The sequence below is a fragment of the Stenella coeruleoalba genome (assembly GCF_951394435.1).
Source record: "Stenella coeruleoalba genome assembly, chromosome: 18".
NCBI classification, from domain to species: domain Eukaryota; kingdom Metazoa; phylum Chordata; class Mammalia; order Artiodactyla; family Delphinidae; genus Stenella; species Stenella coeruleoalba.
This window is the reverse complement of record NC_137164.1, coordinates 78,045,179-78,117,267: the sequence shown is the minus strand read 5'-3', so window position 1 is coordinate 78,117,267 and position 72,089 is coordinate 78,045,179. Positions and strand designations below refer to the sequence as shown.

The 72,089-nt window shown below is 54.0% G+C and overlaps 1 protein-coding gene across 1 annotated transcript; it reads left to right on the top strand.

Moving 5' to 3' along the window:
* Positions 1-62,068: 62,068 nt before the first annotated feature.
* Positions 62,069-71,133, top strand: CHAMP1 (chromosome alignment maintaining phosphoprotein 1). The gene is made up of 3 exons (XM_079903167.1): positions 62,069-62,188; positions 64,960-65,079; positions 67,599-71,133. The coding sequence occupies exon 3, from the start codon at positions 67,637-67,639 to the stop codon at positions 70,115-70,117; it is 2,481 nt and encodes an 826-aa protein (XP_079759293.1). The 5' UTR covers positions 62,069-62,188; positions 64,960-65,079; positions 67,599-67,636; the 3' UTR covers positions 70,118-71,133.
* The last annotated feature ends 956 nt before the right edge of the window (positions 71,134-72,089 follow it).

Genomic DNA, 72,089 nt, shown 5'->3' with positions numbered 1-72,089 from the left:
CTCGCGCCCTCACACGCACGCTCCCCCTAAAGCGTTGCCGTACCCTCACCTGGACCCTAAACCGTCCCCGTCCCCTAACCCTAACCCTAGCCCGAACCCTAACCCTAACCCTTCCCCGAAGCCTGACCCTCACCCGTGCCCTAATCCTAACCCGTACGCTAACACTAACCCGCACCCTCACACGCACGCTCCCGCTAAAGCGTTGCCGTACCCTCACCTGGACCCTAAACCGTCCCCGTCCCCTAACCCTAACCCTATCCCGAACCCTAACCCTAACCCTTCCCCGAAGCCTGACCCTCACCCGTCCCCTAATCCTAACCCGTACGCTAACACTAACCCGCGCCCTCACACGCACGCTCCCCCTAAAGCGTTGCCGTACCCTCACCTGGACCCTAAACCGTCCCCGTCCCCTAACCCTAACCCTAGCACGAACCCAAACCCTAACCCTTCCCCGAAGCCTGACCCTCACCCGTGCCCTAATCCTAACCCATACGCTAACTCTAACCCGCGCCCTCACACGCACGCTCCCCCTAAAGCGTTGCCGTACCCTCACCTGGACCCTAAACCGTCCCCGTCCCCTAACCCTAACCCTAGCCCGAACCCTAACCCTAACCCTTCCCCGAAGCCTGACCCTCACCCGTCCCCTAATCCTAACCCGTACGCTAACGCTAACCCGCGCCCTCACACGCACGCTCCCCCTAAAGCGTTGCCGTACCCTCACCTGGACCCTAAACCGTCCCCATCCCCTAACCCTAACCCTAGCCCGAAACCTAACCCTAACCCTAACCCTTCCCCGAAGCCTGACCCTCACCCGTGCCCTAATCCTAACCCGTACGCTAACACTAACCCGCGCCCTCACACGCACGCTCCCCCTAAAGCGTTGCCGTACCCTCACCTGGACCCTAAACCGTCCCCGTCCCCTAACCCTAACCCTAGCCCGAACCCTAACCCTAACCCTTCCCCGAAGCCTGACCCTCACCCGTCCCCTAATCCTAACCCGTACGCTAACACTAACCCGCGCCCTCACACGCACGCTCCCCCTAAAGCGTTGCCGTACCCTCACCTGGACCCTAAACCGTCCCCGTCCCCTAACCCTAACCCTAGCCCGAACCCTAACCCTAACCCTTCCCCGAAGCCTGACCCTCACCCGTCCCCTAATCCTAACCCGTACGCTAACACTAACCCGCGCCCTCACACACTCGCTCCCCCTAAAGCGTTGCCGTACCCTCACCTGGACCCTAAACCGTCCCCGTCCCCTAACCCTAACCCTAGCCCGAACCCTAACCCTAACCCTTCCCCGAAGCCTGACCCTCACCCGTCCCCTAATCCTAACCAGTACGCTAACAATAACCCGCGCCCTCACACGCACGCTCCCCCTAAAGCGTTGCCGTACCCTCACCTGGACCCTAAACCGTCCCCGTCCCCTAACCCTAACCCTAGCCCGAACCCTAACCCTAACCCTTCCCCGAAGTTGACCCTCACACGTCCCCTAATCCTAACCCGTACGCTAACACTAACCCGCGCCCTCACACGCACGCTCCCCCTAAAGCGTTGCCGTACCCTCACCTGGACCCTAAACCGTCCCCGTCCCCTAACCCTAACCCTAGCCCGAACCCTAACCCTAACCCTTCCCCGAAGCCTGACCCTCACCCGTCCCCTAATCCTAACCCGTACGCTAACACTAACCCGCGCCCTCACACACACGCTCCCCCTAAAGCGTTGCCGTACCCTCACCTGGACCCTAAACCGTCCCCGTCCCCTAACCCTAACCCTATCCCGAACCCTAACCCTAACCCTTCCCCGAATCCTGACCCTAACCCGTCCCCTAATACTAACCCGTACGCTAAAACTAACCCGCGCCCTCACACGCACGCTCCACCTAAAGCGTTGCCGAACCCTCACCTGGACCCTAAACCGTCCCCGTCCCCTAACCCTAACCCTAGCCCGAACCCTAACCCTAACCCTTCCCCGAAGCCTGACCCTCACCAGTCCCCTAATCCTAACCCGTTCGCTAACGCTAACCCGCGCCCTCACACGGACGCTCCCCCTAAAGCGTTGCCGTACCCTCACCTGGACCCTAAACCGTCCCCGTCCCCTAACCCTAACCCTAGCCCAAACCCTAACCCTAACCCTTCCCCGAAGCCTGACCCTCACCCGTCCCCTAATCCTAACCCGTACGCTAACACTAACCCGCGCCCTCACACGCACGCTCCCCCTAAAGCGTTGCCGTACCCTCACCTGGACCCTAAACCGTCCCCATCCCCTAACGCTAACCCTAGCCCGAACCCTAACCCTAACCCTTCCCCGAAGCCTGACCCTCACCCGTCCCCTAATCCTAACCCGTACTCTAACACTAACCCGCGCCCTCACACGCACGCTCCCCCTAAAGCGTTGCCGTACCCTCACCTGGACCCTAAACCGTCCCCGTCCCCTAACCCTAACCCTAGCCCGAAACCTAACCCTAACCCTAACCCTTCCCCGAAGCCTGAACCTCACCCGTGCCCTAATCCTAACCGGTACGCTAACACTAACCCGCGCCCTCACACGCACGCTCCCCCTAAAGCGTTGCCGTACCCTCACCTGGACCCTAAACCGTCCCCGTCCCTAACCCTAACCCTAGCCCGAACCCTAACCCTAACCCTTCCCCGAAGCCTGACCCTCACCCGTCCCCTAATCCTAACCCGTACGCTAACACTAACCCGCGCCCTCACACGCACGCTCCCCCTAAAGCGTTGCCGTACCCTCACCTGGACCCTAAACCGTCCCCGTCCCCTAACCCTAACCCTAGCCCGAACCCTAACCCTAACCCTTCCCCGAAGCCTGACCCTCACCCGTGCCCTAATCCTAACCCGTACGCTAACACTAACCCGCGCCCTCACACGCACGCTCCCCCTAAAGCGCTGCCGTACCCTCACCTGGACGCTAAACCGTCCCCGTCCCTAACCCTAACCCTAGCCCGAACCCTAACCCTAACCCTTCCCCGAAGCCTGACCCTCACCCGTCCCCTAATCCTAACCCGTACGCTAACACTAACCCGCGCCCTCACACGCACGCTCCCCCTAAAGCGTTGCCGTACCCTCACCTGGACCCTAAACCGTCCCCGTCCCCTAACCCTAACCCTAGCCCGAACCCTAACCCTAACCCTTCCCCGAAGCCTGACCCTCACCCGTGCCCTAATCCTAACCCGTACGCTAACACTAACCCGCGCCCTCACACGCACGCTCCCCCTAAAGCGTTGCCGTACCCTCACCTGGACCCTAAACCGTCCCCGTCCCCTAACCCTAACCCTAGCCCGAACCCTAACCCTAAACCTTCCCCGAAGCCTGACCCTCACCCGTGCCCTAATCCTAACCCGTACGCTAACACTAACCCGCACCCTCACACGCACGCTCCCGCTAAAGCGTTGCCGTACCCTCACCTGGACCCTAAACCGTCCCCGTCCCCTAACCCTAACCCTATCCCGAACCCTAACCCTAACCCTTCCCCGAAGCCTGACCCTCACCCGTCCCCTAATCCTAACCCGTACGCTAACACTAACCCGCGCCCTCACATGCACGCTCCCCCTAAAGCGTTGCCGTACCCTCACCTGGACCCTAAACCGTCCCCGTCCCCTAACCCTAACCCTAGCACGAACCCTATCCCTAACCCTTCCCCGAAGCCTGACCCTCACCCGTGCCCTAATCCTAACCCATACGCTAACTCTAACCCGCGCCCTCACACGCACGCTCCCCCTAAAGCGTTGCCGTACCCTCACCTGGACCCTAAACCGTCCCCGTCCCCTAACCCTAACCCTAGCCCGAACCCTAACCCTAACCCTTCCCCGAAGCCTGACCCTCACCCGTCCCCTAATCCTAACCCGTACGCTAACACTAACCCGCGCCCTCACATGCACGCTCCCCCTAAAGTGTTGCCGTACCCTCACCGGGACCCTAAACCGTCCCCGTCCCCTAACCCTAACCCTAGCCCGAACCCTAACCCTAACCCTTCCCCAAAGCCTGACCCTCACCCGTCCCCTAATCCTAACCCGTACGCTAACACTAACCTGCGCCCTCACACGCACGCTCCCCCTAAAGCGTTGCCGTACCCTCACCTGGACGCTAAACCATCCCCATCCCCTAACCCTAACCGTAGCCCGAAACCAAACCCTAACCCTTCCCCGAAGCCTGACCCTCACCCGTCCCCTAATCCTAACCCGTACGCTAACACCAACCCGCGCCCTCACATGCACGCTCCCCCTAAAGCGTTGCCGTACCCTCACCTGGACCCTAAACCGTCCCCGTCCCCTAACCCTAACCCTAGCCCGAACCCTAACCCTAACCCTTCCCCGAAGCCTGACCCTCACCCGTCCCCTAATCCTAACCCGTACGCTAACACTAACCCGCGCCCTCACACGCACGCTCCCCCTAAAGCATTGCCGTACCCTCACCTGGACCCTAAACCGTCCCCGTCCCCTAACCCTAACCCTAGCCCGAACCCTAACCCTAACCCTTCCCCGAAGCCTGACCCTCACCCCTCCCCTAATCCTAACCCGTACGCTAACACTAACCCGCGCCCTCACACGCACGCTCCCCCTAAAGCGTTGCCGTACCCTCACCTGGACCCTAAACCATCCCCGTCCCCTAACCCTAACCCTAGCCCGAACCCTAACCCTAACCCTTCCCCGAAGCCTGACCCTCAGCCGTCCCCTAATCCTAACCCGTACGCTAACACTAACCCGCGCCCTCACACGCACGCTCCCCCTAAAGCGTTGCCGTACCCTCACCTGGACCCTCAACCGTCCCCGTCCCCTAACCCTAGCCCAAACCCTAACCCTAACCCTTCTCCGAAGCCTGACCCTCACCCCTCCCCTAATCCTAACCCGTACGCTAACACTAACCCGCGCCCTCACACGCACGCTCCCCCTAAAGCGTTGCCGTACCCTCACCGGGACCCTAAACCGTCCCCGTCCCCTAACCCTAACCCTAGCCCGAACCCTAACCCTAACCCTTCCCCGAAGCCTGACCCTCACCCCTCCCCTAATCCTAACCCGTACGCTAACACTAACCCGCGCCCTCACACGCACGCTCCCCCTAAAGCGTTGCCGTACCCTCACCGGGACCCTAAACCGTCCCCGTCCCCTAACCCTAACCCTAGCCCGAACCCTAACCCTAACCCTTCCCCGTAGCCTGACCCTCACCCGTCCCTTAATCCTAACCCGTACGCTAACACTAACCCGCGCCCTCACACGCACGCTCCCCCTAAAGCGTTGCCGTACCCTCACCTGGACCCTAAACCGTCCCCGTCCCCTAACCCTAACCCTAGCCCGAACCCTAACCCTAACCCTTCCCCGAAGCCTGACCCTCAGCCGTCCCCTAATCCTAACCCGTACGCTAACACTAACCCGCGCCCTCACACGCACGCTCCCCCTAAAGCGTTGCCGTACCCTCACCTCGACCCTAAACCGTCCCCGTCCCCTAACCCTAACCCTAGCCCGAACCCTAACCCTAACCCTTCCCCGAAGCCTGACCCTCACCCGTCCCCTAATCCTAACCCGTACGCTAACACTAACCCGCGCCCTCACACGCACGCTCCCCCTAAAGCGTTGCCGTACCCTCACCTGGACCCTAAACCGTCCCGGTCCCCTAACCCTAACCCTAGGCCGAACCCTAACCCGAACCCTTCCCCGAAGCCTGACCCTCACCCGTCCCCTAATCCTAACCCGTACGCTAACACTAACCCGCGCCCTCACACGCACGCTCCCCCTAAAGCGTTGCCGTACCCTCACCTGGACCCTAAACCGTCCCCGTCCCCTAACCCTAACCCTAGCCCGAACCCTAACCCTAACCCTTCCCCGAAGCCTGACCCTCACCCGTCCCCTAATCCTAACCCGTACGCTAACACCAACCCGCGCCCTCACATGCACGCTCCCCCTAAAGCGTTGCCGTACCCTCACCTGGACCCTAAACCGTCCCCGTCCCCTAACCCTAGCCCAAACCCTAACCCTAACCCTTCTCCGAAGCCTGACCCTCACCCCTCCCCTAATCCTAACCCGTACGCTAACACTAACCCGCGCCCTCACACGCACGCTCCCCCTAAAGCGTTGCCGTACCCTCACCGGGACCCTAAACCGTCCCCGTCCCCTAACCCTAACCCTAGCCCGAACCCTAACCCTAACCCTTCCCCGAAGCCTGACCCTCACCCCTCCCCTAATCCTAACCCGTACGCTAACACTAACCCGCGCCCTCACACGCACGCTCCCCCTAAAGCGTTGCCGTACCCTCACCGGGACCCTAAACCGTCCCCGTCCCCTAACCCTAACCCTAGCCCGAACCCTAACCCTAACCCTTCCCCGTAGCCTGACCCTCACCCGTCCCTTAATCCTAACCCGTACGCTAACACTAACCCGCGCCCTCACACGCACGCTCCCCCTAAAGCGTTGCCGTACCCTCACCTGGACCCTAAACCGTCCCCGTCCCCTAACCCTAACCCTAGCCCGAACCCTAACCCTAACCCTTCCCCGAAGCCTGACCCTCAGCCGTCCCCTAATCCTAACCCGTACGCTAACACTAACCCGCGCCCTCACACGCACGCTCCCCCTAAAGCGTTGCCGTACCCTCACCTCGACCCTAAACCGTCCCCGTCCCCTAACCCTAACCCTAGCCCGAACCCTAACCCTAACCCTTCCCCGAAGCCTGACCCTCACCCGTCCCCTAATCCTAACCCGTACGCTAACACTAACCCGCGCCCTCACACGCACGCTCCCCCTAAAGCGTTGCCGTACCCTCACCTGGACCCTAAACCGTCCCGGTCCCCTAACCCTAACCCTAGGCCGAACCCTAACCCGAACCCTTCCCCGAAGCCTGACCCTCACCCGTCCCCTAATCCTAACCCGTACGCTAACACTAACCCGCGCCCTCACACGCACGCTCCCCCTAAAGCGTTGCCGTACCCTCACCTGGACCCTAAACCGTCCCCGTCCCCTAACCCTAACCCTAGCCCGAACCCTAACCCTAACCCTTCCCCGAAGCCTGACCCTCACCCGTCCCCTAATCCTAACCCGTACGCTAACACCAACCCGCGCCCTCACATGCACGCTCCCCCTAAAGCGTTGCCGTACCCTCACCTGGACCCTAAACCGTCCCCGTCCCCTAACCCTAACCCTAGCCCGAACCCTAACCCTAACCTTCCCCGAAGCCTGACCCTCACCCGTCCCCTAATCCTAACCCGTACGCTAACACTAACCCGCGCCCTCACACGCACGCTCCCCATAAAGCATTGCCGTACCCTCACCTGGACCCTAAACCGTCCCCGTCCCCTAACCCTAACCCTAACCCAAACCATAACCCTAACCCTTCCCCGAAGCCTGACCCTCACCCCTCCCCTAATCCTAACCCGTACGGTAACACTAACCCGCGCCCTCACACGCACGCTCCCCCTAAAGCGTTGCCGTACCCTCACCTGGACCCTAAACCGTCCCCGTCCCCTAACCCTAACCCTAGCCCGAACCCTAACCCTAACCCTTCCCCGAAGTTGACCCTCAGCCGTCCCCTAATCCTAACCCGTACGCTAACACTAACCCGCGCCCTCACACGCACGCTCCCCCTAAAGCGTTGCCGTACCCTCACCTGGACCCTCAACCGTCCCAGTCCCCTAACCCTAGCCCGAACCCTAACCCTAACCCTTCTCCGAAGCCTGACCCTCACCCCTCCCCTAATCCTAACCCGTACGCTAACACTAACCCGCGCCCTCACTCGCACGCTCCCCCTAAAGCGTTGCCGTACCCTCACCTGGACCCTAAACCATCCCCGTCCCCTAACCCTAACCCTAGCCCGAACCCTAACCCTAACCCTTCCGCGAAGCCTGACCCTCACCAGTCCCCTAATCCTAACCCGTTCGCTAACGCTGACCCGCGCCCTCACACGGACGCTCCCCCTAAAGCGTTGCCGTACCCTCACCTGGACCCTAAACCGTCCCCGTCCCCTAACCCTAACCCTAGCCCGAACCCTAACCCTAACCCTTCCCCGAAGCCTGACCCAAACCCGTCCCCTAATACTAACCCGTACGCTAACACTAACCCGCGCCCTCACACGCACGCTCCACCTAAAGCGTTGCCGAACCCTCACCTGGACCTTAAACCGTCCCCGTCCCCTAACCCTAACCCTAGCCCGAACCCTAACCCTAACCCTTCCCCGAAGCCTGACCCTCACCAGTCCCCTAATCCTAACCCGTTCGCTAACGCTAACCCGCGCCCTCACACGGACGCTCCCCCTAAAGCGTTGCCGTACCCTCACCTGGACCCTAAACCGTCCCCGTCCCCTAACCCTAACCCGAGCCCGAACCCTAACCCTAACCCTTCCCCGAAGCCTGACCCTCACCCGTCCCCTAATCCTAACCCGTACGCGAACACTAACCCGTGCCCTCACACGCACGCTCCCCCTAAAGCGTTGCCGTACCCTCACCTGGACCCTAAACCGTCCCCGTCCCCTAACCCTAACCCTAGCCCGAACCCTAACCCTAACCCTTCCCCGAAGCCTGACCCTCACCCGTGCCCTAATCCTAACCCATACGCTAACACTAACCCGCGCCCTCACACGCACTCTCCCCCTAAAGCGTTGCCGTACCCTCACCTGGACCCTAAACAGTCCCCGTCCCCTAACCCTAACCCTAGCCCGAACCCTAACCCTAACCCTTCCCCGAAGCCTGACCCTCACCCGTCCCCTAATCCTAACCCGTACGCTAACACTAACCCGCGCCCTCACACGCACGCTCCCCATAAAGCGTTGCCGTACCCTCACCTGGACCCTAAACCGTCCCCGTCCCCTAACCCTAACCCTAGCCCGAACCCTAACCCTAACCCTTCCCCGAAGCCTGACCCTCACCCGTCCCCTAATCCTAACCCGTACGCTAACGCTAACCCGCGCCCTCACACGCACGCTCCCCCTAAAGCGTTGCCGTACCCTCACCTGGACCCTAAACCGTCCCCGTCCCCTAACCCTAACCCTAGCCCGAAACCTAACCCTAACCCTAACCCTTCCCCGAAGCCTGACCCTCACCCGTGCCCTAATCCTAACCGGTACGCTAACACTAACCCGCGCCCTCACACGCACGCTCCCCCTAAAGCGTTGCCGTACCCTCACCTGGACCCTAAACCGTCCCCGTCCCTAACCCTAACCCTAGCCCGAACCTTAACCCTAACCCTTCCCCGAAGCCTGACCCTCACCCGTCCCCTAATCCTAACCCGTACGCTAACACTAACCCACGCCCTCACACGCACGCTCCCCCTAAAGCGTTGCCGTACCCTCACCTGGACCCTAAACCGTCCCCGTCCCCTAACCCTAACCCTAGCCCGAACCCTAACCCTAACCCTTCCCCGAAGCCTGACCCTCACCCGTCCCCTAATCCTAACCCGTACGCTAACACTAACCCGCGCCCTCACACGCACGCTCCCCCTAAAGCGTTGCCGTACCCTCACCTGGACCCTCAACCGTCCCCGTCCCCTAACCCTAGCCCGAACCCTAACCCTAACCCTTCTCCGAAGCCTGACCCTCACCCCTCCCCTAATCCTAACCCGTACGCTAACACTAACCCACGCCCTCACACGCACGCTCCCCCTAAAGCGTTGCCGTACCCTCACCGGGACCCTAAACCGTCCCCGTCCCCTAACCCTAACCCTAGCCCGAACCCTAACCCTAACCCTTCCCCGAAGCCTGACCCTCACCCGTCCCCTAATCCTAACCCGTACGCTAACACCAACCCGCGCCCTCACATGCACGCTCCCCCTAAAGCGTTGCCGTACCCTCACCTGGACCCTAAACCGTCCCCGTCCCCTAACCCTAACCGTAGCCCGAACCCTAACCCTAACCCTTCCCCGAAGCCTGACCCTCACCCGTCCCCTAATCCTAACCCGTACGCTAACACTAACCCGCGCCCTCACACGCACGCTCCCCCTAAAGCATTGCCGTACCCTCACCTGGACCCTAAACCGTCCCCGTCCCCTAACCCTAACCCTAGCCCAAACCCTAACCCTAACCCTTCCCCGAAGCCTGACCCTCACCCGTCCCCTACTCCTAACCCGTACGCTAACGCTAACCCGCGCCCTCACACGCACGCTCCCCCTAAAGCGTTGCCGTACCCTCACCTGGACCCTAAACCTTCCCCGTCCCCTAACCCTAACCCTAGCCCGAACTCTAACCCTAACACTTCCCCGAAGCCTGACCCTCACCCGTCCCCTAATCCTAACCCGTACGCTAACACTAACCCGCGCCCTCACACGCACGCTCCCCCTAAAGCGTTGCCGTACCCTCACCTGGACCCTAAACCGTCCCCGTCCCCTAACCCTAACCCTAGCCCGAACCCTAACCCTAACCATTTCCCGAAGCCTGACCCTCACCCGTCCCCTAATCCTAACCCGTACGCTAACACTAACCCGCGCCCTCACACGCACGCTCCCCCTAAAGCGTTGCCGTACCCTCACCTGGACCCTAAACCGTCCCCGTCCCCTAACCCTAACCCTAGCCCGAACCCTAACCCTAACCCTTCCCCGAAGCCTGACCCTCACGCGTGCCCTAATCCTAAACCGTACGCTAACACTAACCCGCGCCCTCACACGCACGCTCCCCCTAAAGCGTTGCCGTACCCTCACCTGGACCCTAAACCGTCCCCGTCCCCTAACCCTAACCCTAGCCTGAAACCTAACCCTAACCCTTCCCCGAAGCCTGACCCTCACCCGTCCCCTAATCCTAATCAGTACGCTAACACTAACCCGCGCCCTCACACGCACGCTCCCCCTAAAGCGTTGCCGTACCCTCACCTGGACCCTAAACCGTCCCCGTCCCCTAACCCTAACCCTAGCCCGAACCCTAACCCTAACCCTTCCCCGAAGCCTGACCCTCACCCGTCCCCTAATCCTAACCCGTACGCTAACACTAACCCGCGCCCTCACACGCACGCTCCCCCTAAAGCGTTGCCGTACCCTCACCTGGACCCTAAACCGTCCCCGTCCCCTAACCCTAACCCTAGCCAGAAACCTAACCCTAACCCTTCCCCGAAGCCTGACCCTCACCCGTCCCCTAATCCTAACCCGTACGCTAACACTAACCCGCGCCCTCACACACTCGCTCCCCCTAAAGCGTTGCCGTACCCTCACCTGGACCCTAAACCGTCCCCGTCCCCTAACCCTAACCCTAGCCCGAACCCTAAACCTAACCCTTCCCCGAAGCCTGACCCTCACCCGTCCCCTAATCCTAACCCGTACGCTAACACTAACCCGCGCCCTCACACGCACGCCACCCCTAAAGCGTTGCCGTACCCTCACCTGGACCCTAAACCGTCCTCATCCCCTAACCCTAACCCTAGCCCGAACCCTAACCCTAACCCTTCCCCGAAGCCTGACCCTCACCCCTCCCCTAATCCTAAACCGTACGCTAACACTAACCCGCGCCCTCACACGCACGCTCCCCCTAAAGCGTTGCCGTACCCTCACCGGGACCCTAAACCGTCCCCGTCCCTTAACCCTAACCCTAGCCCGAACCCTAACCCTAACCCTTCCCCGAAGCCTGACCCTCACCCGTCCCCTAATCCTAACCCGTACGCTAACACTAACCCGCGCCCTCACACGCACGCTCCCCCTAAAGCGTTGCCGTACCCTCACCTGGACCGTAAACCGTCCCCGTCCCCTAACCCTAACCCTAGCCCGAACCCTAACCCTAACTCTTCCCCGAAGCCTGACACTCACCCGTCCCCTAATCCTAACCCGTACGCTAACACCAACCCGCGCCCTCACATGCACGCTCCCCCTAAAGCGTTGCCGTACCCTCACCGGGACCCTAAACCGTCCCCGTCCCCTAACCCTAACCCTAGCCCGAACCCTAACCCTAACCCTTCCCCGAAGCCTGACCCTCACCCGTACCCTAATCCAAACCCGTACGCTAACACTAACCCGCGCCCTCACACGCACGCTCCCCCTAAAGCATTGCCGTACCCTCACCTGGACCCAAAACCGTCCCCGTCCCCTAACCCTAACCCTAGCCCGAACCCTAACCCTTACACTTCCCCGAAGCCTGACCCTCACCCGTCCCCTAATCCTAACCCGTACGCTAACACTAACCCGCGCCCTCACACGCACGCTCCTCCTAAAGCGTTGCCGTACCCTCACCTGGACCCTAAACCGTCCCCGTCCCCTAACCCTAACCCTAGCCCGAACCCTAACTCTAACTCTTTCCCGAAGCCTGACCCTCACCCGTCCCCTAATCGTAACCCGTACGCTAACACTAACCCGCGCCCTCACACGCACGCTCCCCCTAAAGCGTTGCCGTACCCTCACCTGGACCCTAAACCGTCCCCGTCCCCTAACCCTAACCCTAGCCTGAACCCTAACCCTAACCCTTCCACGAAGCCTGACCCTCACGCCTCCCCTAATCCTAACCCGTACGCTAACACTAACCCGCGCCCTCACACGCACGCTCCCGCTAAAGCGTTGCCGTACCCTCACCGGGACCCTAAACCGTCCCCGTCCCTTAACCCTAACCCTAGCCCGAACCCTAACCCTAACCCTTCCCCGAAGCCTGACCCTCACCCGTCCCCTAATCCTAACCCGTACGCTAACACTAACCCGCGCCCTCACACGCACGCTCCCCCTAAAGCGTTGCCGTACCCTCACCTGGACCCTAAACCGTCCCCGTCCCCTAACGCTAACCCTAGCCCGAACCCTAACCCTAACCCTTCCCCGAAGCCTGACCCTCACCCGTCCCCTAATCCTAACCCGTACGCTAACACTAACCCGCGCCCTCACACGCACGCTCCCCCTAAAGCGTTGCCGTACCCTCACCTGGACCCTAAACCGTCCCCGTCCCCTAACCCTAACACTAGCCCGAACCCTAACCCTAACACTTCCCCGAAGCCTGACCCTCACCCGTCCCCTAATCCTAACCTGTACGCTAACACTAACCCGCGCCCTCACACGCACGCTCCCCCTAAAGCGTTGCCGTACCCTCACCTGGACCCTAAACCGTCCCCGTCCCCTAACCCTAACCCTAGCCCGAACCCTAACCCTTACACTTCCCCGAAGCCTGACCCTCACCCGTCCCCTAATCCTAACCCGTACGCTAACACTAACCCGCGCCCTCACACGCACGCTCCCCCTAAAGCGTTGCCGTACCCTCACCTGGACCCTAAACCGTCCGCGTCCCCTAACCCTAACCCTAGCCCGAACCCTAACCCTAACCCTTCCCCGAAGCCTGACCCTCACCCGTCCCCTAATCCTAACCCGTACGCTAACACTAACCCGCGCCCTCACACGCACGCTCCCCCTAAAGCGTTGCCGTACCCTCACCTGGACCCTAAACCGTCCCCGTCCCCTAACCCTAACCCTAGCCCGAACCCTAACCCTAACCCTTTCCCGAAGCCTGACCCTCACCCGTCCCCTAATCGTAACCCGTACGCTAACACTAACCCGCGCCCTCACACGCACGCTCCCCCTAAAGCGTTGCCGTACCCTCACCTGGACCCTAAACCGTCCCCGTCCCCTAACCCTAACCCTAACCCGAACCCTAACCCTAACCCTTCCCCGAAGCCTGACCCTCACCCCTCCCCTAATCCTAACCCGTACGCTAACACCAACCCGCGCCCTCACACGCACGCTCCCCCTAAAGCGTTGCCGTACCCTCACCGGGACCCTAAACCGTCCCCGTCCCTTAACCCTAACCCTAGCCCGAACCCTAACCCTAACCCTTCCCCGAAGCCTGACCCTCACCCGTCCCCTAATCCTAACCCGTACGCTAACACTAACCCGCGCCCTCACATGCACGCTCCCCCTAAAGCGTTGCCGTACCCTCACCTGGACCCTAAACCGTCCCCGTCCCCTAACCCTAACCCTAGCCCGAACCCTAACCCGAACACTTCCCCGAAGCCTGACCCTCACCCGTCCCCTAATCCTAACCCGTACGCTAACACTAACCCACGCCCTCACACGCACGCTCCCCCTAAAGCGTTGCCGTACCCTCACCTGGACCCTAAACCGTCCCCGTCCCCTAACCCTAACCCTAGCCCGAACCCTAACCCTAACCATTCCCCGAAGCCTGACCCTCACCCGTCCCCTAATCCTAACCCGTACGCTAACACTAACCCGCGCCCTCACACGCACGCTCCCCCTAAAGCGTTGCCGTACCCTCACCTGGACCCTCAACCGTCCCCGTCCCCTAACCCTAGCCCGAACCCTAACCCTAACCCTTCTCCGAAGCCTGACCCTCACCCCTCCCCTAATCCTAACCCGTACGCTAACACTAACCCACGCCCTCACACGCACGCTCCCCCTAAAGCGTTGCCGTACCCTCACCGGGACCCTAAACCGTCCCCGTCCCCTAACCCTAACCCTAGCCCGAACCCTAACCCTAACCCTTCCCCGAAGCCTGACCCTCACCCGTCCCCTAATCCTAACCCGTACGCTAACACCAACCCGCGCCCTCACATGCACGCTCCCCCTAAAGCGTTGCCGTACCCTCACCTGGACCCTAAACCGTCCCCGTCCCCTAACCCTAACCGTAGCCCGAACCCTAACCCTAACCCTTCCCCGAAGCCTGACCCTCACCCGTCCCCTAATCCTAACCCGTACGCTAACACTAACCCGCGCCCTCACACGCACGCTCCCCCTAAAGCATTGCCGTACCCTCACCTGGACCCTAAACCGTCCCCGTCCCCTAACCCTAACCCTAGCCCAAACCCTAACCCTAACCCTTCCCCGAAGCCTGACCCTCACCCGTCCCCTACTCCTAACCCGTACGCTAACGCTAACCCGCGCCCTCACACGCACGCTCCCCCTAAAGCGTTGCCGTACCCTCACCTGGACCCTAAACCTTCCCCGTCCCCTAACCCTAACCCTAGCCCGAACTCTAACCCTAACACTTCCCCGAAGCCTGACCCTCACCCGTCCCCTAATCCTAACCCGTACGCTAACACTAACCCGCGCCCTCACACGCACGCTCCCCCTAAAGCGTTGCCGTACCCTCACCTGGACCCTAAACCGTCCCCGTCCCCTAACCCTAACCCTAGCCCGAACCCTAACCCTAACCATTTCCCGAAGCCTGACCCTCACCCGTCCCCTAATCCTAACCCGTACGCTAACACTAACCCGCGCCCTCACACGCACGCTCCCCCTAAAGCGTTGCCGTACCCTCACCTGGACCCTAAACCGTCCCCGTCCCCTAACCCTAACCCTAGCCCGAACCCTAACCCTAACCCTTCCCCGAAGCCTGACCCTCACGCGTGCCCTAATCCTAAACCGTACGCTAACACTAACCCGCGCCCTCACACGCACGCTCCCCCTAAAGCGTTGCCGTACCCTCACCTGGACCCTAAACCGTCCCCGTCCCCTAACCCTAACCCTAGCCTGAAACCTAACCCTAACCCTTCCCCGAAGCCTGACCCTCACCCGTCCCCTAATCCTAATCAGTACGCTAACACTAACCCGCGCCCTCACACGCACGCTCCCCCTAAAGCGTTGCCGTACCCTCACCTGGACCCTAAACCGTCCCCGTCCCCTAACCCTAACCCTAGCCCGAACCCTAACCCTAACCCTTCCCCGAAGCCTGACCCTCACCCGTCCCCTAATCCTAACCCGTACGCTAACACTAACCCGCGCCCTCACACGCACGCTCCCCCTAAAGCGTTGCCGTACCCTCACCTGGACCCTAAACCGTCCCCGTCCCCTAACCCTAACCCTAGCCAGAAACCTAACCCTAACCCTTCCCCGAAGCCTGACCCTCACCCGTCCCCTAATCCTAACCCGTACGCTAACACTAACCCGCGCCCTCACACACTCGCTCCCCCTAAAGCGTTGCCGTACCCTCACCTGGACCCTAAACCGTCCCCGTCCCCTAACCCTAACCCTAGCCCGAACCCTAAACCTAACCCTTCCCCGAAGCCTGACCCTCACCCGTCCCCTAATCCTAACCCGTACGCTAACACTAACCCGCGCCCTCACACGCACGCCACCCCTAAAGCGTTGCCGTACCCTCACCTGGACCCTAAACCGTCCTCATCCCCTAACCCTAACCCTAGCCCGAACCCTAACCCTAACCCTTCCCCGAAGCCTGACCCTCACCCCTCCCCTAATCCTAAACCGTACGCTAACACTAACCCACGCCCTCACACGCACGCTCCCCCTAAAGCGTTGCCGTACCCTCACCGGGACCCTAAACCGTCCCCGTCCCTTAACCCTAACCCTAGCCCGAACCCTAACCCTAACCCTTCCCCGAAGCCTGACCCTCACCCGTCCCCTAATCCTAACCCGTACGCTAACACTAACCCGCGCCCTCACACGCACGCTCCCCCTAAAGCGTTGCCGTACCCTCACCTGGACCGTAAACCGTCCCCGTCCCCTAACCCTAACCCTAGCCCGAACCCTAACCCTAACTCTTCCCCGAAGCCTGACACTCACCCGTCCCCTAATCCTAACCCGTACGCTAACACCAACCCGCGCCCTCACATGCACGCTCCCCCTAAAGCGTTGCCGTACCCTCACCGGGACCCTAAACCGTCCCCGTCCCCTAACCCTAACCCTAGCCCGAACCCTAACCCTAACCCTTCCCCGAAGCCTGACCCTCACCCGTACCCTAATCCAAACCCGTACGCTAACACTAACCCGCGCCCTCACACGCACGCTCCCCCTAAAGCATTGCCGTACCCTCACCTGGACCCAAAACCGTCCCCGTCCCCTAACCCTAACCCTAGCCCGAACCCTAACCCTTACACTTCCCCGAAGCCTGACCCTCACCCGTCCCCTAATCCTAACCCGTACGCTAACACTAACCCGCGCCCTCACACGCACGCTCCTCCTAAAGCGTTGCCGTACCCTCACCTGGACCCTAAACCGTCCCCGTCCCCTAACCCTAACCCTAGCCCGAACCCTAACTCTAACTCTTTCCCGAAGCCTGACCCTCACCCGTCCCCTAATCGTAACCCGTACGCTAACACTAACCCGCGCCCTCACACGCACGCTCCCCCTAAAGCGTTGCCGTACCCTCACCTGGACCCTAAACCGTCCCCGTCCCCTAACCCTAACCCTAGCCTGAACCCTAACCCTAACCCTTCCACGAAGCCTGACCCGCACGCCTCCCCTAATCCTAACCCGTACGCTAACACTAACCCGCGCCCTCACACGCACGCTCCCGCTAAAGCGTTGCCGTACCCTCACCGGGACCCTAAACCGTCCCCGTCCCTTAACCCTAACCCTAGCCCGAACCCTAACCCTAACCCTTCCCCGAAGCCTGACCCTCACCCGTCCCCTAATCCTAACCCGTACGCTAACACTAACCCGCGCCCTCACACGCACGCTCCCCCTAAAGCGTTGCCGTACCCTCACCTGGACCCTAAACCGTCCCCGTCCCCTAACGCTAACCCTAGCCCGAACCCTAACCCTAACCCTTCCCCGAAGCCTGACCCTCACCCGTCCCCTAATCCTAACCCGTACGCTAACACTAACCCGCGCCCTCACACGCACGCTCCCCCTAAAGCGTTGCCGTACCCTCACCTGGACCCTAAACCGTCCCCGTCCCCTAACCCTAACACTAGCCCGAACCCTAACCCTAACACTTCCCCGAAGCCTGACCCTCACCCGTCCCCTAATCCTAACCTGTACGCTAACACTAACCCGCGCCCTCACACGCACGCTCCCCCTAAAGCGTTGCCGTACCCTCACCTGGACCCTAAACCGTCCCCGTCCCCTAACCCTAACCCTAGCCCGAACCCTAACCCTTACACTTCCCCGAAGCCTGACCCTCACCCGTCCCCTAATCCTAACCCGTACGCTAACACTAACCCGCGCCCTCACACGCACGCTCCCCCTAAAGCGTTGCCGTACCCTCACCTGGACCCTAAACCGTCCGCGTCCCCTAACCCTAACCCTAGCCCGAACCCTAACCCTAACCCTTCCCCGAAGCCTGACCCTCACCCGTCCCCTAATCCTAACCCGTACGCTAACACTAACCCGCGCCCTCACACGCACGCTCCCCCTAAAGCGTTGCCGTACCCTCACCTGGACCCTAAACCGTCCCCGTCCCCTAACCCTAACCCTAGCCCGAACCCTAACCCTAACCCTTTCCCGAAGCCTGACCCTCACCCGTCCCCTAATCGTAACCCGTACGCTAACACTAACCCGCGCCCTCACACGCACGCTCCCCCTAAAGCGTTGCCGTACCCTCACCTGGACCCTAAACCGTCCCCGTCCCCTAACCCTAACCCTAACCCGAACCCTAACCCTAACCCTTCCCCGAAGCCTGACCCTCACCCCTCCCCTAATCCTAACCCGTACGCTAACACCAACCCGCGCCCTCACACGCACGCTCCCCCTAAAGCGTTGCCGTACCCTCACCGGGACCCTAAACCGTCCCCGTCCCTTAACCCTAACCCTAGCCCGAACCCTAACCCTAACCCTTCCCCGAAGCCTGACCCTCACCCGTCCCCTAATCCTAACCCGTACGCTAACACTAACCCGCGCCCTCACATGCACGCTCCCCCTAAAGCGTTGCCGTACCCTCACCTGGACCCTAAACCGTCCCCGTCCCCTAACCCTAACCCTAGCCCGAACCCTAACCCGAACACTTCCCCGAAGCCTGACCCTCACCCGTCCCCTAATCCTAACCCGTACGCTAACACTAACCCGCGCCCTCACACGCACGCTCCCCCTAAAGCGTTGCCGTACCCTCACCTGGACCCTAAACCGTCCCCGTCCCCTAACCCTAACCCTAGCCCGAACCCTAACCCTAACTCTTCCCCGAAGCCTGACCCTCACCCGTCCCCTAATCCTAACCCGTACGATAACACCAACCCGCGCCCTCACATGCACGCTCCCCCTAAAGCGTTGCCGTACCCTCACCTGGACCCTAAACCGTCCCCGTCCCCTAACCCTAACCCTAGCCCGAACCCTAACCCTTACACTTCCCCGAAGCCTGACCCTCACCCGTCCCTTAATCCTAACCCGTACGTTAACACTAACCCGCGCCCTCACACGCACGCTCCCCCTAAAGCGTTGCCGTACCCTCACCTGGACCCTAAACCGTCCGCGTCCCCTAATCCTAACCCTAGCCCGAACCCTAACCCTAACCCTTCCCCGAAGCCTGACCCTCACCCGTGCCCTAATCCTAACCCGTACGCTAACACTAACCCGCGCCCTCACACGCACGCTCCCCCTAAAGCGTTGCCGTACCCTCACCGGGACCCTAAACCGTCCCCGTCCCCTAACCCTAACCCTAGCCCGAACACTAACCATAACTCCTTCCCCAAGCCTGACCCTCACCCGTCCCCTAATCCCAACCCGTACGCTAACACTAACCCGCGCCCTCACACGCACGCTCCCCCTAATGCGTTGCCGTACCCTCACCTGGACCCTAAACCGTCCCCGTCCCCTAACCCTAACCCTAGCCTGAACCCTAACCCTAACCCTTCCCCGAAGCCTGACCCTCACCCCTCCCCTAATCCTAACCCGTACGCTAACACTAACCCGCGCCCTCACACGCACGCTCCCCCTAAAGCATTGCCGTACGCTCACCGGGACCCTAAACCGTCCCCGTCCCCTAACCCTAACCCTAGCCCGAACCCTAACCCTAACCCTTCCCCGAAGCCTGACCCTCACCCGTCCCCTAATCCTAACCCGTACGGTAACACTAACCCGCGCCCTCACACGCACGCTCCCCCTAAAGCGTTGCCGTACCCTCACCTGGACCCTAAACCGTCCCCGTCCCCTAACCCTAACCCTAGCCCGAACCCTAACCCTAACCCTTCCCCGAAGCCTGACCCTCAGCCGTCCCCTAATCCTAACCGGTACGCTAACACTAACCCGCGCCCTCACACGCTCGCTCCCCCTAAAGCGTTGCCGTACCCTCACCTGGACCCTAAACCGTCCCCGTCCCCTAACCCTAACCCTAGCCCGAACCCTAACCCTAACCCTTCCCCGAAGCCTTACCCTCACCCGTACCCTAATCCTAACCCGTACGCTAACACTAACCCGCGCCCTCACACGCACGCTCCCCCTAAAGCGTTGCCGTACCCTCACCTGGACCCTAAACCGTCCCCGTCCCCTAAACCTAACCCTAGCCCGAACCCTAACCCTAACCCTTCCCCGAAGCCTGACCCTCACCCGTCCCCTAATCCTAACCCGTACGCTAACACTAACCCGCGCCCTCACACGCACGCTCCCCCTAAACCGTTGCCGTACCCTCACCTGGACCCTAAACCGTCCCCGTCCCCTAACCCTAACCCTAGCCCGAACCCTAACCCTAACCCTTCCCCGAAGCCTGACCCTCACTCCTCCCCTAATCCTAACCCGTACGCTAACACCAACCCGCGCCCTCACATGCACGCTCCCCCTAAAGCGTTGCCGTACCCTCACCTGGACCCTAAACCGTCCCCGTCCCCTAACCCTAACCCTAGCCCGAACCCTAACCCTTCCCCAAAACCTGACCCTCACCCGTCCCCTAATCCTAACCCGTACGCTAACACTAGCCCGCGCCCTCACACGCACGCTCCCCCTAAAGCGTTGCCGTACCCTCACCTGGACCCTCAACCGTCCCCGTCCCCTAACCCTAGCCCGAACCCTAACCCTAAACCTTCCCCGAAGCCTGACCCTCACCCGTCCCCTAATCCTAACCCGTATGCTAACACTAAACCGCGCCCTCACACGCACGCTCCCCCTAAAGCGTTGCCGTACCCTCACCGGGACCCTAAACCGTCCCCGTCCCCTAACCCTAACCCTAGCCCGAACCCTAACCCTAACCCTTCCCCGAAGCCTGACCCTCACCCGTGCCCTAATCCTAACCCTAACGCTAACACTAACCTGCGCCCTCACACGCACGCTCCCCCTAAAGCGTTGCCGTACCCTCACCTGGACCCTAAACCGTCCCCGTCCCCTAACCCTAACCCTAGCCCGAACCCTAACCCTAACCCTTCCCCGAAGCCTGACCCTCACCCGTCCCCTAATCCTAACCCGTACGCTAACACTAACCCGCGCCCTCACACGCACGCTCCCCCTAAAGCGTTGCCGTACCCTCACCTGGACCCTAAACCGTCCCCGTCCCCTAACCCTAACCCTAGCCCGAAGCCTAACCCTAACCCTTCCCCGAAGCCTGACCCTCACCCGTCCCCTAATCCTAACCCGTACGCTAACACTAACCCGCGCCCTCACACGCACGCTCCCCCTAAAGCGTTGCCGTACCCTCACCTGGACCCTAAACCGTCCCCGTCCCCTAACCCTAACCCTAGGCCGAACCTTAACCCTAACCCTTCCCCGAAGCCTGACCCTCACCCGTCCCCTAATCCTAACCCGTACGGTAACACTAACCCGCGCCCTCACACGCACGCTCCCCCTAAAGCGTTGCCGTACCCTCACCTGGACCCTAAACCGTCCGCGTCCCCTAACCCTAACCCTAGCCCGAACCCTAACCCTAACCCTTCCCCGAAGCCTGACCCTCACCCGTCCCCTAATCCTAACCCGTACGCTAACACTAACCCGCGCCCTCACACGCACGCTCCCCCTAAAGCGTTGCCGTACCCTCACCTGGACCCTAAACCGTCCCCGTCCCCTAACCCTAACCCTAGCCCGAACCCTAACCCTAACCCTTTCCCGAAGCCTGACCCTCACCCGTCCCCTAATCGTAACCCGTACGCTAACACTAACCCGCGCCCTCACACGCACGCTCCCCCTAAAGCGTTGCCGTACCCTCACCTGGACCCTAAACCGTCCCCATCCCCTAACCCTAACCCTAACCCTAGCCCGAACCCTAACCCTAACCCTTCCCCGAAGCCTGACCCTCACCCCTCCCCTAATCCTAACCCGTACGCTAACACTAACCCGCGCCCTCACACGCACGCTCCCCCTAAAGCGTTGCCGTACCCTCACCGGGACCCTAAACCGTCCCCGTCCCTTAACCCTAACCCTAGCCCGAACCCTAACCCTAACCCTTCCCCGAAGCCTGACCCTCACCCGTCCCATAATCCTAACCCGTACGCTAACACTAACCCGCGCCCTCACACGCACGCTCCCCCTAAAGCGTTGCCGTACCCTCACCTTGACCCTAAACCGTCCCCGTCCCATAACGCTAACCCTAGCCCGAACCCTAACCCTAACCCTTCCCCGAAGCCTGACCCTCACCCGTCCCCTAATCCTAACCCGTACGCTAACACTAACCCGAGCCCTCACACGCACGCTCCCCCTAAAGCGTTGCCGTACCCTCACCTGGACCCTAAACCGTCCCCGTCCCCTAACCCTAACCCTAGCCCGAACCCTAACCCTAACACTTCCCCGAAGCCTGACCCTCACCCGTCCCCTAATCCTAACCCGTACGCTAACACTAACCCGCGCCCTCACACGCACGCTCCCCCTAAAGCGTTGCCGTACCCTCACCTGGACCCTAAACCGTCCCCGTCCCCTAACCCTAACCCTAGCCCGAACCCTAACCCTAACTCTTCCCCGAAGCCTGACCCTCACCCGTGCCCTAATCCTAACCCGTACGCTAACACCAACCCGCGCCCTCACACGCACGCTCCCCCTAAAGCGTTGCCGTACCCTCACCTGGACCCTAAACCGTCCACGTCCCCTAACCCTAACCCTAGCCCGAACCCTAACCCTAACCCTTCCCCGAATCCTGACCCTCACCCGTGCCCTAATCCTAACCCGTACGCTAACACTAACCCGCGCCCTCACACGCACGCTCCCCCTAAAGCGTTGCCGTACCCTCACCTGGACCCTAAACCGTCCCCGTCCCCTAACCCTAACCCTAGCCCGAACCCTAACCCTAACCCTTCCCCGAAGCCTGACCCTCACCCGTCCCCTAATCCTAACCCTTACGCTAACACTAACCCGCGCCCTCACACGCACGCTCCCCCTAAAGCGTTGCCGTACCCTCACCTGGACCCTAAACCGTCCCCGTCCCCGTCCCCTAACCCTAGCCCGAACCCTAACCCTAACCCTTCCCCGAAGCCTGACCCTCACCCGTGCCCTAATCCTAACCCGTACGCTAACACTAACCCGCGCCCTCACACGCACGCTCCCCCTAAAGCGTTGCCGTACCCTCACCTGGACCCTAAACCGTCCCCGTCCCCTAACCCTAACCCTAGCCCGAACCGTAACCCTAACCCTTCCCCGAAGCCTGACCCTCACCCGTCCCCTAATCCTAACCCGTACGCTAACACTAACCCGCGCCCTCACACGCACGCTCCCCCTAAAGCGTTGCCGTACCCTCACCTGGACCCTAAACCGTCCCCGTCCCCTAACCCTAACCCTAGCCCGAACCCTAACCCTAACCCTTCCCCGAAGCCTGACCCTCACCCGTGCCCTAATCCTAACCCGTACGCTAACACTAACCCGCGCCCTCACACGCACGCTCCCCCTAAAGCGTTGCCGTACCCTCACCTGGACCCTAAACCGTCCCCGTCCCCTAACCCAGGCCCTAGCCCGAACCCTAACCCTAACCCTTCCCCGAAGCCTGACCCTCACCCGTCCCCTAATCCTAAACCGTAGGCTAACACTAACCCGCGCCCTCACATGCACGCTCCCCCTAAAGCGTTGCCGTACCCTCACCTGGACCCTAAACCGTCCCCGTCCCCTAACCCTAACCCTAGCCCGAACCCTAACCCGAACCCTTCCCCGAAGCCTGACCCTCACCGTGCCCTAATTCTAAACCGTACGCTAACACTAACCCGCGCCCTCACACGCACGCTCCCCCTAAAGCGTTGCCGTACCCTCACCTGGACCCTAAACCGTCCCCGTCCCCTAACCCTAGCCCGAACCCTAACCCTAACCCTTCCCCGAAGCCTGACCCTCACCCGTCCCCTAATCCTAACCCGTACGCTAACACTAACCCGCGCCCTCACACGCACGCTCCCCCTAAAGCGTTGCCGTACCCTCACCTGGACCCTAAACCGTCCCCGTCCCCTAACCCTAACCCTAGCCCGAACCCTAACCCTAACCCTTCCCCGAAGCCTGACCCTCACCCGTGCCCTAATCCTAACCCGTACGCTAACACTAACCCGCGCCCTCACACGCACGCTCCCCCTAAAGCGTTGCCGTACCCTCACCTGGACCCTAAACCGTCCCCGTCCCCTAACCCTAACCCTAGCCCGAACCCTAACCCTAACCTTTCCCCGAAGCCTGACCCTCACCCGTCCCCTAATCGTAACCCGTACGCTAACACTAACCTGCGCCCTCACACGCACGCTCCCCCTAAAGCGTTGCCGTACCCTCAACTGGACCCTAAACCGTTCCCGTCCCCTAACCCTAACCTTAGCCCGAACCCTAACCCTAACTCTTCCCCGAAGCCTGACCCTCACCCGTCCGCTAATCCTAACCCGTACGCTAACACTAAGCTGCGCCCTCACACGCACGCTCCCCCTAAAGCGTTGCCGTACCCTCACCTGGACCCTAAACCGTCCCCGTCCCCTAACCCTAACCCTAGCCCGAACCCTAACCCTAACCCTTCCCCGAAGCCTGACCCTCACCCGTCCCCTAATCCTAATCCGTACGCTAACACTAACCCGCGCCCTCACACGCACGCTCCCCCTAAAGCGTTGCCGTACCCTCACCTGGACCCTAAACCGTTCCCGTCCCCTAACACTAACCCTAGCCCGAACCCTAACCCTAACCCTTCCCCGAAGCCTGACCCTCACACGTGCCCTAATCCTAACCCGTACGCTAACACTAACCCACGCCCTCACACGCACGCTCCCCCTAAAGCGTTGCCGTACCCTCACCTGGACCCTAAACCGTCCCCGTCCCCTAACCCTAACCCTAGCCCGAACCCTAACCCTAACCCTTCCCCGAAGCCTGACCCTCACCCGTCCCCTAATCCTAACCCGTACGCTAACACTAACCCGCGCCCTCACACGCACGCTCCCCCTAAAGCGTTGCCGTACCCTCACCTGGACCCTAAACCGTCCCCTAACCCTAACCCTAACCCTAGCCCGAACCCTAACCCTAACCCTTCCCCGAAGCCTGACCCTCACCCGTGCCCTAATCCTAACCCGTACGCTAACACTAACCCGCGCCCTCACACGCACGCTCCCCCTAAAGCGTTGCCATACCCTCACCTGGACCCTAAACCGTCCCCGTCCCCTAACCCTAACCCTAGCCCGAACCCTAACCCTAACCCTTCCCCGAAGCCTGACCCTCACCCGTCCCCTAATCCTAACCCGTACGCTAACACTAACCCGCGCCCTCACACGCACGCTCCCCCTAAAGCGTTGCCGTACCCTCACCTGGACCCTAAACCGTCCCCGTCCCCTAACCCTAACCCTAGCCCGAACCCTAACCCTAACCCTTCCCCGAAGCCTGACCCTCACCTGTGCCCTAATCCTAACCCGTACGCTAACACTAACCCTCGCCCTCACACGCACGCTCCCCCTAAAGCGTTTCCGTACCCTCACCTGGACCCTAAACCGTCCCCGTCCCCTAACCCTAACCCTAGCCCGAACCCTAACCCTAACCCTTCCCCGAAGCCTGACCCTCACCCGTCCCCTAATCCTAACCCGTACGCTAACACTAACCCGCGCCCTCACACGCACGCTCCCCCTAAAGCGTTGCCGTACCCTCACCTTGACCCTAAACCGTCCCCGTCCCCTAACGCTAACCCTAGCCCGAACCCTAACCCTAACCCTTCCCCGAAGCCTGACCCTCACCCGTCCCCTAATCCTAACCCGTACGCTAACACTAACCCGCGCCCTCACACGCACGCTCCCCCTAAAGCGTTGCCGTACCCTCACCTGGACCCTAAACCGTCCCCGTCCCCTAACCCTAGCCCGAACCCTAACCCTAACCCTTCCCCGAAGCCTGACCCTCACCCGTCCCCTAATCCTAACCCGTACGCTAACACTAACCCGCGCCCTCACACGCACGCTCCCCCTAAAGCGTTGCCGTACCCTCACCTGGACCCTAAACCGTCCCCGTCCCCTAACCCTAACCCTAGCCCGAACCCTAACCCTAACCCTTCCCCGAAGCCTGACCCTCACTCGTGCCCTAATCCTAACCCGTACGCTAACACTAACCCGCGCTCTCACACGCACGCTCCCCCTAAAGCGTTGCCGTACCCTCACCTGGACCCTAAACCGTTCCCGTCCCCTAACCCTAATCTTAGCCCGAACCCTAACCCTAACTCTTCCCCGAAGCCTGACCCTCACCCGTCCGCTAATCCTAACCCGTACGCTAACACTCAGATGCGCCCTCACACGCACGCTCCCCCTAAAGCGTTGCCGTACCCTCACCTGGACCCTAAACCGTCCCCGTCCCCTAACCCTAACCCTAGCCCGAACCCTAACCCTAACCCTTCCCCGAAGCCTGACCCTCACCCGTCCCCTAATCCTAATCCGTACGCTAACACTAACCCGCGCCCTCACATGCACGCTCCCCCTAAAGCGTTGCCGTACCCTCACCTGGACCCTAAACCGTTCCCGTCCCCTAACCCTAACCCTAGCCCGAACCCTAACCCTAACCCTTCCCCGAAGCCTGACCCTCACCCGTGCCCTTATCCTAACCCGTACGCTAACACTAACCCGCGCCCTCACACGCACGCTCCCCCTAAAGCGTTGCCGTACCCTCACCTGGACCCTAAACCGTCCCCGTCCCCTAACCCTAACCCTAGCCCGAACCCTAACCCTAACCCTTCCCCGAAGCCTGACCCTCACCCGTGCCCTAATCCTAACCAGTACGCTAACACTAACCCTCGCCCTCACACGCACGCTCCCCCTAAAGCGTTGCCGTACCCTCACCTGGACCCTAAACCGTCCCCATCCCCTAACCCTAACCCTAGCCCGAACCCAAACCCTAACACTTCCCCGAAGCCTGACCCTCACCCGTCCCCTAATCCTAACCCGTACGCTAACACTAACCCGCGCCCTCACACGCACGCTCCCCCTAAAGCGTTGCCGTACCCTCACCTGGACCCTAAACCGTCCCCGTCCCCTAACGCTAACCCTAGCCCGAACCCTAACCCTAACCCTTCCCCGAAGCCTGACCCTCACCCGTCCCCTAATCCTAACCCGTACGCTAACACTAACCCGCGCCCTCACACGCACGCTCCCCCTAAAGCGTTGCCGTACCCTCACCTGGACCCTAAACCGTCCCCGTCCCCTAACCCTAGCCCGAACCCTAACCCTAACCCTTCCCCGAAGCCTGACCCTCACCCGTCCCCTAATCCTAACCCGTACGCTAACACTAACCCGCGCCCTCACACGCACGCTCCCCCTAAAGCGTTGCCGTACCCTCACCTGGACCCTAAACCGTCCCCTTCCCCTAACCCTAACCCTAGCCCGAACCCTAACCCTAACCCTTCCCCGAAGCCTGACCCTCACCCGTCCCCTAATCCTAACCCGTACGCTAACACTAACCCGCGCCCTCACACGCACGCTCCCCCTAAAGCGTTGCCGTACCCTCACCTGGACCCTAAACCTTCCCCGTCCCCTAACCCTAACCCTAGCCCGAACCCTAACCCTAACCCTTCCCCGAAGCCTGACCCTCACCCGTCCCCTAATCCTAACCCGTACGCTAACACTAACCCGCGCCCTCACACGCACGCTCCCCCTAAAGCGTTGCCGTACCCTCACCTGGACCCTAAACCGTCCCCGTCCCCTAACCCTAACCCTAGCCCGAACCCTAACCCTAACCCTTCCCCGAAGCCTGACCCTCACCCGTCCCCTAATCCTAACCCGTACGCTAACACTAACCCGCGCCCTCACACGCACGCTCCCCCTAAAGCGTTGCCGTACCCTCACCTGGACCCTAAACCGTCCCCGTCCCCTAACCCTAGCCCGAACCCTAACCCTAACCCTTCCCCGAAGCCTGACCCTCACCCGTCCCCTAATCCTAAACCGTACGCTAACACTAACCCTCGCCCTCACACGCACGCTCCCCCTAAAGCGTTTCCGTACCCTCACCTGGACCCTAAACCGTCCCCGTCCCCTAACCCTAACCCTAGCCCGAAACCTAACCCTAACCCTTCCCCGAAGCCTGACCCTCACCCGTCCCCTAATCCTAACCCGTACGCTAACACTAACCCGCGCCCTCACACGCACGCTCCCCCTAAAGCGTTGCCGTACCCTCACCTGGACCCTAAACCGTCCCCGTCCCCTAACGCTAACCCTAGCCCGAACCCTAACCCTAACCCTTCCCCGAAGCCTGACCCTCACCCGTCCCCTAATCCTAACCCGTACGCTAACACTAACCCGCGCCCTCACACGCACGCTCCCCCTAAAGCGTTGCCGTACCCTCACCTGGACCCTAAACCGTCCCCGTCCCCTAACCCTAGCCCGAACCCTAACCCTAACCCTTCCCCGAAGCCTGACCCTCACCCGTCCCCTAATCCTAACCCGTACGCTAACACTAACCCGCGCCCTCACACGCACGCTCCCCCTAAAGCGTTGCCGTACCCTCACCTGGACCCTAAACCGAACCCGTCCCCTAACCCTAACCCTAGCCCGAACCATAACCCTAACCCTTCCCCGAAGCGTGACCCTCACCCGTGCCCTAATCCTAACCCGTACGCTAACACTAACCCGCGCCAACACACGCACGCTCCCCCTAAAGCGTTGCCGTACCCTCACCTGGACCCTAAACCATCCCCGTCCCCTAACCCTAACCCTAGCCCTAACCCTAACCCTAACCCTTCCCCGAAGCCTGACCCTCACCCGTCCCCTAATCCTAACCCGTACGCTAACACTAACCCCCGCCCTCACACGCACGCTCCCCCTAAAGCATTGCCGTACCCTCACCTGGACCCTAAGCCGTCCCCGTCCCCTAACCCTAACCTTAGCCCGAACCCTAACCCTAACCCTTCCCCGAAGCCTGACCCTCACCCGTCCCCTAATCCTAACCCGTACGCTAACACTAACCCGCGCCCTCACACGCACGCTCCCCCTAAAGCGTTGCCGTACCCTCACCTGGACCCTAAACCGTCCCCGTCCCCTAACCCTAACCCTAGCCCGAACCCTAACCCTAACCCTTCCCCGAAGCCTGACCCTCACCCGTCCCCTAATCCTAACCCGTACGCTAACACTAACCCGCGCCCTCACACGCACGCTCCCCCTAAAGCGTTGCCGTACCCTCACCTGGACCCTAAACCTTCCCCGTCCCCTAACCCTAACCCTAGCCCGAACCCTAACCCTAACCCTTCCCCGAAGCCTGACCCTCACCCGTCCCCTAATCCTATCCCGTACGCTAACACTAACCCGCGCCCTCACACGCACGCTCCCCCTAAAGCGTTGCCGTACCCTCACCTGGACCCTAAACCGTCCCCGTCCCCTAACCCTAACCCTAGCCCGAACCCTAACCCTAACCCTTCCCCGAAGCCTGACCCTCACCCGTGCCCTAATCCTAACCCGTACGCTAACACTAACCCGCGCCCTCACACGCACGCTCCCCCTAAAGCGTTGCCGTACCCTCACCTGGACCCTAAACCGTCCCCGTCCCCTAACCCTAACCCTAGCCCGAACCCTAACCCTAACCCTTCCCCGAATCCTGACCCTCACCCGTCCCCTAATCCTAACCCGTACGCTAACACTAACCCGCGCCCTCACACGCACGCTCCCCCTAAAGCGTTGCCGTACCCTCACCTGGACCCTAAACCGTCCCCGTCCCCTAACCCTAACCCTAGCCCGAACCCTAACCCTAACCCTTCCCCGAAGCCTGACCCTCACCCGTCCCCTAATCCTAACCCGTACGCTAACACTAACCCGCGCCCTCACACGCACGCTCCCCCTAAAGCGTTGCCGTACCCTCACCTGGACCCTAAACCGTCCCCGTCCCCTAACCCTAACCCTAGCCCGAACCCTAACCCTAACCCTTCCCCGAAGCCTGACCCTCACCCGTCCCCTAATCCTAACCCGTACGCTAACACTAACCCGCGCCCTCACACGCACGCTCCCCCTAAAGCGTTGCCGTACCCTCACCTGGACCCTAAACCGTCCCCGTCCCCTAACCCTAGCCCGAACCCTAACCCTAACCCTTCCCCGTATCGTGACCCTCACCCGTCCCCTAATCCTAACCCGTACGCTAACACTAACCCGCGCCCTCACACGCACGCTCCCCCTAAAGCGTTGCCGTACCCTCACCTGGACCCTAAACCGTCCCCGTCCCCTAACCCTAACACTAGCCCGAACCCTAACCCTAACACTTCCCCGAACCCTGACCCTCACCCGTCCCCTAATCCTAACCCGTTCGCTAACGCTAACCCGCGCCCTTTCACGGACGCTCCCCCTAAAGCGTTGCCGTACCCTCACCTGGACCCTAAACCGTCCACGTCCCCTAACCCTAACCCTAGCCCGAACCCTAACCCTAACCCTTCCCCGAAGCCTGACCCTCACCCGTCCCCTAATCCTAACCCGTACGCTAACACTAACCCGCGCCCTCACACGCACGCTCCCCCTAAAGCGTTGCCGTACCCTCACCTGGACCCTAAACCGTCCCCGTCCCCTAACCCTAACCCTAGCCCGAACCCTAACCCTAACCCTTCCCCGAAGCCTGACCCTCACCCGTGCCCTAATCCTAACCCGTACGCTAACACTAACCCGCGCCCTCACACGCACGCTCCCCCTAAAGCGTTGCCGTACCCTCACCTGGACCCTAAACCGTCCCCGTCCCCTAACCCTAACCCTAGCCCGAACCCTAACCCTAACCCTTCCCCGAAGCCTGACCCTCACCCGTCCCCTAATCCTAACCCGTACGCTAACACTAACCCGCGCCCTCACACGCACGCTCCCCCTAAAGCGTTGCCGTACCCTCACCTGGACCCTAAACCGTCCCCGTCCCCTAACCCTAGCCCGAACCCTAACCCTAACCCTTCCCCGAAGCCTGACCCTCACCCGTCCCCTAATCCTAAACCGTACGCTAACACTAACCCTCGCCCTCACACGCACGCTCCCCCTAAAGCGTTTCCGTACCCTCACCTGGACCCTAAACCGTCCCCGTCCCCTAACCCTAACCCTAGCCCGAAACCTAACCCTAACCCTTCCCCGAAGCCTGACCCTCACCCGTCCCCTAATCCTAACCCGTACGCTAACACTAACCCGCGCCCTCACACGCACGCTCCCCCTAAAGCGTTGCCGTACCCTCACCTGGACCCTAAACCGTCCCCGTCCCCTAACGCTAACCCTAGCCCGAACCCTAACCCTAACCCTTCCCCGAAGCCTGACCCTCACCCGTCCCCTAATCCTAACCCGTACGCTAACACTAACCCGCGCCCTCACACGCACGCTCCCCCTAAAGCGTTGCCGTACCCTCACCTGGACCCTAAACCGTCCCCGTCCCCTAACCCTAGCCCGAACCCTAACCCTAACCCTTCCCCGAAGCCTGACCCTCACCCGTCCCCTAATCCTAACCCGTACGCTAACACTAACCCGCGCCCTCACACGCACGCTCCCCCTAAAGCGTTGCCGTACCCTCACCTGGACCCTAAACCGTCCCCGTCCCCTAACCCTAGCCCGAACCCTAACCCTAACCCTTCCCCGAAGCCTGACCCTCACCCGTCCCCTAATCCTAAACCGTACGCTAACACTAACCCTCGCCCTCACACGCACGCTCCCCCTAAAGCGTTTCCGTACCCTCACCTGGACCCTAAACCGTCCCCGTCCCCTAACCCTAACCCTAGCCCGAAACCTAACCCTAACCCTTCCCCGAAGCCTGACCCTCACCCGTCCCCTAATCCTAACCCGTACGCTAACACTAACCCGCGCCCTCACACGCACGCTCCCCCTAAAGCGTTGCCGTACCCTCACCTGGACCCTAAACCGTCCCCGTCCCCTAACGCTAACCCTAGCCCGAACCCTAACCCTAACCCTTCCCCGAAGCCTGACCCTCACCCGTCCCCTAATCCTAACCCGTACGCTAACACTAACCCGCGCCCTCACACGCACGCTCCCCCTAAAGCGTTGCCGTACCCTCACCTGGACCCTAAACCGTCCCCGTCCCCTAACCCTAGCCCGAACCCTAACCCTAACCCTTCCCCGAAGCCTGACCCTCACCCGTCCCCTAATCCTAACCCGTACGCTAACACTAACCCGCGCCCTCACACGCACGCTCCCCCTAAAGCGTTGCCGTACCCTCACCTGGACCCTAAACCGTCCCCGTCCCCTAACCCTAACCCTAGCCCGAACCCTAACCCTAACCCTTCCCCGAAGCCTGACCCTCACCCGTCCCCTAATCCTAACCCGTACGCTAACACTAACCCGCGCCCTCACACGCACGCTCCCCCTAAAGCGTTGCCGTACCCTCACCTGGACCCTAAACCTTCCCCGTCCCCTAACCCTAACCCTAGCCCGAACCCTAACCCTAACCCTTCCCCGAAGCCTGACCCTCACCCGTCCCCTAATCCTAACCCGTACGCTAACACTAACCCGCGCCCTCACACGCACGCTCCCCCTAAAGCGTTGCCGTACCCTCACCTGGACCCTAAACCGTCCCCGTCCCCTAACCCTAACCCTAGCCCGAACCCTAACCCTAACCCTTCCCCGAAGCCTGACCCTCACCCGTGCCCTAATCCTAACCCGTACGCTAACACTAACCCGCGCCCTCACACGCACGCTCCCCCTAAAGCGTTGCCGTACCCTCACCTGGACCCTAAACCGTCCCCGTCCCCTAACCCTAACCCTAGCCCGAACCCTAACCCTAACCCTTCCCCGAATCCTGACCCTCACCCGTCCCCTAATCCTAACCCGTACGCTAACACTAACCCGCGCCCTCACACGCACGCTCCCCCTAAAGCGTTGCCGTACCCTCACCTGGACCCTAAACCGTCCCCGTCCCCTAACCCTAACCCTAGCCCGAACCCTAACCCTAACCCTTCCCCGAAGCCTGACCCTCACCCGTCCCCTAATCCTAACCCGTACGCTAACACTAACCCGCGCCCTCACACGCACGCTCCCCCTAAAGCGTTGCCGTACCCTCACCTGGACCCTAAACCGTCCCCGTCCCCTAACCCTAACCCTAGCCCGAACCCTAACCCTAACCCTTCCCCGAAGCCTGACCCTCACCCGTCCCCTAATCCTAACCCGTACGCTAACACTAACCCGCGCCCTCACACGCACGCTCCCCCTAAAGCGTTGCCGTACCCTCACCTGGACCCTAAACCGTCCCCGTCCCCTAACCCTAACCCTAGCCCGAACCCTAACCCTAACCCTTCCCCGAAGCCTGACCCTCACGCGTGCCCTAATCCTAACCCGTACGCTAACACTAACCCGCGCCCTCACACGCACGCTCCCCCTAAAGCGTTGCCGTACCCTCACCTGGACCCTAAACCGTCCCCGTCCCCTAACCCTAACCCTAGCCCGAACCCTAACCCTAACCCTTCCCCGAAACCTGACCCTCACCCGTCCCCTAATCCTAACCCGTACGCTAACACTAACCCGCGCCCTCACACGCACGCTCCCCCTAAAGCGTTGCCGTACCCTCACCTGGACCCTAAACCGTCCCCGTCCCCTAACCCTAGCCCAAACCCTAACCCTAACCCTTCCCCGAAGCCTGACCCTCACCCGTCCCCTAATCCTAACCCGTACGCTAACACTAACCCGCGCCCTCACACGCACGCTCCCCCTAAAGCGTTGCCGTACCCTCACCTGGAACCTAAACCGTCCCCGTCCCCTAACCCTAACCCTAGCCCGAACCCTAACCCTAACCCTTCCCCGAAGCCTGACCCTCACGCGTGCCCTAATCCTAAACCGTACGCTAACACTAACCCGCGCCCTCACATGCACGCTCCCCCTAAAGCGTTGCCGTACCCTCACCTGGACCCTAAACCGTCCCCGTCCCCTAACCCTAACCCTAGCCCGAACCCTAACCCTAACCCTTCCCCGAAGCCTGACCCTCACCCGTCCCCTAATCCTAACCCGTACGCTAACACTAACCCGCGCCCTCACACGCACGCTCCCCCTAAAGCGTTGCCGTACCCTCACCTGGACCCTAAACCGTCCCCGTCCCCTAACCCTAACCCTAGCCCGAACCCTAACCCTAACCCTTCCCCGAAGCCTGACCCTCACCCGTCCCCTAATCCTAACCCGTACGCTAACACTAACCCGCGCCCTCACACGCTCGCTCCCCCTAAAGCGTTGCCGTACCCTCACCTGGACCCTAAACCGTCCCCGTCCCCTAACCCTAACCCTAGCCCGAACCCTAACCCTAACCCTTCCCCGAAGCCTGACCCTCACCCGTCCCCTAATCCTAACCCGTACGCTAACACTAACCCGCGCCCTCACACGCACGCTCCCCCTAAAGCGTTGCCGTACCCTCACCTGGACCCTAAACCGTCCCCGTCCCCTAACCCTAACCCTAGCCCGAACCCTAACCCTAACCCTTCCCCGAAGCCTGACCCTCACGCGTGCCCTAATCCTAACCCGTACGCTAACACTAACCCGCGCCCTCACACGCACGCTCCCCCTAAAGCGTTGCCGTACCCTCACCTGGACCCTAAACCGTCCCCGTCCCCTAACCCTAACCCTAGCCCGAACCCTAACCCTAACCCTTCCCCGAAGCCTGACCCTCACCCGTCCCCTAATCCTAACCCGTACGCTAACACTAACCCGCGCCCTCACACGCACGCTCCCCCTAAAGCGTTGCCGTACCCTCACCTGGACCCTAAACCGTCCCCGTCCCCTAACCCTAACCCTAGCCCGAACCCTAACCCTAACCCTTCCCCGAAGCCTGACCCTCACGCGTGCCCTAATCCTAAACCGTACGCTAACACTAACCCGCGCCCTCACACGCACGCTCCCCCTAAAGCGTTGCCGTACCCTCACCTGGACCCTAAACCGTCCCCGTCCCCTAACCCTAACCCTAGCCCGAACCCTAACCCTAACCCTTCCTCGAAGCCTGACCCTCACCCGTCCCCTAATCCTAACCCGTACGCTAACACTAACCCGCGCCCTCACACGCACGCTCCCCCTAAAGCGTTGCCGTACCCTCACCTGGACCCTAAACCGTCCCCGTCCCCTAACCCTAACCCTAGCCCGAACCCTAACCCTAACCCTTCCCCGAAGCCTGACCCTCACCCGTGCCCTAATCCTAAACCGTACGCTAACACTAACCCGCGCCCTCACACGCACGCTCCCCCTAAAGCGTTGCCGTACCCTCACCTGGACCCTAAACCGTCCCCGTCCCCTAACCCTAACCCTAGCCCGAACCCTAACCCTAACCCTTCCCCGAAGCCTGACCCTCACCCGTCCGCTAATCCTAACCCGTACGCTAACACTAACCCGCGCCCTCACACGCACGCTCCCCCTAAAGCGTTGCCGTACCCTCACCTGGACCCTAAACCGTCCCCGTCCCCTAACCCTAACCCTAGCCCGAACCCTAACCCTAACCCTTCCCCGAAGCCTGACCCTCACCCGTCCCCTAATCCTAACCCGTACGCTAACACTAACCCGCGCCCTCACACGCACGCTCCCCCTAAAGCGTTGCCGTACCCTCACCTGGACCCTAAACCGTCCCCGTCCCCTAACCCTAACCCTAGCCCGAACCCTAACCCTAACCCTTCCCCGAAGCCTGACCCTCACCCGTCCCCTAATCCTAACCCGTACGCTAACACTAACCCGCGCCCTCACACGCACGCTCCCCCTAAAGCGTTGCCATACCCTCACCTGGACCCTAAACCGTCCCCGTCCCCTAACCCTAACCCTAGCCCGAACCCTAACCCTAACCCTTCCCCGAAGCCTGACCCTCACGCGTGCCCTAATCCTAACCCGTACGCTAACACTAACCCGCGCCCTCACACGCACGCTCCCCCTAAAGCGTTGCCGTACCCTCACCTGGACCCTAAACCGTCCCCGTCCCCTAACCCTAACCCTAGCCCGAACCCTAACCCTAACCCTTCCTCGAAGCCTGACCCTCACCCGTCCCCTAATCCTAACCCGTACGCTAACACTAACCCGCGCCCTCACACGCACGCTCCCCCTAAAGCGTTGCCGTACCCTCACCTGGACCCTAAACCGTCCCCGTCCCCTAACCCTAACCCTAGCCCGAACCCTAACCCTAACCCTTCCCCGAAGCCTGACCCTCACCCGTCCGCTAATCCTAACCCGTACGCTAACACTAACCCGCGCCCTCACACGCACGCTCCCCCTAAAGCGTTGCCGTACCCTCACCTGGACCCTAAACCGTCCCCGTCCCCTAACCCTAACCCTAGCCCGAACCCTAACCCTAACCTTTCCCCAAAGCCTGACCCTCACCCGTCCCCTAATCCTAACCCGTACGCTAACACTAACCTGCGCCCTCACACGCACGCTCCCCCTAAAGCGTTGCCGTACCCTCACCTGGACCCTAAACCGTCCCCGTCCCCTAACCCTAACCCTAGCCCGAACCCTAACCCTAACCCTTCCCCGAAGCCTGACCCTCACCCGTCCCCTAATCCTAACCCGTACGCTAACACTAACCCGCGCCCTGACACGCACGCTCCCCCTCAAGCGTTGCCGTACCCTCACCTGGACCCTAAACCGTCCCCGTCCCCTAACCCTAACCCTAGCCCGAACCCTAACCCTAACCCTTCCCCGAAGCCTGACCCTCACCCGTCCCCTAATCCTAACCCGTACGCTAACACTAACCCGCGCCCTCACACGCACGCTCCCCCTAAAGCGTTGCCGTACCCTCACCTGGACCCTAAACCGTCCCCGTCCCCTAACCCTAACCCTAGCCCGAACCCTAACCCTAACCCTTCCCCGAAGCCTGACCCTCACCCGTCCCCTAATCCTAACCCGTACGCTAACACTAACCCGCGCCCTCACACGCACGCTCCCCCTAAAGCGTTGCCGTACCCTCACCTGGACCCTAAACCGTCCCCGTCCCCTAACCCTAACCCTAGCCCGAACCCTAACCCTAACCCTTCCCCGAAGCCTGACCCTCACGCGTGCCCTAATCCTAAACCGTACGCTAACACTAACCCGCGCCCTCACACGCACGCTCCCCCTAAAGCGTTGCCGTACCCTCACCTGGACCCTAAACCGTCCCCGTCCCCTAACCCTAACCCTAGCCCGAACCCTAACCCTAACCCTTCCTCGAAGCCTGACCCTCACCCGTCCCCTAATCCTAACCCGTACGCTAACACTAACCCGCGCCCTCACACGCACGCTCCCCCTAAAGCGTTGCCGTACCCTCACCTGGACCCTAAACCGTCCCCGTCCCCTAACCCTAACCCTAGCCCGAACCCTAACCCTAACCCTTCCCCGAAGCCTGACCCTCACCCGTCCCCTAATCCTAACCCGTACGCTAACACTAACCCGCGCCCTCACACGCACACTCCCCCTAAAGCGTTGCCGTACCCTCACCTGGAACCTAAACCGTCCCCATCCCCTAACCCTAACCCTAGCCCGAACCCTAACCCTAACCCTTCCCCGAAGCCTGACCCTCACCCGTCCCCTAATCCTAACCCGTACGCTAACACTAACCCGCGCCCTCACACGCACGCTCCCCCTAAAGCGTTGCCGTACCCTCACCTGGACCCTAAACCGTCCCCGTCCCCTAACCCTAACCCTAGCCCGAACCCTAACCCTAACCCTTCCCCGAAGCCTGACCCTCACCCGTGCCCTAATCCTAACCCGTACGCTAACACTAACCCGCGCCCTCACACGCACGCTCCCCCTAAAGCGTTGCCGTAGCCTCACCTGGACCCTAAACCGTCCCCGTCCCCTAACCCTAACCCTAGCCCGAACCCTAACCCTAACCCTTCCCCGAAGCCTGACCCTCACCCGTCCCCTAATCCTAACCCGTACGCTAACACTAACCCGCGCCCTCACACGCACGCTCCCCCTAAAGCGTTGCCGTACCCTCACCTGGACCCTAAACCGTCCCCGTCCCCTAACCCTAACCCTAGCCCGAACCCTAACCCTAACCCTTCCCCGAAGCCTGACCCTCACCCGTCCCCTAATCCTAACCCGTACGCTAACACTAACCCGCGCCCTCACACGCACGCTCCCCCTAAAGCGTTGCCGTACCCTCACCTGGACCCTAAACCGTCCCCGTCCCCTAACCCTAACCCTAGCCCGAACCCTAACCCTAACCCTTCCCCGAAGCCTGACCCTCACGCGTGCCCTAATCCTAAACCGTACGCTAACACTAACCCGCGCCCTCACACGCACGCTCCCCCTAAAGCGTTGCCGTACCCTCACCTGGACCCTAAACCGTCCCCGTCCCCTAACCCTAACCCTAGCCCGAACCCTAACCCTAACCCTTCCCCGAAGCCTGACCCTCACCCGTCCCCTAATCCTAACCCGTACGCTAACACTAACCCGCGCCCTCACACGCACGCTCCCCCTAAAGCGTTGCCGTACCCTCACCTGGACCCTAAACCGTCCCCGTCCCCTAACCCTAACCCTAGCCCGAACCCTAACCCTAACCCTTCCCCGAAGCCTGACCCTCACCCGTCCCCTAATCCTAACCCGTACGCTAACACTAACCCGCGCCCTCACACGCTCGCTCCCCCTAAAGCGTTGCCGTACCCTCACCTGGACCCTAAACCGTCCCCGTCCCCTAACCCTAACCCTAGCCCGAACCCTAACCCTAACCCTTCCCCGAAGCCTGACCCTCACCCGTCCCCTAATCCTAACCCGTACGCTAACACTAACCCGCGCCCTCACACGCACGCTCCCCCTAAAGCGTTGCCGTACCCTCACCTGGACCCTAAACCGTCCCCGTCCCCTAACCCTAACCCTAGCCCGAACCCTAACCCTAACCCTTCCTCGAAGCCTGACCCTCACCCGTCCCCTAATCCTAACCCGTACGCTAACACTAACCCGCGCCCTCACACGCACGCTCCCCCTAAAGCGTTGCCGTACTCTCACCTGGACCCTAAACCGTCCCCGTCCCCTAACCCTAACCCTAGCCCGAACCCTAACCCTAACCCTTCCCCGAAGCCTGACCCTCACCCGTGCCCTAATCCTAACCCGTACGCTAACACTAACCCGCGCCCTCACACGCACGCTCCCCCTAAAGCGTTGCCGTACCCTCACCTGGACCCTAAACCGTCCCCGTCCCCTAACCATAACCCTAGCCCGAACTCTAACCCTAACACTTCCCCGAAGCCTGACCCTCACCCGTCCCCTAATCCTAACCCGTACGCTAACACTAACCCGCGCCCTCACACGCACGCTCCCCCTAAAGCGTTGCCGTACCCTCACCTGGACCCTAAACCGTCCCCGTCCCCTAACCCTAACCCTAGCCCGAACCCTAACCCTAACCCTTCCCCGAAGCCTGACCCTCACCCGTCCCCTAATCCTAACCCGTACGCTAACACCAACCCGCGCCCTCACACGCACGCTCCCCCTAAAGCGTTGCCGTACCCTCACCTGGACCCTAAACCGTCCCCGTCCTCTAACCCTAACCCTAGGCCGAACCCTAACCCTAACCCTTCCCCGAAGCCTGACCCTCACCCGTGCCCTAATCCTAACCCGTACGCTAACACTAACCCGCGCCCTCACACGCACGCTCCCCCTAAAGCGTTGCCGTACCCTCACCTGGACCCTAAACCGTCCCCGTCCCCTAACCCTAACCCTAGCCCGAACCCTAACCCTAACCCTTCCCCGAAGCCTGACCCTCACCCGTCCCCTAATCCTAACCCGTACGCTAACACTAACCCGCGCCCTCACACGCACGCTCCCCCTAAAGCGTTGCCGTACCCTCACCTGGACCCTAAACCGTCCCCGTCCCCTAACCCTAACCCTAGCCCGAACCCTAACCCTAACCCTTCCCCGAAGCCTGACCCTCACCCGTCCCCTAATCCTAACCCGTACGCTAACACTAACCCGCGCCCTCACACGCACGCTCCCCCTAAAGCGTTGCCGTAGCCTCACCTGGACCCTAAACCGTCCCCGTCCCCTAACCCTAACCCTAGCCCGAACCCTAACCCTAACCCTTCCCCGAAGCCTGACCCTCACCCGTCCCCTAATCCTAACCCGTACGCTAACACTAACCCGCGCCCTCACACGCACGCTCCCCCTAAAGCGTTGCCGTACCCTCACCTGGACCCTAAACCGTCCCCGTCCCCTAACCCTAACCCTAGCCCGAACCCTAACCCTAACCCTTCCCCGAAGCCTGACCCTCACCCGTCCCCTAATCCTAACCCGTACGCTAACACTAACCCACGCCCTCACACGCACGCTCCCCCTAAAGCGTTGCCGTACCCTCACCTGGACCCTAAACCGTCCCCGTCCCCTAACCCTAACCCTAGCCCGAACCCTAACCCTAACCCTTCCCCGAAGCCTGACCCTCACCCGTCCCCTAATCGTAACCCGTACGCTAACACTAACCCGCGCCCTCACACGCACGCTCCCCCTAAAGCGTTGCCGTACCCTCACCTGGACCCTAAACCGTCCCCGTCCCCTAACCCTAACCCTAGCCCGAACCCTAACCCTAACCCTTCCCCGAAGCCTGACCCTCACCCGTCCCCTAATCCTAACCCGTACGCTAACACTAACCCGCGCCCTCACACGCACGCTCCCCCTAAAGCGTTGCCGTACCCTCACCTGGACCCTAAACCGTCCCCGTCCCCTAACCCTAATCCTAGCCCGAACCCTAACCCTAACCCTTCCCCGAAGCCTGACCCTCACCCGTCCCCTAATCCTAACCCGTACGCTAACACTAACCCGCGCCCTCACACGCACGCTCCCCCTAAAGCGTTGCCGTACCCTCACCTGGACCCTAAACCGTCCCCGTCCCCTAACCCTAACCCTAGCCCGAACCCTAACCCTAACCCTTCCCCGAAGCCTGACCCTCACCCGTCCGCTAATCCTAACCCGTACGCTAACACTAACCCGCGCCCTCACACGCACGCTCCCCCTAAAGCGTTGCCGTACCCTCACCTGGACCCTAAACCGTCCCCGTCCCCTAACCCTAACCCTAGCCCGAACCCTAACCCTAACCCTTCCCCGAAGCCTGACCCTCACCCGTGCCCTAATCCTAACCCGTACGCTAACACTAACCCGCGCCCTCACACGCACGCTCCCCCTAAAGCGTTGCCGTACCCTCACCTGGACCCTAAACCGTCCCCGTCCCCTAACCCTAACCCTAGCCCGAACCCTAACCCTAACCCTTCCCTGAAGCCTGACCCTCACCCGTCCCCTAATCCTAACCCGTACGCTAACACTAACCCGCGCCCTCACACGCACGCTCCCCCTAAAGCGTTGCCGTACCCTCACCTGGACCCTAAACCGTCCCCGTCCCCTAACCCTAACCCTAGCCCGAACCCTAACCCTAACCCTTCCCCGAAGCCTGACCCTCACGCGTGCCCTAATCCTAAACCGTACGCTAACACTAACCCGCGCCCTCACACGCACGCTCCCCCTAAAGCGTTGCCGTACCCTCACCTGGACCCTAAACCGTCCCCGTCCCCTAACCCTAACCCTAGCCCGAACCCTAACCCTAACCCTTCCCCGAAGCCTGACCCTCACCCGTCCCCTAATCCTAACCCGTACGCTAACACTAACCCGCGCCCTCACACGCACGCTCCCCCTAAAGCGTTGCCGTACCCTCACCTGGACCCTAAACCGTCCCCGTCCCCTAACCCTAACCCTAGCCCGAACCCTAACCCTAACCCTTCCCCGAAGCCTGACCCTCACCCGTCCCCTAATCCTAACCCGTACGCTAACACTAACCCGCGCCCTCACACGCTCGCTCCCCCTAAAGCGTTGCCGTACCCTCACCTGGACCCTAAACCGTCCCCGTCCCCTAACCCTAACCCTAGCCCGAACCCTAACCCTAACCCTTCCCCGAAGCCTGACCCTCACCCGTCCCCTAATCCTAACCCGTACGCTAACGCTAACCCGCGCCCTCACACGCACGCTCCCCCTAAAGCGTTGCCGTACCCTCACCTGGACCCTAAACCGTCCCCGTCCCCTAACCCTAACCCTAGCCCGAACCCTAACCCTAACCCTTCCCCGAAGCCTGACCCTCACCCGTCCCCTAATCCTAACCCGTACGCTAACACTAACCCGCGCCCTCACACGCACGCTCCCCCTAAAGCGTTGCCGTACCCTCACCTGGACCCTAAACCGTCCCCGTCCCCTAACCCTAACCCTAGCCCGAACCCTAACCCTAACCCTTCCCCGAAGCCTGACCCTCACCCGTCCCCTAATCCTAACCCGTACGCTAACACTAACCCGCGCCCTCACACGCACGCTCCCCCTAAAGCGTTGCCGTACCCTCACCTGGACCCTAAACCGTCCCCGTCCCCTAACCCTAACCCTAGCCCGAACCCTAACCCTAACCCTTCCCCGAAGCCTGACCCTCACCCGTCCCCTAATCCTAACCCGTACGCTAACACTAACCCGCGCCCTCACACGCACGCTCCCCCTAAAGCGTTGCCGTACCCTCACCTGGACCCTAAACCGTCCCCGTCCCCTAACCCTAACCCGTACCCGTACCCGTACCCGTACCCTAAGCCTAACCCTAACCCCTAACCCCTATCCCTAGCCCTAACCCATAACCCCTAACCCTAACCCCTTACCCCTAACCCTAAGCAAGTCCACAAGTAAACCTCTTGCCCTCCTGGAGAGAGTGATTTAATTTTAAAGAGTAAAGACACAATCAGCTCAGTAATTGGCCACGGGGTCTTGAGGGGCCAAGGCTAACCTGAGCTGGAGGAACATGGATGCTTGCCTGGATGCTCAGAGGCCAAGGGGTGTTCTGAGACCTGCTTATACACCCATGCAGATGGAACAAATGATCCATCCAGTCCCAGGAGGGCCCCACCAGCCCTCAAGAACACAGCACCGGACTTCCCTGGTCGCGCAGTGGTTAAGAATCTACCTGCCAATGCAGGGGACATGGGTTTGAGCCCTGGTAGAGGAAGATCCCACATGCCACGGAGCAACTAAGCCCGTGCACCACAACAACTGAGCCTGAGCTCTAGAGCCTGTGAGCCACCATTACTTAGCCTGCGCTCTAGAACCCGCGAGCCACAACTGCTGAAGCCCACGTGCCTAGAGCCTGTTCTCTGCAACAAGAGCAGCCACTGCAATGAGAAGCCCCCACTCACCGCAACTAGAGAAAGCCTCCGCGCAGCAATGAAGACCCAACACAGCCAAAAATAAACTAATTAATTATTTTTTTTAAAAAAAGGCAGCACCTGGGGGCTGGCAGATTGATGCACCAAGTCTTATATAAACACACACACGTCTACTTAGTACCTGCATGTCAGGGCCATGCTGGACCTGGGGCTGCCCAGACAGAGTGGGGCCTGCATCACACTTCCCAGAACGGAGGGTGGAGGGAAACCCTGCATGACCTCTGAAGCCCTAAGAACACTTGACTAAGGCTGAGCTCAATTTGAAACAGTGAGTGACCAGAGCAGACATTTCATTCATCTATCAATCAGAATCCAGGACTGGAGGAGCAGAAAACAACGGCCGAGCTCAACCTTGACGCTAATCCTGACATGGATCCTCACCCTAAACTCTGGTCCTGACCCGAAGTCCTGACCTAACCTTAGCCCTAACCCGTACCCTAAACCTGTACCTTACCCTAACCCATACTCTACCCGTATCGTACCTGTACCTCAATTCTAACCCATACCCTAACACCCACTCTAACACAGAACGCTAGCACCCTGAGACCAAAACCATAAACCTTAACCAATAAGCAAAACCATAACCATAACCAAACCATAAACCATAAGATACATTCATTAACCATACACATAAATAAGTCATAACCATAAAACATAACCATAAAACGTAAACCCTAACAGCAATCATAAACCATCACAGCCTCAGCCCTCGCACCAGTCCCAGCCCTAATGCTAACCCTGCAAACCACTCACACTGAGCCAAATCTAATCAGATTATACAAATACATCTTAAAAAAGAAAACTATGGAATTCTCTGGTTGCCCAGTGGTTAGGACTCTGTGTTTTCACTGCCAAGGGCTCGGGTTCGATCCCTGACTGGGGAACTAGGATCCCACAAGCCATGGGATGTGGCCAAAATAAATAAATAAATAAAATGAAATAAAACCACTATTTAAAAAAAGATTTAAAAATAAAGACAAAAAAGAAAACTACCCCAATATAACTTATAAATATGAATGCAAAAATCTATCATAAAATAATAGCAACATGAAACCAACAGAACTTTAAATGGATAATGCCATAAGCAAGTATCTCTACACCAGAAGTTTCAGGTTGCTCAACATATTAAAAGTAAGCAATGTAATAAATCACAATAATGGTATGAAGTAAAAACACATACTCATATCAATTAATGCAAAAAAACTACAGTGAAAATCCAGTGTTATTTCATGATAAACACTCAAGAAAGCAGGACTAAAAGGAAATTTGTTCAATATGGAAAAGAGTGGTACAAAAAGCCACAGCAAACATCATGCTCAATGCTGAAGACTGAAAGATTTACTCCTGAAATCAGGAGCAAGGCCAGGAAGCTGGCCCCCATCACCGTTACTCAGTAGTGACTGGAAGTTCTGCCCAGACTCTTGAGGAAAAAATTAAAGGCATCCGTGGGTGAATGGAAAAATTAAAACTGTGTCTCTTCACAGAACATAGGTCACATCATCTTATATATAAAACTACCTAAAATCAGCAAAGAAATTAGTTGAGCTAATCAACTAATTAAGCAAAGTTATAGAACAAAATATCAATTCATGAAAATCTGTCTTATATGTATATGCTAGCAAAAAATAATCTGAAAAAGAATTTATGAAAACAATTCCATTTTAAATAATGTCAACATCAATATTTAGGAGTATATTTAATCAAGGTACAAGACTTGTTTTATGCATGTAAAGTTGTATGTTTGAAATTACTGGAAAGTAAATTACTTTTCAAAATATCATGTATGCCAATAGCACGCCAGAAAAGCAGAGAAAAAATCAAACTTCCGTATAGAAGCCAAGATTTACCCAGATCCAGTTCACCCAAAGTCCACATGTCATTTAGAGGCACTGTGGGAAGGTTATATTAGGAGCCACTGTCCTCCGTGTTGTGGACGACCTGGATATGATAGAAACAGTGGGATTTTTGAATTCCAATTTTCCACCTCATTCCACAAAAAAAACTATTAGAACTAATAAATAAATTCAGTAAAGTTGCAAAATCAATACACAGAAATCAGTTGCATTTCTAAACACTAATAACCATCAGAAAGAGAAAGAAAGCAACCCTATTTACAAATGCATCAAAAAGAACAAAATACCTGAGAATAAAGTTAACCAAGGATGTGAAAGACCTGCACACTGAAAACTTTAAGACATTGATGAAGAAATTGAAAAACACACGAATAAATGGAAAGACATCCTGTTCTCAGGGAATGGAACAATTAATATTGTTAAAATACCCATTCTACCCAAAGCAATGGACACAGTGAATGCAACCCCTCCCAAAATTCCACGGTATTTTCCCCCAAAATAGAGCAAATCCTCCTAGTATCTGTGTGGAGCCACAAAGGACCCCAAATAGCCAAAGCGACCCTGAGAAAAGAGAACAGGCTGGAGGCATCTCCCTCCCTGACTTCACACTACATTACGAAGCTACAGTCCCCAAAACAGCGCGGAACTGGCTCAAAACAGGCGCAGGGACCATAGGAACAGGACGGAGAGCCAGAATTCAACCCACACGGACGGGGTCAGTTAATTTATGACACAGGGACCAAGGACACACCACGGAGCACGACACTCCCCACAATAAATGGTGCTGGGAAAACTGGACACCCCATAACTCATGCTGGCTACCCTGCACACAAACCTGACCAAAAGCCCAGCTTTGCACACCGAGCCCTTCCTCGGTCACATGAAGACGGACCCCCTCAGCCGTCAGTCGCACACAGGAATCTTCTCCCCACTTTTCCTCACTGTCTCCTCACCTTTCCCTCAGGCATCACCTGGGTCCTCAGGAAACCTGTTCCCTAGTCAGCGTGGACGCAGCCCCACTTTGTCCTGAAGTCGAAACCCCAGCGAGTCCTAAGGAGACGGAGACCGAGCTCCTCTCAGCAGAGACGCTGAGCCGGGCGTCCCACCCGAAGCCCCCGCCCCCGCGCCTGAGGAGGCACAACTCCTCTCAGCTGCGCTCAGAATCGAGTCCGCAGGGAACGGGCATACGCTGTGGGTCAGAGAGGGGAGCTTGGTGCCACCATGTGGTCAGTTCAGGAAGTGCAGGCAGCGCCTCCCTCACAGGTCACTGGAGACAGCGGCCCCTACTGACAGAACTGCTGAATCCATTAAACTGGAAATTCAAACTGAAATGGAGTCTCTATCCCAAACGTTTTCTAAAATTAGTTAAGGAACAATTAACTGGAAACCATTTGGAATGAAATGAATGTAGATGCAAACTTTACAACTTATACCAAATTCACTCAAAGTTATTCAGAGGCAAATTTTATTTTATTTTATTATTTATTTTTGACTACGTTGGGTCTTCGTTGCTTCATGGGGGCTTTCTCTAGTTGCGTCGAGTGGGGCTACTCTTCGTTGCGGTGCACGGGCTTCTCATTGCGGTGGCTTCTCTTGTTGGGGAGCACGGGCTCTAGGCGCGCAGGCTTCAGTAATTGTGCCGAGCAGGCTTAGTTGCTCTGCAGCATGTGGGATCTTCCCGGACCAGGGATCGACCCCTTGTTCCCTGCATTGGCAGGCGGACTCTTAACCACTGCGCCACCAGGGAAGTCCCCGCAGGCAAATTTTAAATACAAAACTATTCAAAATTATAGAAGAAAATTGACATGAGCTTGGGTTTGCCCATGTAAATCATGAACTTTGGAGTTTTAACACACAACACAAAAAGGCAATCTAAAAATGAAAGCAAGCAATAACATGGACTTAATTAAAGATTTGTACTCTGTGAATGACCTTACTCAGAAAATCAAAAGACAAGTCACAAACCAGGAGAAAAATATTTGCAAACACATATCGAATAAACGTTTTGTATCAAAACATACAAATAACTCTAACACAAACAACCCAATTAAAATAGGGAAAGATCTGAATGGACACCTGGCCAAAGAAGATACACAGACAGTACACAAAACTATGCCCAGGACTAGGGGGCAGAAAAACAATGGTCCAGCTCAACTCCCTGAACCATTTGTAACTGTGGACTAGTCCTGTCCTTCGTGGAGGTGTCAGAGACATGGAGAGAGAGGAAGGGGAAGAGGCCCAGTTATGCTTAAACCTAACTCTAACCCTGACCATTCTGGCCACTTTCATTTGACATGGTTTAAGAAGTCCTAGTCATAGTAATTAGATTTAAAAAAATAAAAATAAAAGAATCTCATGGCAGAAGAAAAAGTAAAACTGTCACTGTTTGCAGATGACAGGGTGCTCTATACAGAAAATCTTGAAGATGACACCCAAAACCAAATAGAACTCATCAGGAAGCACTGTTAAGTTGCAGCACACAAAATCAATCTACAGAAATCGGTTGCATCTCTATACACTCACAACAAATGCCAGAAGGAGAAATTAAGAAAACAATCCCATAGACAATGACATTAACAAAGATAAAATACCTAGGAATACATCGAACCGAGGAGGTGAAAGACCTATACTCAGAAAACTGGAAGACATTGATGAAAGAGACTGAAGACGACACAAATGGAAAGACATACCATGCTCATGGATTAGAAGAATTCGTATTGTTAAAAGGATTCCACACCCCAAGGCTATCTAGAGATTCAATGCCATTTCTAGCAAAATACCAATGGAATTTTTAGGAGAACTAGAACAAGACATGAAGCCATAAAACTCCTAGAAGAAAACATAAGCAGTACACTCTTTGACATCAGTCTTAGCAATATTTTTTGGACCTGTCGTCTCAAGAAAGGGAAACAAAGGCAAAATAAAGCAATGGGACTCCATCCAACTGAAAAGTTTTTCAATGGCAAAGGAAACCATACACAAAACAAAAAGGCAGCCTACTGAATGTGAGAAATATTTACAAACAATATGTCTGGTAAGTGGTTCATACACAAAATAGACCAAGAACTCACTCACACAAGTCAGCCTCCAAAAAAAAAAACCCAAATAAAATATTGGCAGAAGACCAAACATGTTTCCAAAGAATATATAGAGTTGACCAAAAGACACATGAAAAGATGGTCAACATCACTCATCATCAGGGAAATGCACATCCAAACCACAGTGAGATTATCACCTCACACCTCAAAGAATGGCTACCATCTAAAAGACAACAAATAACAAGTATTGCTCAGGATGTGGAGAAAGGGGAACCCTCATGCACTTTTGTTGGGAATGTTCATTGGTACAACCACTATGGAAAACAGTATGGAGGTTCCTCAAGTAATTAAAAATAGACCTACCATATGATGCAGGAATTACACTTGGGGGTATCTTTCTGAAGGAAACCAAAACACAAATTCAGAAAGATACATGCAGCCTTATGTTCATGGCAGCTTTATTGGCAATAGTCAAGATGTGGAAGCCACCAAAGTGTCCATCAATAGACGATTGGATAAAGAAGTTTTCATATATATGTATGAAAACTGGACACACACACACACACACACACACACACACACACACTGGAATATTACTCAGCCATAAAAAAGAATGAAATCATATGACAACATGAATGGACCTAGAGGGCATTATGCTAAGTGAGATGTAGCAGACAGAGAAAGACAATTACCTTACGATATCACTTATATGTAGAATCTACAAAACAAAACAAATGAACAAACACCACAAAACAGAAATGGACTCATAGATGCCAATAACACGCTGGTGGCTGCCAGATGGGAGGGAGTGGAGGGATGAGTGCAATAGTTGAGAAAGATTGAGAAGTTCCAAATTCCAGTTATAAAACAAAAGTCCTGGGGTGTAGTTTACAGCATAGGGAATAGAGTCCGTAATACTGTAATAACATTGTATGGTGACAAATTGTAACTAGACTTATCTTGGTGATCATTTTGTAGAGTATAAAAATATCAAGTCACTATGTTGTGTTCCAGAAAACTAATATATAATATTGCCTGTCAAGTATACACCAATTTTACAAAAGAAGAGAAAACACTATCTTAAAAAGAGGAGGGGGTTATAAAGCAGAAACTAACACACCATTGTAAAGCAATTATACTCCAATAAAGATTTAAAAAAAAAAAAACCTCAGGTATAAAGAGAAAAAAAAAAGAGAAGGGGGAACTTCCCTGGTGGCGCAGTGGGTAAGACTGTGCTACCAATGCAGGGGGCCGGGGTTTGATCCCTGGTCAGGGAACTAGAACCCACATGCATGCCACAACTAAGAGTTCACATGCCACAACTAAGAAGCCCACCTGCTGCAACGAAGTAGCCCACATGCTGCAACTAAGGAGCCCGCCTGCCGCAACTAAGACCTGTTGCAACCAAATATATAAATAAATATATATTTTTTAAGTGTTGGGGAATTCCCTGGTGGTCCAGTGGTTAGGACTCTGTGCTTTCACTGCTGAGGGTGCAGGTTCAATCCCTGGTCAGGGAACTAACATCCGGCAAGCTGCACGCTGCAGGCAAAAAAAAATTTTTTAATTAAAAATGTGTAAAAGTGAGTGTGGTGAGATAAAGAGCGGGCGTCAGATGAAACTTTGAAAGGATGCTGATTGAAAGGCCAAGTGCCTCCTGAAGTTTGACTCTCAAGTGGCCCAGGCAAATTGAGGACTTGAAGAGGAGGAGTCATGTGATGCTACTGGAATGTTCATTTGTTTCTTTGTTTAAATGGGGTTTATTATTTTTTTAAAGAAGTTTTGAATTCACGGCAAAATTGGGCAGAGTACAGAGAGGTGCCACGTGCCCCCTGCTCTGCTGTTACTGCTCTCTCCATCCACCCCCTCACCCCCCCACCCACACAGGTGCTCAGAGTTTCCCTCTCCCCAACTAGCCTATCAACATTCTGTGTGTTGGTCACTATCGCTGAATCTACATGGACACATCATGGTCATCAGAGTCCAGAGTTTACACTAGGGTTCACTGCTGGTGTTGTACATTCTATGGGTTTTGACAAATGTATCTCGCCATGAATGTATCACAATGAATAGTTTCACTGCCTTGAAAGTCCTCTGTGCTTGAGCTGTTTATCATACCCCACCCCTTAACCCCGCCACAAACCCCTAGCAACCCACCCTTTCCGTGGTTCGCCTTTTCCTGAATGTCATATGTAGTTGGTACCCTAAGCTGTGGCACCTTTCCAGATTGGCTTCTTTCAGTGAGTGACATGCAGTTAAGGTGCCCCACCTGCCACCCCGTGGCTCCCTCTCTCTCTCATTTTTCTTTTCAGTGCTGAAGAACATTCTGCTGCATGGATGGAGCCCCGTCTATCTGTCCATTCACCTCCCGAAGGACATCTTGGTTGCTTCCAAGTTCTGGCAGTTATGAATAAAGCTGCCGTAAACGTCCAGAGGCAAGTTTCTGTGTAGATGGAAGCATTCGACTCGTTTAGGTCCATCAGTACCAAGGAGTTTGAGGGCTGGATCGTAGAGGAAGAATGCGTTTCATTTTGAAAGACCCAGCCCACGTTCACAGAGCTTCTGAAGATGGTAGCTGAGAGCACGTCAGCATGCTGAGGACTCAAGCCAAGGAAGGAGGTAGAATTCAAAGGTGCCGGCGGGGAAGATGTGGCCGAGACAGAACCTGACCTCCACCCTCTTAGAGCTGACGGCTGGTCCTGAGAATTAAATGGGCGTGAAACAGACTCACAGGACGGAACCATACACATTTATTTCCCACAAGTTTTCCCTGACCCAGGGCGCCCTCCTAAGGAAATGAAGAAAGACCCAGAGAAGTGGCGAAACCTAAATTCTTTTCTGTTGGGTTGAACACAGAGAGACGATTGTGGAAAAGGAACTACACTATGTGGGGAGGCTAAGGAGGTTGAGAATTAGGTTGAACAAGGTCTGTTTGCACAGAATTCTCTCACTCTTCACTCTCTGCCCTTGACAATCGCAATGTCACTCTCCTTCCAGCAGAGGGAAGGCGTCTTCCTGGGGGTGGGGCGGGGGGACATGTTATCTGCTGCTTCCAGGAAGAAAGAGGAGAAGGCTCAGAACGCCCTTCTGCACTGCTGTATTGTGGAGGGAGGAGGAGTTGGTTTTGCTTTGTTTTTTGAAGTGTCCGCAGCTCAAGACAATATTCTGGTTTCCTTTACATCTAAGTCCTTTACCTGGGGTTAGGCTTCTGACAAGAGGAGGGACACATGTTTCTGACATGACGGGCGGGGCAGGCAAGGAGGGATAAGATGGGTGTGGGCCTGTGCCTGTTCTCTTCTCATGTGTTGGGAAGATGATTCTGCTCTTGCCAAATGGGATCTAACTTCTCCACGAACGATCTAGCAAGATATCAGCTGAAAAGAGGAAGAGTAAAGGTCAGAGAAATACGGAGAAGGTCGCTGACAGACGCTGGGGTCTCCTGAGCAGTGATTTTATGGGAGGCGCATGCACATCTCTGGTCTCTGAACCACCGTGTTTAAGGCCGATTTGGTGTGTAGGTCATTTTCAATGTACGGTGGTACCATCAGGCCACTTTGGGGTACTGTCTCCGGCTAACCCGAGTGGTGCCGTCGTGCCCACATAAGACGGGGCTCACCCGGGGTTGGCATGGTGCCAGAGAAAGGGAGACAGCGGTATGTCATTGAGCTTAAGGTATTTCTAAGAGAGTGGCTCTCTGGAGAGGTTGAGGTGGAAGGAGGCCAGCTGGATGTCTGTCTGCTTGTTTGTTGGGTATTGGGGGGGAGGGGCGTGTGCTCTTCAAAGAAAGAACTCTTCAAATGGAGGTGTTTGTACAAGGGGTCTGGCAGGATGGGAGGGTGGGGCTCGGTCCATGTGCCAAGATATCTAGAGAAGCTATAGCGGCTCAGACTCAGGCCTTTCCTCATAAACAGGCAGGAGAGGAGCTGGCTTTGTCATCACAAAGCTGACTAGCGCCACAGTACTCACGACAGAAGGTTCCCAGAATGAACTGATTTGCAGGAGCCAACACACACAAACTGGAAAAGCATTCCTCACAACCAAGGCCGGAGAATACCTGTGCTCCAAAAACCTCTTGAAGATCAATGTTCTAAAAAGAGAGCAAACACATGCAATTCCACTGAGAGGCCGTGCATATGGCCACTGTATGTGAGAGATGCTCAGCCTCTCAGATGGGACACATGCAAACATAAACACTGTGGAGGCAGCTTTCGTCACCATCACGCTGGCAGGTTTCTAGTCTGGTGACCACCAGCCCAGGGGACAAAGTGAGGAAGAAGAGGCCCCAGCAGATCCCCTAGAGGGAAGAGTGACCAGACACTCCTCTCTGGGAGAACAGTGTGCAGGACCCATCAAAGTCCCACAGGTATGACCCTTTACTAGCAGTGCTGATTCTTAGAGTCGATCCCACTACAATCCCTGCACCATTTTTCAAAGATGTCATTTCAAGGATACTCATCACAGCACTGGCTGAAACAGAAGGTGATCGGAAACAACACTAATGTTCACGGAGAGGGGGTGAGATCCATCAGTCCTGGTCCACACGGATGAATGGATGCTGTGCAGCTGGGAAAGTGGTTGCAGGGTCTCTACCTGACGACAGGGGAGACTTCAGGGTTTATATGTGGGATGCATGTAAACCAGCCGTCTGCACCCAGGATCCCATCTGTAAGACTGCATATACGTGAAATCAACATAGATGTGAATGAATCTGCTTGTGTGTGAGAGAGAGAGAGAGAGACAGAGAGAGAGACAGAAGGAGAGACAGAGCCTGAGGGAGATGCACCAAGCCGTCCGTGACAGTCGCCTCTGGGGGTGGGGTTTGCAAAGCTCTCCTCTTCTCCCTTAGGTGATACTTCAATTTTTATAATGTGTGTATTACTTTAATAATTCTACAAAGATTAAAGTCATATGTCGCGTGATCCATTTGTTTTCATCTATGGAGTAACTAAAGTACATTATTTCTTTTTTATTTTTAAAAGATTTATTACAAGGACAATAAATACTTATGACAATAATGAATTCTAAAGGAATTAAGAATTAAGTAAATAACAAAGGCTTTCGGTGACTCAGTTCCAGGCCAGCTAGGTGGCAGTACACAGCAGGGTTGGGGCAAATTTCTCCAGGAGGTTGTGTATGTTCTGAATCAGCATTCAGTAGAAGTGAGGAAAAAGGTGGATAAGACTTGTACACTGATCTGATGACATTGAGAAAACGCAAAAAGACTTGCACACTGAAAACAACAATAGCTTGTTAAAGAAATTAAGAAAAATTTCTAAATTTCTGGAAAATAATCCCATAGTCATGGGTCAGAAGGCTTAATTCTGTTAAGGTGGAACTACTCCATGAATAGATCTAAAGAGTCAAAGAATTGCTACCAAAATCCCAGGTTGTGTTTTGCGGAAACTGACAACCAATCTAAAATTCACGTGAAAAATGCAAGGGGCTCAAAACAGATCAAGGAATCTTGAAAAAGAAGAAAACGTTGGAGGTATGGAGAGTCAGGTGGAACCCCACGATTGGTATAAAGACAATTAACCCTGAATATACTTGACATTCAACAGATACAGAAAAAAAGCCTTCTCGGAGTTCCCCTTATCTGAATAAAAGCAGAAACTTTTGAGAAATGACCACGGCCATAAATTCCTTCTTCAGGGTGGCTTCTATTCCCAGGAGAGAGACCAAAATAAACCTACCATAAATCCCTTCTGTGAAGTGTTTTATGACCCTGAAGAAGATGCAGAGAACACTCACACACAGACAGACAAACATGATCACAAACTTTCTTATAACACGTTGTTTTCCAAAGAACTCGTTAGTCTCTCCTGAAGAAACCCATCTGTTCTTCCCATAGAAGCCAATTCTCCCTCTCCCTTTCCCCTATGAAGTGAGGTTTATAATCCTTTAACTTTCATCATTAACACGTTAGTTACTTTTTTGATTGGTTCCTGTGTGCCTAGAAATAAACCTTTCCTCTGTTCATCTACTCTTTATTTCTTTGGCTGTCTTTGGGAGTGACTCTGGATCATGGGGGCTGCTCTCTTTTCACCTTCTTTAGTGACATCTTTTTGTCCATGGTTAAGCTATAAAAAGGCTTATTGGTTTTGAGCCACATATGGAATAGGTATACCTTTGGAGACCTCCTGGAAGGAAATAAAAGTTCGATACTGCCAGGAGAATTTACTGGTTGTCCTGGCCAAATACATAATGAGACAATATTTGCAAGGATATTTTTTTCAAGATTCTCACCCTAAGACAAACATCCTATGGAACACTCTCCATTTTGAAAATTCCTGGCTAGATGATGACTTGTCATTGGTGACCCAGCTCAGAGGTCACCTCCTCCATGAAGCCCTTCATGATCCTCACCACCCCCTACAGCCCCCTCTGCCCTCACCTGGGACCTGATCACACTCTGATTACCTCTCCAGCCTGTGAGCTCTGTAAGGGGACTGGGCCTGATGCAGGAAGGGACTCAGAAAAATGTAATGAGGATTAAAACACCAAATAGATGAAAGGACTAAACACGGGCCATGTGTCCACCAAGTTCACCTTCTCCGTCCCTCCAGGACTAGGGCTCCATCATCAACAGGAACCAGAGGGAACTGCTCTCACCCTCGTGCTCATTTAGACCACTAACTGTCTGGATTTTTTTTTCCAATATTAATTTTTTAAAATTTGGAAGCCATGTCACAACAAGTCCCCTCAGTAGTGACCAACTTAATCACTACTTGAGGAGTGGGATCCGTGTGTCATGCCTGAGCTGAGACTGGATGAAGTGGAAACGCAGGATGTGGAGGACGAGACTGCTCAGGGCTGGGTCTCGGGCACAGGAAGGGGAGATGGAGAGAGAGGGGGAAGCAGAGGTGCCAGGGCCTGGGTCACGGCAGGAGGAGGGGAGCCCAGGGGTTCCCAGGGTCCCTCCTGTCACTTCCTGTATGCAACTCCTTCCACTTTTGCCAAAGATGGGACCATGCCATTCAGTAGCTCTCACCTACCAGTTTCTGCCAGAAAAGCAAGGAAGAGTTGGCCCAAAAAAGTGGCTGATCATTTTACATTCAATTGTATAAATTAGGCTGCTGTAAGTTGTAGCACTTTGGAGTGGAAGCCCATCAAAACCTTCCCACATCAGTGCCTGCAGTGTTTCTCCCTCCAGCCAAACCTCCTTGTGGATGGAGACCACAAAGCTCCTTCATCCTCTTAAAGAATCCGCATAGAGAGCCTGGGAGGGTGGCAGACACATTAAAGTTTTCTCCACTTTTTTTTTCTCCATTAAAGCCGAGTGTGTTGAGGCAACCAGGTCCCAGCCCTCCTGCCGGCTGTGCGCACCAGGACAAAACGCCGTCTCTCCGACTATGTCCGCATGTTACTATCGCCAAAGACTGCTTTTCCTTATTTCCCTCGTGCAGTGCTGTCTCTATTGGATCCGCCCCAACCTAAAGCACAGATTTTTCAAATCAGCCATAGTGAAAGAGGGATTCCACAGTTTGCTCTGTACATGTTTGCACTGTTTGAATTTTTATAATGAGAATGTATGTGTTGATTGAGGACTTCAAAACAGACAAATAAGTGAAGCAGGGAGAGGCAGGTGGGAATGGGTTGCCCCTGGACAATCTGGTGCTAGGTCTCCTGGGTCTGTCCGCATTCACATCATATTGATGCTTCAAGGGGGCTGATGCAAGCCTTAATATTTATTACTTTTTCAAGAGAAATTATCTCTGACTTGAATTCAAATATTGCAGGCATGTTCAGGCCATGTAGAATAGAATGCCCAAGCTGTAATCAAGACCTGATTTTAAGCTGTCTTGTCAGCACTATAAAGAAGATTTCAGGGGACTTCCCTGGTGGTCCAGTGGTTAAGAATCCACCTTCCAACGAAGGGGATGCAGGTTCAATCCCTGGTCAGGGAACTAAGATCCCACATGCCCCGGGGCACCTAAGCCCACGTGCTCTAGAGCCCGCACACCACAACTAGAGAGAAGCCCATGAACCACAACAAAGAGGCCATGCGCTGCAACGAAACATCCCATGTGCTGCAACTAAGACCCGACACAGACAAATAAATTTAAAAAAAAAATTCAAACTTGTTTAGAGCAGCAAGGTTTATTTCATATTAAAACCTTCCAGCTAAATACATCCTAGGAGTCACTCCAGCTTCAGGTGCCCCCACGAGGTCAGCTGAGGCCTCTGTGGGTCCCGTATCACAGCGCAATTTCTCCCTCTGCCCAACCCTGCCTCCTTCTCATCCCTTCCCTTCCACAGGTGTTGATACAAGACCTCTGCCTGGTAAATATCCTGCATGTTCACCTTTGAGTTAGTGAAACCATGCCCAGTAGGATTAACAGAAGCTGGCACCGTAACAGAAATCCTTCAGTGTGTCTCACACAGCAGCAGATAAGGGAACAGCTTGTTAGAAGCTCCTCTGCGTGTAACTTGCCTTTACTGATTAAGGCTGCTGCCCAGTGGCAGCAAGCCAAAGCCCGAGACGCTGAGGTTTGCAGCAGAGAAAGGGTTTACTCACGAGGCAGGCAAGTGAGGAGACAGGAAAACATTGGGCCAAATACCAAACTTTCACTCCACCATACAAAACACTGTCCAGTGTTCATTCAGTAAAGGTAACCTTAAAACTTCCTTTAGCTCTCTATAAGATGCTACCTATTCCTTCATCAAACGTATGGGCAGGTTCAAATTCATTAAATTTTTATTGTCCCCTCTATGCAGGACCAACCACTGTGAAAACTATTTTGAGTATTTTTGCATCAATACCCATGAGGGATATTAGTTAGTAGTTTTCTTTTTTTTCATAGTATCTTTTTCTGGCTTTGGTAACAAGGTTATGATGGTCTAAAATGGTGAGTTAGAAGTGTTCCCTCCTCTTCAATTTTTAGGAAAAACATGACAAGAATGAGTATTAGTTTTTCTTTAAATGTTTGGTAGAATTCATCAGTGAAGCCATGGCTTTTTGTGTGTGTGGAGATTTTTTTTATTACTAGTTCAATCTCCTTACTACTTATGGGTCTATTCAGATTTTCTATTTCTTTGTGATTTAGTCTTGGCAGGTTTTGTGTTTCTAGGAACTTGTTCATTTCTTCTAGGTTATCCAATCTATTGGTGTACAATTGTTCATAGTGTTCTCTTACAATCCTTATTTCTGTAGAACCAGTAGTAATGTCTCCACTTTCATTTCTGATTTTAGTAACTTGGTGTTCTCTTTTTTTCTTACTCCCATCCAGCTATAGCTTTGTCAATTTTGTTGATCTTTTTGAAAAACCAACTTTTGGTTTCATTGTTTTTTCCTATTGTTTTTCTATTCTCTATTTCATTTATCTCTGCTTTAATCTTTATTATTTCCTTCCTTCTGCTGGCTTTGTGTTTAGCTTGTTTTCCTTTTCCAGTTCCATAAATTGTAAAGTTAGGCTGTTGATTTGAGATCTTTCTTGTTTTTTTTTTTTACCACAAACATTTATAACTATAAACTTCATCCCTTTGTGGTCAGAGAAGACACTTTTTAAATCTATTGAAACTTAATTTGTGGGTTCACATATGATCTATCCTGGAAAATGTCCCCTGTGCACTTGAGAAGAGTGTACGTTCTGTTGTTTTGGGCTGGAGGGTTCTGTGTCTGTCTGCTGGCGCTAGTTGGTTTATTAAGTCCTCGATTCCCTTGCTCTTCTTCTGTCTGGTTGTTTGACCGATCATTGTGACTGGGGTACTGAAATTTCCAACTATTACTGTAAAACAATTTCTCCCTTCATTCAGTCAGTTTTCACTTCGTATATTTTGACGACCTGTCATTAGGGACATAAACGTGTATAACTGTTATGTTAAACCTTTTATTAAGCCTGTGTTAGAACTTTTATTCACATGTAATGTCCCACACTAAATCTCTCCCAGACTGAACCAAGAGGGGGTTGGACCCTGCTCTGCGCCCAAGTGCAGCCTGAGCCCGACTTTAACAGCCCCCTCCTGAAGGATCCCCATCGCCAGAATTCACATCCTCCTACAGCATCAGTCCCTGGAGGCCCAAGTTGTCTCAGACCAACCTATGGGGTGCAACTCAGACTTGGCCACCACCTCGGGGATGCGAGTCAATGTCCTTCCATTTGCTTCGAGACACTGCTGGCTTCCACCTGTGGCATTAGCCACGCAGGCCCCAGCCTTCCAAGGCCAAGCTCACTCACACTGGGAGCAAGCGACCTCAGAGTTCCAGGCACACCCATCAACCAAGAGCACATCAGCAGAGAGTAGATTTTTCACGTGTAAATAGGCTTCCTCCATTTTGTCTGCTGAGTCTAGGAAAGTGGTAAATAGGCAAGAGGTTCCTTTGTCCTCAAAACTAACTTGGAGAATGCTAATCATATTTTGTTGTGTTAAGCTTCTAATGGGAGCAGTCAAATAACTATACCGAGGAAAAAAGCATGTAAATTTAACCTGTGAATTCTATGAGTACAGGTCACTAGGTGGAATTAGGAAACGAAGATCTTGGGCTCTGCTCATGACTCCAGCAATAAGTATTTGTGTTTCCTTGAACATTTTTCTCACCTTCAACCCTGAGGTAATATCTGAGGGTTATTTTCATGAAGAGTGTTAACAGCACTGGTTAAAGTCTTGTTACAAACGGGCACACAGGGCACATGAAAGCCTTCCAAAAACAGGCATCATACATCCTTATTTCCAATCTTTATATTGGGAAAAGCCCAGTAACCATATCAAAACTAGGAATGCACTTGATTCTCATGTTTATATTGATTCTTATTTAATTTGTGCTGTTTAAAAAATTGTCCAAAACTTGGAACTAAGGCAAGAGTGATTTCACAGCTTTCTCTGTCAGGTCTGACTGGGTAAGGATTATTGAGTGTTTGATCTGTTATCTCTTTTTGATTTGGACCCACACACATGAAGCTGTATGCTAACATGTAGGTTTTTGTATAGTAGAGATGTGAATGATTTCTGTCCGACAGGAAAGACAAACTCAAAGGCTATAGGTTCACTGCCCTGTATGTAACCGCTTTCGTATCTAACTAGCATTCTTTCTTCTATGGCTATATATTCTCAGTCTTATGAATTCTCTTTGAATGAGCTTTATTCTTCTTATTCCCTTGAGTTAATAAATCTCTGATATGTGTTCACCTTATATTTGTGTGAGAGTCATGTTTTTAACCTTTGAAAGTATACTGACATTCACCAAAGTCGTACTCCTCATTAAAATACTAACATCATTTTAGTTAACATTATTTTGCATTATTATAAATTAAGTAGGGAGAGTTATCTGTCTTGTTTTTATTACTCTTAAAGTGGATAAGTTAATTGTATTCGATCTATATTATAATCTGGGCTGCTTTTATTATTTCTCTTACAGGAAGCATTCCTTAATTTATGTCTCAGTCATTTTTATAATTCATCACATGTATATTAATGCACTAGTTTGAATTGAAAAACTGTCTTTTTTTCTGACAGAAAAGTCAGTCTGATTTTGACCACTTCATTTGACAATGTGCACAGGGTTTGGGTTTGCAGTCGTGATTCTGTGTAGGTTTTGAGTATGTGCAGAGGCTCAATGTCATTATCCTTTATGCACATATGACAAATGACAAAGCCCAATGCCATTTTGGTTGTGTGTTGGGTCCTCATCCCCAGAACTGTTAAGGTTGTCACTTCTCGCTGCAATTTTAGTTCACCTGCCTCCACCAATTCATTCCCTTCTTCAAGTTTGGCACCTGGAATCTAGTGTAAGTTGAGAAAACACCCAGATTAGTTATTAAAAAGTATGTGTTAAGTAGGAGCCTTAAACTAGATTGTGTTTGAAAGCCTGTAAGTCCTCATTTTAGTGGGTTGTGTAAGAGTTATTTCTGCTTTCTTTGCATACTTTCAAGTTTAGGGCACTATTCTGAGAAGCTTTAAAATACCAAAATTTCAATAATTGGGAGCTCCGTTTGTGTCATTCATCTTGAAGTATTTATATATTCTAGAGCTACAATAGCTTTGTTTACATTTCAATTCAAAATAATGGCAGGTTTTTTGGTGTTTTGTTATTTTTTGTTGTTGTCTATTCATAAAGAAAACATTAATGAAAAAGACGCAGAGTTACTGCCCCAGCACAATCTAGATACTGGCTTCCAGAAGTTGCCCTGTGCTAGAGGCTTGTGCAGAGTTCAGCTGGAATAATCAACTCATTCTAACACAGAAGAAAACAAAGTAAAGAACTTGTTCAAGCTACAGCCTGCAGCCACAACAAGCCTTGTTTCTAAAGGTGAATTTCGTAACAGAAGGTAAAAAGGCCCCAGAGGCTTCTTAAAGGAAAGGAATCCAGAACTCCGGCACTCCAGCAGTGTCCTCACACGCCACAGCTGCCTCTAGATGGAAGGGACTCCTTTCTGCAGATGGACTAAAGGAACAGGTACACATCTACACACTGATATTTCACTGACACGTCACTCCAACTGATCTTCACCAATGGCAGAAATAATAAACTGATATCTTGCTAACAGTCTCTGGGCTCTAACCAGCTCTTTAACTGGAAATTGTGTGATATGGATGACAAATTAAACTACCTTTCAGGAGGCGGCCTCACAAGTGACAATAAAAGACTGCGACAACGATACAGGGTGGCAAGTTATTTTGGTAACGCTGACGTAACAGCAACACTTACAATAAAAATATTAAAGACTTTTAAAATAAGAAAATCAGCACTCCATCTATTCCCAAGCTGAATTTCACAACATAGCTTCATATTCAAGATAACGATCTCAAAAGTTCTTAAAATATAAAACTTGATCTTCAAAGAAAAGATCTCATTTCTACCTTTAAAATTTACAGCTTTAAACGTGTTTTTATTTGCATTTTTATTATTAAAGCTTTAGATTTTTTTGTTTATTGGACATTTATGTTCTTCTTTTCTAAATAATCTGTGTCCTTTGCCTGTATTTCTAGTGGCGTTTCAACTTTTATTTTTTGACACAGAACTTTTTCATAAGTTAGGAGACAAGAGTTCGTTTCAGGGTTGGGCCTTGGGGGATGGGAAGCGTTTGCCTAGGTAAAGACGAATGGTGTTCATTTATTTGTGGTCCCGTCACCCATTCCCCCTCCCTCTACCCTCCCAGAAGTGAGTTTACAGTGAACCTGGGCAGGTTCTCTTCAGCCCAGGCGATGCCTCCCTCCAGGAGTCCACGCAGCTCAGGTAAAAGATAACTGAAAACTGTAAAGCCTTTAATTATGTGGAAGGTCTTCTTTTAAAGCTATTAAATCTAGGGCTTCCCTGGTGGTGCTGTGGTTAAGAATCCGCCTGCCAGTGCAGGGGACACGGGTTCGAGCCCTGGTCCTGGAAGATCCCACATGCCGCGGAGCAACTAAGCCCGTGTGCCACAACGACTGAGCCTGCACCTTAGAGCCCATGCTCCGCAACAAGAGAAGTCAACGCAATGAGAAGCCCGCTCGCCGCAACTAGAGAAAGCCCGCGCGCAGCAACAAAGACCCAACACAGCCAAACATAAATAACTAAATTAAAACCGGTCAAAAGTATGGATCATTTTGCTGCAAAAACCTGAAAATTTCCTAGAAAGCACCCCAGTTACTATTTAAAGTTAGACTATTTCCAGAAATTAAAAGAATGCAAGGTTTTAAATTTGGCGTGAAAGTGAGCATAAAACAAAAAACATAGGCATAGACCAGAGGTGCCTGCAAGTGAGGCAGTGGATGCCGTTGGCTCTCACAGGGAACCTGGCGGCCAGCCGTTTTCCTCCCTACGCAGCACTGTCTCGGCGGGGCACTTAAGCGCGACGGAGCTGTTAACTTTAAAGAACCCGGCCAAAGACAGAAACAAATCCCAAACTCAGAGCGGCCGGGTGGTCCCAGGCCGCGGCTCGGACCCGCGACCCGGCGGGAAGGACAGGTACGGCCACCCTGCCAGCCCTCACCGTCCACGGCAGCACAGACAGTCCCCGAAACCCGCCTGCTCGCTGTAACTTCTGGGGCGGAGCCGGGGCGGGCGCGTCCGGGAGGCGGAGTGGGAGCACGCGTCACTTCCGGGGGCGGGGCGGGCCGCTCTACAGACCAGCGCTCTCTCCACAAAGCGGCGCTCCGCGACCAGCGATCTGATTGGTCTTCGCGGGAGGGCGCGCGGCGCCAAACTCGCTTCCCGTCGGCCCCCTCCGGCCCATTCTGTGGCCGCGCACACGTTCGCGCGCCCGGAGCTCGCGCCTGCGCCTCGTCGCCATTCGGGAGGCCGCCGCGCCGCAGGGCCTCGCGGAGCCGCCTCGGACCGCGAGCCCGGCCTCCCGCAGTCCTTCCCCGCCTGGACGCCGCCCGCGGCCCACCGGTGAGAAGCGGGGCGGGCAGGGAGGGGCGTCGTCTGGGCCGCAGTCCCGAGGAAGCCTGGGGCGGCCGCCGAGGAGGGGCCCGGCCGCTGGCGCCGGCGGAAGGACCCCTCCCCCCAGAGCCGCGGGCGGGGTAGGGCTGCCGGCACTAGGGGTGGGAGGCCCTGCGTCATCCCGTGGAGGCACGAAATGTTTTGTTTAAAACCGCGCTGGGAAGGCGGGACGCGGCCCCGCGAGGGTCCGGTCCTGGAGGCAGTTTTCTCTGCCGCCCTCGGCTGCGTGGGCTTTGTCATCAGTGCTGTTCAGAAGTCGGCGGGGTAACCCACGGAGTGGGAGAAATGTGGTGTGCATCTGATAACCCAGCAACAAAAAGCTGTGTAAAAGTGGGCAGAGGGCTTGCGTGGGGGTCTCTCCCGGGAAGATGTGCAGATCGCCAGGCAGCACATCAAAGGATGCTCTTAGCCGGCAGAGTTACGGAAAGGGAATCCAGAACGAGATGCCGCTTCACACCCAGAGTGTTGGTTCGGAAGTGGAGAAATTGGAACACTCCTGCACTGGTGGCTGGGAATTAAAATGGAGCGGCCATCAGCTGTGGAAAAATGGTTCAGTGGTTCCTCAAAAGTGTCAACATGGAGTTGCCCATGGTCCAGCACTTCCCCTCCTAGGTGTGAACTCCAAAGAATTGAAAGCAGGGACCCAGGTACTTGGACACCAGTGTTCAGAGCAGCCTTCTTCGAAGCAGCCAAAAGGCGGTGACTCTAAATGACCATCAGCAGGTGAACGGGAAAAAGTTGGAATGCTGCTTATCCTTAAAAAAGAATAAAATTATGATACATGATTCAGTTTAGACGTGCTAAGTGAAATAAGCCAGACACAAAAGAGCAAGTGTTGTATGATTTGACTCAAAGAGGGTATTGTTGAACGGGTATAGAGTTTCTGCTTTAGTTAACAGTAACATATGTTATTTGTTTATCAGTTGTGACTCAAAGAGGGTATTGTTGAACGGTTATAGAGTTTCTGCTTTAGTTAACAGTAACATGTTATTTGTTTATCGGTTGTAACAAATCTACCGCACTAATACACGGTGTTAATAATAGGACAAAGGATGTGCAGGGGAGGAAAGAAGGTATATGAGAGCAGAGAACTTTCTGTTCAGTTTTTCTTTAAACCTAAAACGTCTCTGAAGTTTAATAATTTTTTAAAAATCAGCAAGGATGAAGAGCCGTGCTACTGTATATATATTAATAGAGCAAATTAGCTATAGACATGCTCTGCATATTGAGTTTACATGGGAGAGCTGTGCATCAAAATGTTTTAAAAGACCAATGGTGCTAGATGTTAAGAAAGAAACTGGATGGGAAATGGAAATAGGTGTGATACCATATGGTAGAACTTCTCTGAAAAATACAGGATGGTGGACTGGCAAAACACTCGTGATTAAAACTTATGTTTTTTAGACACAATATGTGGTCTGTAGAGGTGAAATGTAGGATGAGAGATTTTTATTAACCTGCACAATGTAGAGTTACTTTCATAATTAGGCTAAGGAACTCTGAAACTTAGGGGAAAAAAATGCTATAATCTGGAAGCTGGAAGTAATCTCAGTTTCTAGCCTCTACCCAGCAGCTGAATTCTGAACTCAATTCTGCAACATCCCCATGGGGAAGACATCATTATTGTTACAGCAGAGATCCAGAGTGAGGAAATCAGGGTCTTCTGTTGCTTTCTTTGACCTAACTGTTGTGATCTTTAACAAGTCACTTCTCTCCCTCAGCATCACTTTTCTCAATTATAAAATGATGCGGTTGGACTTCAGTCCTCTGAGGACCCTTCTGGTCCTGTACTAATCATTGGCTCCCAGTTATGGAGGGCTCCTGCCTGACAGCGCAGCTCACTCTACTCCATGATCGAGTGCTTGGTAAAACTTTATGTTGAGCTGAAATCTCTTTTCCTGCTGGCTTCCGCTTGTTTTTGGACAGCTTGTGTATTATCCATAATTCTTCCTCTTTTGAAGTTAAGTGTCTGTGCTCACCAATGACATGTTTTTAAAGACTTCCTACCATTCTGTTTGCTTTCTTTTGCATATTCCCACTGCTTGGACTCAAGATCTTAAAGTGTCCTTCCTGCCCAGAGCTGGAGACAGTGATCCACTGGGATACTCTGCCTAGTGCAGTTCACTATAGTCCTATGTTTTGTAATTGATATTTGGATTCTAAATGTTTGATAAATTTCATCTGTCTGATTTGGGCCCATTTACTGGCTTTTCAGGATCTTACTAAATTCCACTGTATTAGGTTGGTCAAGATATTTGAGGAAGAACCTGGATAGATAGCAGAACATGGTCTGCTATGGTCCTTCATCAGACGCGGACTGCCTAACCTTGAGCAAGTTATTAATGTCTGGGTTTGAGTTTCCTCAACTATAAGAAGTTTTAATTGACAGAATAGCCTGTAGTCACGGCAGGAGTCTTCTGAGTGCTTGTCATGTTAGCTGAAGTTAGATGATGGGTTTGAGAAGGGTTTGGTTGGGTGAGGGTCAGCCATTAATTCCATAGAGGATCATTAAAATAAAATTCAACAAGGATGGCGTCGTGGATGGTATCTACTGTAGTCTTTGGTGTCGTTTCATTAAAGTTAGTGTCCAGGCCTTGGATTGGACCCCTCTTGCTATTGGAAGGGGCAGGGTAGTGAGGGAAATGGGCAGAATTCTGTTACAGAGGGCACAAATTTTCACAGAGAAGTAATCTGGATTCCCCTTCCCTTTTGTTTTTCAGGTCCAACTGCTCATCTTGTCCTTCATGTACTACACGCTGTCTTCTGTGGTTTAGTCGAAAAGCCATGTAGACTTGCCTGCCCTTTGAAGACCACTTTTAAGACTTCTAGTAAGACAGCTGGTAAGTCTACTAGGGGAAAAGCATGTTGGTCTGTATTTCTTCCCCATTCTAAAAGTACTTGTCCTGGATTTATATTGTAAATTAAATATACAATATTTAATAACGGTATTGTACCAGCATTGCTTTGCATGTATTCTTGTGTGCTTTTAACATTTCTTTCTAACGTTTAAGAGAATATTTTATGATGAGTATGTTTTTGAAAAGTGCTTGGAGTTCTTGAGGGAAAACTATAAAAGCACACACACCCATAGATAATGATGCATGAACGCGCGCTAAATGCGGTAGGTACAGACATGAACGCGCGCTAAATACGGTAGGTACAGAATCTGTTTGAGCAGTTGTTGGATACCCATGCTAAGAAGAGCATACCAGATGGAGCTGGTGGGGAATAGAATAGAGCCCAGAATAGCATCATACACAAAACTTAGTAATTGCTAAATAGAACATTACATGTCATTGGTTACATGTGTAATCAATGTTGAGATGACTGAACTATCCATTTGGGGTCAAATATAGGCTGGATCACAGAGGATTAAAGATACAAATGTAAGAAAAGAATGAAATTGTCATAGGGAAAATATTGAGTGATTAAAAAAAATAATGGAATGGAAGGCATAACTTAAAACACAGTCATAAGGGAAGCACTTTTAAGTTTTTAATTTTTATGTAAACCAATTGTATGTAGCAAAAAAAAAAATCATAAAGTCGAGACAAATAATAAAGTGAGAAGATAGTTTCCATAAAAGGACTGACTTCTTTCACATACAAAGACTATTTACAAATAATTAGGAAAAATGGGCAAAGCACATCCTAGAAAAAGAAATACACATGGCTGGGCTTCCCTGGTGGCACAGTGGTTGAGAGTACGCCTGCCGACACAGGGGACATAGGTTCGTGCCCTGGTCTGGGAAGATCCCACATGCCGCGGAGCGGCTGGGCCTGCGCGTCCAGAGCCTGTGCTCTGCAACGGGAGAGGCCACAGCAGTGAGAGGCCCGCATACCGCAAAAAAAAAAAAAAAAAGAAATACACATGGCTAATAAACAAGGGGAAATATTCAGTCTTTGTCATTAAACTACATTAAAACACTAGTGAGATATCAGTTTTCACCTAAGAAGTAGAAAGGATTCGAAGTTTAATGATACTCTGATGCTGAGGGAGCTGGGGAATTAGTCTTCACATCAACATTCTTGGTTGGTGTGTAATAGTACAACAACTTTTTGAGAGTTTGGTAAAATGTCAGTTTCAATTGCAAATAGCCTTTGAACCAGGTAATCCATTTCTAGGAATTTCCCTTTCAGAAATACTCTCACATTCAAAGGAAATTCAGTGCTTACTCTGTATGTAAAAATATCCTAGAAAATGCCTTCTAATTCAACAGAACTCCTGAAACCTGTATCTGCCCTTACTATAGAAACACAGAAACCTGGCCCAGTTGTTTCCAGAATCACCAAAACATGTACCTCTCACTTCCCTGGAGTCTGGCCCTGTTGTTTCTCCTGAGCCACAGACACCTTCTCTTCCTTAAATGAGCGCTCGTTGCAGAAAAATATGCTTAATATCTCATTTGTGTAGAATGTGTAAACATAGACATTCTCTTCGGTGACACATAAGTACAGTGGCTACCCCTGGGGAGTGATACTATGTGAGTACCTTGTACTGCGTGAATGCGTATGTTTTTAACTGTGAGCTTCTGTTACTTTTACCACCTTAACAAGGCTAGCTTAAAAGTTTAAAAGTCTTGTTTTCTGGCCAGCAAGTTGCCTCAAGTGTGTCCTCCATCTGAATTGCCGTTTGTGGCACACTCCATCGCATCATTCAGGATCTCTGCTTGAGTGCCTTCCTGTGCTGCCCTCCACATTCTTACCTCCCCAATTGATATAAGCACCATATTGCAAGACACGCCTTTAAACCCAAGCGCCTAGAAAAGCATGGGGCACAAAATAATTAATTTATTAAATGAATGGATAAAGTATATTAGGATGGATAAAACATTACAAGATATGTTGACTTTTTTTTAAAGCTGTCTTTTCATGTTAGATTTAGTTTAACAAGTGCTTTCTGAAATGGACCTAAAGTTTCTTGCTCTGCCTTGATAGCCTAGCTTTAGCTTTGATATTTACTCAGCTTTGCGTACTGACAGCTTGTTGATTCGCGGTTTTAGAGTCAAAGTGTAAGGCACATGCAATAGATAATTCTGGAGTGAAGCTTGGGTCCCTGATAGTCCTGTAACCTGGGTAAGTCGTTTCTTTGAACATTAATTTCTTCATCTGTAAATGAAAGTAATATTTGAGTCATATTGTTAGGAGTGTTAAATGAGATGATGTATGTAAAAATAGCAGAGTTCCTGGGACTCAGTTTAAAATTAATTATTATTTTTCCCATCTCTTCAAAATCTTTATAGAGATATTATCTAATAGATGCACGTGCCATTCTAGACTTATGCAAGTAAGAATGGACTAGAAACAGCATTTTATTCAAAAACGTTCTCTGAAAATCATTTATTTCTGCTTTATTGCAGCACTGTTTTTAAAGAATATAATCGTGTATGTTAGAAAAATGGAAGTATTCCAGGAACTTCGTAAGCCATCGGCACGTTTGGAGTGTGACCACTGCAATTTCAGAGGCACGGATTATGAAAATGTACAAATCCACATGGGTACCATCCATCCAGAATTTTGTGATGAAATGGATGCTGGTGGGTTAGGCAAAATGATATTTTACCAGAAAAGTGCAAAGCTGTTTCACTGCCATAAATGCTTTTTCACCAGCAAGATGTACTCTAACGTATACTATCACATCACATCCACACATTCAGCCCCAGAGAAATGCAATGAGAAACCAAAAAGTCAGTTAAACAAAGACGCAGATCCTGTGAAAAGCCTTTCTGTTCCTGAACACCAGAAAATGGCCTCTAATTCAGCAGAACTCCTGAAACCTATACCTGCCCTTTCCATAGAAACACAGAAATTTGGCCCAGTTATGTCTCCAGAATCACCAAAACCTACTCCTCTTACTTCCCTGGACTCTCAGAAACCTGGCCCTGTTGTTTCTCCTGAGCCACAGACACCTTCTCTTCCTTCTCCCGAGCCTCCGAAACCTGCCCCTGTTTCTTCTCCTGAACTTCCAAAACCAGTCCCTCTTGTTTCTGAATCTCAGAAACCAGTCCCTGTTCCTTCTCCAGAACCACAGAAACTTGCTCCCGTATCTCCTGAGCCAGTAAAGGCAACTCTTACTAATCCCAAACCCCAGAAACACTCTCATTTCCCAGAAACATTGGGGCCACCTTCAGCCTCATCTCCAGACTCACCAGTTCTGGCTGCCTCCCCTGAACCTTGGGGACCTTCCCCAACAGCGTCTCCAGAGTCTCGGAAGCCGGTCCGGACTGTCTCCCCTGAGCCAAGGAAGCTGTCCCCATCGGAGTCTCCTGAACCTTGGAAGCCATTCCCTGCTGTGTCCCCAGAGCCTCGGAGACCAGCCCCAGCTGTGTCACCAGGTTCTTGGAAGCCAGGGCCACCTGGGTCTCCCAGGTCTTGGAAGTCCAGTCCGTCAGCATCATCAGGACCTTGGAAGCCAGCTAAACCTGCTCCATCTGTGTCTCCTGGACCTTGGAAACCAATTCCTTCTATATCACCTGGACCTTGGAAACCAACTCCATCCATGTCCCCTGCATCCTGGAAGTCTTCATCAGTCTCACCTGGTTCCTGGAAATCTCCCCCCGCATCTCCTGAGTCATGGAAGTCTGGCCCACCAGAACTCCGAAAGACAGCGCCCACCTTGTCACCTGAACACTGGAAGACAGTTCCTCCAGTGTCTCCTGAGCTCCGTAAATCAGGGCCTCCCTTGTCTCCTGAGCTTCGCAAACCAGGCCCACCACTGTCCCCAGAGATCCGTAGTCCAGCGGGATCTCCAGAGCTCAGAAAACCCTCAGGGTCTCCAGAGCTTTGGAAGCTTTCTCCTGATCAGCGGAAAACTTCTCCTGCTTCACTTGATTTTTCTGAGTCCCAGAAGAGTTCCCGTGGTGGTTCCCCTGATCTCTGGAAGTCTTCCTTTTTTATTGAACCTCAAAAACCTGTCTTCCCTGAGACCCGGAAACCAGGTCCTTCTGGGCCATCTGAGTCCCCTAAAGCTTCCTCTGATATCTGGAAGCCTGTTCTCTCTATTGATACTGAGCCTAGAAAACCTGCCCTGTTTTCTGAGCCTACCAAAACAGCCTCTCGTGCTTCTCCTGAACCACGAAAACGTGCTCTTTTTCCAGAGCCCCGGAAACATGCCCTTTTCCCCGAACTTCCCAAAGCTGCTGTCTTCTCAGAATCTCAGAAGGCAGTTGAGCTTGGTGATGAACTACAGGCAGATGCCATAGACGATCAAAAGTGTGATGTTTTGGTTCAGGAAGAACTACTAGCTACACCTAAGAAACTCTTAGAAGACACTTTATTTCCTTCCTCAAAGAAGCTCAAGAAAGACAACCAAGAGAACTCGGATGCTGAGCTTAGTAGCAGTGAGTATATAAAAGCAGATCTGGATGCGATAGATAGTAAGGGCCAAGAATCGAGCAGTGATCAAGAGCAGGTTGACGTGGAATCGATTGATTTTAGTAAAGAGAACAAAATAGACATGACTAGTCCAGAGCAGTCCAAGAATGTACTGCAGTTTACTGAAGAAAAAGAGGCTTTTATCTCTGAAGAGGAGATTGCAAAATACATGAAGCGTGGAAAAGGAAAGTATTACTGCAAAATCTGTTGCTGTCGTGCTATGAAAAAAGGTGCTGTTTTGCATCATTTGGTTAACAAGCATAATGTCCACAGTCCCTACAAATGTACAATTTGTGGAAAGGCTTTCCTTTTGGAATCTCTCCTTAAAAATCATGTAGCAGCTCATGGGCAAAGTTTACTTAAATGTCCACGTTGTAATTTTGAGTCAAATTTTCCAAGAGGCTTTAAGAAACATTTAACTCATTGTCAAAGCCGGCATAATGAAGAGGCAAATAAAAAGCTAATGGAAGCTCTGGAACCTCCACTGGAGGAGCAGCAAATTTGATTTTTAAATACAGTGTGGATATATGCTCTACAGAGTTGTTTATTGAACCCATTGTTGAAAGTATAGTTAAATAGCCTAGTTGGATCAGTAGATGTTGACATGTATGGTATACTGTGTCTCAGTAGTGTTACAAAGCATAAGCGTTTGGTTATTTTTTTCTTGATCTTTGTTTATGTGGTTGTCGTGTAAGTCAGTAAATTCATATTGTATATTCCAGATGGGTAAAATTAATTTCAGTATATTTGAATAATATGAAGAGGTAGGCATTCCATTTAACAATCAAGAGAAAGTTGTACTCAATTTAAAACATCTAGTTAAAGTGTATCTTTTTGTGCAACTAATTTCAGACATTGGAAATTATTCGTTAGAATGTTTAAGAATTAGGCATGAAAATTTTGAGAAATTTTGTTCTCAAGTATTTTCACATCATAAAAATTATTTTAAAGTTTCTATTTGGTCATATAAAGTTATTTATAAATCTTGAACCCCTTCTAGGTGTTTATTAACTTTTATATTATGGAAGATTGGAGTCTCAGGGTTGCTGATTTTCTGCTAAAAGAGGGGAAATTGAGTCCGTTTAAAAAATAGTTTGCAGCCTTCTCCTGTAGGAAACTGAGAAACATGAGTGTGATTTTAGGCCTTGTCTTTAGTTGTTTCCTTTGGAGTCTTCCATTCTGGACCTTACCCCAAGATCTGGCCCTTCACTTCCCCGTGAGCTCAAACCAATAGGTGATCCTTATTTGCCAAATGTGTCAGGGTTGCACCTCCTACTTCTGGGCCTTCCGCACCATCTGTCGGGGCTTCAGACCAGGGTAAGGAGCAGAAATGAAAGTCTTCCGGATTCACAACAAAAAATTTTATAAATAGACATTACTGTTTAAGAGTACATCAGTTTTATGTTTTTCACAGTTGTTACTGTAAATACCTTGTGCCTGTTCATGGATTATTTTATTCTAAAATATTTTGTCAAATGTGTATCAATCAAATTAAAAACAAAGGCTTTCATGTTAGCAACATATTCATGTGTGTTTTCTTTTGTGTAACTTTCATTGTATGATACCAAATTCCATTATTCTTTCCTATTTCCACTTGTTTTTAGCATACTAATTTTCATACCTGGAGCAGCATTTTCTAAGCTCGGTTTTCTCAGAGTTCTGTGGTCAGGTAGGTTAAGGGAAACACTGTACAGTCATCCCTTGGTGTCCACAGGGAATCAGTTCCAGGACCCCCTGCAGATTGCATATAACCTACACATGTCCTCCCATATGCTTTAAATCATCTCCAGATTACTCATAGCGCCTGATACAATGTAAATGCTATATAAACAGTCGCCAGCAAGTGGCAAGTTCAAGTTTTGCTTTTTGGAACTTTCTGGAAATTTTTTTCTAATATTTCTGATCTGTGATTGGTTGAATCCACGAATGTGGAAACCAAGGATACAGAGGCCTGGCTACATTAGGCTCTCTATGAAAATTCTCATTAATCCACATTAGCCCATTAAAGGTCATTTAATCTCAGTGGTGGTCAGTCCTGAGTGCTTCATTTAAACAATGGGAAGCATTTAGTGCCATAAGGACTCTGATACATGGCCGGGGTTGAGATACTGGCTTTTATCAAGGTGTTCCCAGACACCTGAACAAGGAGCGCTTTATTCATGGCATCCAAATGCATATGCCAATTGGGAAGACAATGTTTAGATAATACTGGGAAGACCTTACAAGCTTCAGACCTGTCACTTGTTTGCAGAGCACAGTCTGGCAGGCAAGGTACTGGTTGATGGGATTGTTGGTTTATACTGGGCACCTTGACAACAAGCTTCCAGTTCTGGAGTTTGCTTCTAGGCATGATGCCAGCAAGTAGGAGAGGTAAGATGTCCTGGCCATATCCGTCTTGCATACTGACTTGATTAAAATGATGGGTAGAACAACGGGCCTCCAGTGCCCAGAACCCCTTTTGAAGCCTGCAGTCAGAC

What these genes read in the sequence shown, in the direction of transcription:
- CHAMP1 (XM_079903167.1), top strand. Translation starts at nt 67,637, where the DNA reads ATGGAAGTATTCCAGGAACTTCGTAAGCCATCGGCACGTTTGGAGTGT.